Source organism: Pristis pectinata, chromosome 35 (genome assembly GCF_009764475.1).
Source record: "Pristis pectinata isolate sPriPec2 chromosome 35, sPriPec2.1.pri, whole genome shotgun sequence".
Classification (NCBI taxonomy): domain Eukaryota; kingdom Metazoa; phylum Chordata; class Chondrichthyes; order Rhinopristiformes; family Pristidae; genus Pristis; species Pristis pectinata.
This window is the reverse complement of record NC_067439.1, coordinates 9,365,400-9,415,963: the sequence shown is the minus strand read 5'-3', so window position 1 is coordinate 9,415,963 and position 50,564 is coordinate 9,365,400. Positions and strand designations below refer to the sequence as shown.

Below are 50,564 nucleotides of genomic sequence, written 5' to 3'. Positions count from 1 at the left end.
TAAGTCTCTCCACCATTGACGTATGAGCAGCAAGGTATGATTTTGTGATATGTAAATCTAAATTGGTTGGAAACTTCCTGAGTCATCTATGTTGAATAGCAGGACATTAATTGTTCTCAAGGATTCCAGCACACTAAAGTAAAGGTGCAATCAAAGTTTGAGACAGTAGTTTTTGTGGATGTAGAATTGACAATCTCTATAACAGTGAAGATGCTAAAGTCATCAATGATTACAAACAAGTCATCATCAGAATGTAGAACTGCAAAAGCCACGCAAAAGCCCATCACTCTCTGGATAATCCCATCACATGTATTGGATAGAAACATAGAAGATAAGAGCAGGAGTAGGCCATTTGGCCCCTCGAGCCTGCACCACCATTCAATACGATCATGGGTGAAGGTCCGCCTTAATATCTGCTCTCCCTGTTCTCCCTGATGCCTGTTATGTCTAGAAATCAATCTACTTATATTGGCCTCCACAACCTTCTGTGGTGGAGAATTCCACATGTTTACCACATTCTGAAAAAAAAATTACTGAACAAGTACGAGGTGTTGCATTTTGGAAGGTCAAGTAAGAGTAGGACATATACAGTAAATGGTAAGGTGCTAAGGAATGTTGATGAACAGAGAGATCTTGAAGTTCAAGTCCATAGTTCCCTTAAAATGGGAACACAGATGGAGAGGATGGTGAAGAAGGCCTACGGGTTGGGGTATAAAATATAAAAGTTGGAAGCTTGTGCTGCAACATAGTTGCTACAAAGGTGCTAAAACATTGGTTGGACCGCACTTGGGAGTGTTGTGTGCAATTCTGGTCACCACACTGTAGGAAGAATGTGATTGTACTGGAGAGAGTGCAGAGGAGATTGAACAGGATGTTGTCTGTATTGGATAGGCTGGGTTTGTTTTTCCTGAAGTGAAGGAGGCTGAGGTGTGACCTGATACAGATTAACATAATATAATATCATATTACGAGTGGCATAATGTCATAATATAAGATTATGAGTGGCATGGATTGGGTACATAGTCAAAATTTTTGTCCTGTGGTAGGGATATCGAAGACAAGGGCATTGGTTTAAGGTGAGAGAAAGGATTTTTAAAAGGGTTTTGAGGGAAAAGTTGTTTTTACACAGTGGTTGATATCTGGAACTCACTGCAGAGGAGGTGGTGGAATCAGATGTTTAAGAGACATTTAGGCAGACACTTCAATAAGCAAGGCATAGAAAGGTACAGCACTAATGTGGGCAAATAGGATTAGTGTAGATGGTCAAAAGAGTGAGCATGGACATGGTGGGCTGAAGGGCCTGTTTTTACTGTACAACTCTACAACACCTCAGTCCTAAATGTCTTTCCCTTAACATGAGATTATTACCACTCAGCCAGAGGAAGTTTGCTCCCCACATCCAGTCTTCCTACCCCTGTTGGAATTTTTCAAGGCCAAAATAATGAATGTGAAATGAGATGTAACATTAATTTTATAGAATAAGATAACTTGCATGGCCTGGAATTGGCACTCCTTTAAGATAAAGGCTCTCATTATATTAGTAGTTAAATTATTTTAGTATCTGATGACTAACTTTGTGACTTCCAGAAAAACATTGGAAATACTCAACAGGGCAGAAGCCATCTGTGGAGAGGGAAAGATAAGGTTCGCAATTCAGGTTGATGACATTTAATTAGACAGTGATCGCAGTACTTGGGTCCTGCACCTCTTTGCTTTTACATGGTTCCTAGCCTCTTGCAGTTTGGAAAAAGAGGACTCTTTAAGCCTAAAGAGAATGATTTTCCATTCCCTCACATAAAAAGCCATTGACTTGAAACATTAACTTTATTTTTCTAATTAGATGAGGGTAGGGCAGTGGATGTTTCTATTTGGACTTTAGCAAGGCCTTTGACAAGGTCCCACATGGTAGGCTGGTCTGGAATGTTAGGTCTCACGGAATCCAGGGAGAGCTAGTTAGGTGGATTCAAAGTTGGCTGGGAGGTAGGAAGCAGAGGGTGGTGGTTGAAGGTTGTTTCTAGGTGTGACTCGTGGTGAATCACATGGTTCAATGTTGGGACCCTTGTTATTCCTTATTTATATAAATGATTTGAATGAGAGTGCACAAGGCTTAATCAGTAAGTGTGTGGATGACATGAAATTTGGAGGTGTTGTTGATAGTGAAGAAGGTTATCATAGATTGCAGGGGGTATTGATCAGTTAGGAAAATGGGCTGAGGAGTGGCAAATGGATTTCAATACAGATAGGTGTGAGGTGACACATTTTGGATAGTCAAACCAGTGTAGGATTTATACAATTAAATGGTAGTGTATTAGGGAGTGTAATGGAACAGGGGGACCTAGGGCTACAAGTACATAGCTCATTGAAAGAAGCATCACGGGTAGACAGGATGGTGAAAAAGGCGTTTAGCACTCTGGCTTTCATCAATCAGGGCATTGAGTACAGGAATAGGGACGTGATGTTGCACTTGTATAAGTCAGTGGTAAGTCTTGGAGTACTGTGTACAGTTTTGGTCACCCTGTTATAGAAAAGACGTGGTTAAACTGGAAGGAGTGCAGAAAAGATTTATGAGGATGTTGCCAGGACTTGAGGGTCTGAGATATAGGGAGAGGTTGGACAGGCTAGGTCTTTATTCCTTGGAACATAGGAGAATGAGGGGTGACCTTGTAGAAATATTTAAAATTATGAAGGGCATAGATAAGGTGGACGGTATCAATCTTTTCTGCAGGTGAGGGGAGTCTAAAACTAGGGTGAGAGGGGAAAGGTTTAAAAAGGACCTAAGGGGCAATTTTTTTTCACCCAGAAGATGTTGAATATATGGAAGTTGTTGAGGCGGGTGCTTGGATAGGTACATGGAGGGGTGGGACTTGGAGGGATGGGGGCGGAACACAGGAAATTGGGACTAGCTGGGTGGGCAGCTGGGACTTGTTGGGCTGAAGGGCCTGTATCCATGCTGTTTTGCTCTATGACAAATGCTGCCTGACAGGCTGAGCATTTATGGCATTCTTGCTTTTGTTTCAGATTTCCAGCATCTGCAGCCTTCTGCTTTTTGAACTCCATCTGCCGCAGTTTTGCCCATCAATTAAAAATTCCTTTTACACTTTCTGCTCCAATTTACACAAGTTAAGAAATTAGTATCAAAGTGTCTGCAGTATATTTTTTATTTATAATAATTAGTTTTATTTGTTGAAAAGCCCAGCCAAACGGTGCAGGTGTATATTTGCTACCAGTGTCACCCAGTTCTTCGAAGAACCTGTCAGGAATTCTCTTTGATTGACACCTGAGTGGCGCGAACCACGAAGGGGGTTTCATCAGGTTTTACCAACAGCCGTCCAATCGCAGCGTAGAAGGGGGCGGGACTTGGGGCCCCACCTTTGCAGTTGATTGGTGCGCCCGCCCGCCGCCGCCTTGTGAAACGCTGCGTCCCATTGGACCAAGCAGCGGCAGTCGGAAAATTGTTTTTCCCATCTCGCTCAGCGGCGTGCGGAGAATTGGGCCAATGAGGGGCGGCGACGGGTTTCTAGCTCGTTCGCGATTGGTGATTTGGTAACAGCGGGCGTAATTGTGACCAATGGGAAGGGCGGAGAGAAAAAAGGGGGGGGGTTGTCCGGGCCGGGCTGGCGCCGTGACAGTGGGCGAGGGAGCGGGCGGCCATTTTGTCGGCCAGGCGCTGCAGCGAGTGAGGGGGGTTTCATTCCCGATCCGGCCCGTTCTTGCCCCCAGTCATCCGAGCACTGATCTTGTATTTATTTATTGAAGCGTTAGGCGGAGTTTGGGGCGCGGCGGGTTAGCGATCTCACCCAGAGATGAGTTCGGTGGACATCCGGAAGCTGAAAGTGAATGAGCTGAAGGAGGCGCTGCACAAGCGGGGCCTCGACACTCGGGGCCTGAAGGCCAACCTGCAGGAGCGGCTGCAGGCCGCACTCGATCGCGACGCGGCGGAGGCGGAAGGGGAGCAGGCGGGCGCCGCGGGTGCCGCCAGCGATGGGTACCCGCCGAAGGAGCCGGTGGAAGAGCCGGCGGCGAGGGCCCTGGAGGGTAAGCGTCGCTAGGCCCGGCGGGCGAACGCGCATGCGCGGGCCCGGGAGCCGCGGCGCCGCCGGGCCCCCCCCCCCCCCCCCGGTGTTATTGTTCTGTTGTCAATTGTCCTCTGGTTATAACATATCAGCCGTCGTGCAATAACACACAAAATGCTGTATAGAGGTCTAGACTACTCGGTGGGTCAGGTTGCATGTATGGAGGGGAATGGACAGTCCATGTTTCGGGTCAACACCTTTCATCTGGACCCCTATGAAGCGTCTTGGCCCGAAACCTCGACTGTCCATTCCCCTCCGAGAAGTCAACTGTCCCATTTCCTTCCATAGATGCAGCCTGACCCGCTGAGTTCCTCCAGCATCTTGTGTGTTGCTCCAGATTCCAGCGTCTACAGTCTCTGGTGTCTCCTTTGTTTTGATTTTTGTTTGAGACGAGTTGTGTTCAAGATGTTGCCTGGATCATGGGGATAGGCTGCATAGGCTGGGCTTGTTTTCCCTGGAGCAAAGGAGGCTGAGGGGTGGCCTGATAGAAGTATATAAAACTATAAGAGGCATAGATAGGGTAGATAGTCAGGTCACGACATATGTCAGTGATAATAAACCTGATTCTGATCATTTTCCCTATGGTATGGGTAAAAAAAACAAGAAGACAGAGGTTTAAGATGAGCCACAAATAATCTGCTGGAGGAACTCAGTGGATCAAGCAGCATCTATGGAGGGAAATGGGAGGAAAGGAATTGTTGACATTTTGGGTCGAAACCCTGCATCAGGTATGTGGTCATGCATATCCTATTCAATTCTGATGCAGAGTCTTGACCTGAGACGTCAACAATTCCTTCCCTCTCACAGATGCTGCTCGACCCGCTGAGTTCCTCCAGCAGATTGTTTGTTGCTGCAGGTTCCAGCGTTTACAGTCTCTTGTATCTCCTAGGTTTAACGTGAGATGAGTGCTTTAGAAGGGCTCTGAGGGGAAAGTTTCTTTTACACAAAATGTTTGATATCTGGAATGCATTGCCAGAGGACGTGGTGGAGTTAGATTAAAACACTGTTTAAGAGACATTTAGACAGGCACTTAAGTAAGCAAGGCATAGAAGGATACAGTCCTGGTACAGGTAAATGGGATTAATATAGATGGGCACTAAGGTCAGCATGGACATTGTGGGCTGAAGGGCCTATTTCTGTATGATGGTATGAACCAAATGCCAACTGTGGCTTAGTCCCTAGTATTCATGCCTCTAAATAGAAAATTGTTGGTTGAAATTCCATTACTGAGCTCAGTGCAAACTCTAGATACTACAGTGCAGTTACATGGAAGTACTTTATTGACAGCTATAATCTTACAAATCAAATGTTAAAAAGACGGCCTATCTGCACTCTCTGAAGGCCGTAACAAAAATTAGGCTGCATTGGAAGAAGATTTCAGACCAATGCTTATCAGTTAATATTAGACGAACAGGAACAGGAGTAGGTCACCAGTCTCCTTAAGCCTGCCCCATCATTCAATATGAACATGGCTGATCAATGCTGGGTCAACTTCTGTTATGTGCTAATTCCCCATAACCCTCGATTCTGTGATCTTTTGCATATATATTTAAGGTGAATATAGATAAATCTAATGATCTGGCCTCTGCCACCCTCGGGGGCAGAGAATTCCAGAGATTCGCCACCCTTTGAGAGAAGAAATTTCTATGCACCTCTGTTTTAAATGACTGGCCCTCTTATTTTGCAGCAATGTCCCCTTGTTTGTGACTCTCCCACTAGTGAAAACATTTCAACATATACCATGTCAAGGCCCCTTAAATCTTTTATGTTTGAATAAAGTCACCACTCATTCTTCTAAACCACAAGGAATACAGACCCAAAATGTCTAGCCTCTCTTGATAGGACAACTCTCTCATCCCAGGTCATTTTCGCATTACTATGTGTGGGAGCGGGACAATCCAAATTTGAAGGAGCTGTATGTAACTTTCTCCAGGCCGGGGTGTACTTTCAGTTGTCTAGGCTCAGAAATTTCCTCCCCAGATTTTTTTTTGCCCCTCCAACTCACCTTTTATTAACAATTAATCTGGTACTTGCCTCTTTGAACAAATGTTTGCAATTAGACTCACCAGGAGTACCATGTGGAGTTTTGGTCTCCTTACATAAAAGGGATTACACTTGCCATAAAGGCAATGCAGCAAGGATTCACCAGACTAGTTCCTGAGATGATGAGCTTGATGGATTGTATAGAATAGGCCTGTATTCACTGCAGTTCAGAGGAATGAAAGATGATTTTATTATTACAAAATTTTTGGAGAGCTTGATAGGGTGGATGCTGCGAGGATGTTTCCCTGGTATCTAGACCAGGGGTCATAGTCTCAGAGTAAGAGATAAGCCATTTGGGACTGAGATGAGAAATTTGTTCACCTGGATGGTTAATCTTTGGAATTTTCTACCCTGGACAGTTGTGGAGGCTTAGTCATTGAGATCATTCAGAATAGACATCAATAGATGCCTGGATATTAAGGAAATCAAGGGATAAGGGATGGTGCAGAAAAAAAAGTGGAGGAGCAGCCATGATCTCGATGAGCAAGCTTGAAGAGCCAGATAACCTACTTTTCTTAATTATGTTTTTGTAACCTATCTGTTGTCTTCTTTTGCGTGATGTGAGGGTTTGTCTTGAGCCTTGAGACATTTCACAATGTTAATTGTGTTACTGGAGAGCAGGTTGTTACACCGGGAGTAAATAAGAACGAGTTAGTGACCAGATGATGGACTATTGCAAAATTTAACACGCTAGTGAGCACATTTATAACCTTGTGAGCCATTGAAGTCTGAGAATCTGCACTGTAAATTCAGATTTTAGCCTTGTAGCAAAATAAGCCTGACACACAGAAATTGATTGCTGATGTGCCAAGTTTAGATTTCCATCAAAAGCTTTAAATCCTGTGAACTACTTGAACTTGTGCCCTGTAACACAGGCTATTAAACACTGCTAGAAGTATCACAGATGGTTTCAACCCTCAAAAGAACTGCAGATGGATAAATTCACTAATCACTTTTTAGGGAAGTGGGTGACAACTAATTAGGTGAATTATTCAATGCTTCACGGGAAACGGTACATAACCATAAGAAACAGTAGATCTTTCAGCGCCTTGAGTCTGCTCTGCCATTCAACCAGGTAATGACCGATTCCCAGCGCAACATCATTTTCCTCAATACATCTTGATTCCTCTAATGTCCAGAAATCTTATCTATCTCTCAGTTTTATATGAAATCATTGACTAAGCCTCCATAGCCCCTTGAGGTAGGGAATTCCAAAAACTCTCAACCTTTTGAGTGAGGACGTACCTCCTCGTGGAAACCTGAATGGCTTCCTCCTTGCTTTGAAACTGTCTCTCTTTGTTCTGGAGCCTTAGCAACAACAAACATCCTCCCCTTATCTATGTTGTTAAATGTTTTAATGTGGTTTCTTATTCTTATAAACTGTCAAGAATAGAGGTGTAGACTACTCAATCTCTCTTCGTGACAGACCTGCCATTCTACAAACCAGTCTGGTAAATCTTTGTTGCACTCCCTCTATGGCAAGTCTATTCATTTTTAGGTAAGATTAAATTTGTACACAGTCCTCTTACCAAGGCCCATTATAATTGTAGCAAGATATCCGCACTCTATTCAAATCCTTCCCACACTAAAGGTCAACATATACCACTTGCCTTCCTAACTGCCTGCTGCGCCTGTGTGTTAGCTTTCAGAGACTTTGTGTAGTTACACTCTGGTCCCTTTTGAACTTCAACGTTTCTCAGTCTCTCACCATTTAAAATACAATCAGCAGTTATGTGCCTTCTATTTTTATCAGAAGTGGAGAACCTTACATTTATCCACATTGTATTCTGTGAGGCATGTTGTTGGCCACTCTCTCAGCTTGTCTATGTGCTCTGGAAATCACTCTGCATCCTTATTATTGCTAACAATTCCACTTAGTTTAGTGTCATTAACAAGTTGATCCAATGAGAAAGAAGATGGGTAATTTACTCATCTAATGTTCAACATAAGAATGAATTCTGTTTCACTCATCTCTACTTTAAATGCTGGATCTGTTGAATTACTATTTAACATTGGAACGTGAACTGTATTTATTGCTATTGCTGCTGTCTAAATGAAGGGCAGAGCGATGAACATCAAAGGGCTGTATGATGAGTGATCTACCCTCTTGGCATTGCCAGTCATTGTGTGTTGAAAAAGCTGGTCCTTGACATTGCCTGGAAGTTCTAACTATAAACCAATGTCCTGTTACTTTATGGTGCAGTATTTCAGCATATTGATACTTCTTAACAGCATTTAGTGATTCAGTTGGGCAGTATGTGAGAGAAAATAAGTTGCAGGTCTAAGGGGGGAATAAGAGAATGGAATTGATGGAATTTCTCTGACATAATGGGCCTTGTGCCTCCTGTGTTGTGATAAATATGTGAGAGGTACTTGTGTGAGGCATAAGGGTCTGTTTGCCCAGGTAAACAGCCAAGAACTGGTATAAGAGGACAGGACTATAAAGAAGGTGGGGAAAGAAACTGTTTTGGAAGTTATTGTATGTTCCTAACCTTGCTTTACAGCCAGCAGACTGTGGCAGTCAGTTGTGAACAAGCAACTAAAGCATTGGTGTAAATGCCATTGGTGTAAATACAATTTTTGATATTGGTTGAATGAAGAGTGATGGGTGTATTTTACAGTGGATCTTTTACCTTCAAGCCAACCAGCAAAGAGAGCATTGATTCAACATTGTTGCATCTTTTGCAATACTTCATTCTGTGTCAGAGCATGATTCTTCTGTGTTCTTTCAGATTTGAATGGTGACCTTTTTTTCCTGGATGCATCCTTAGATGTATGCAGGACATGGCCTAAGTTCCATTTAACAGTTGTACACCAGTGTAGCTACGAACTCAAGTGGACATGTCACTATTTAGTATTCCTGTGCTGCTGTTTTCGTGGAAGTTGACAACATCTGTGCTCCTTTGGGAACTTTGGTACACCATGCCTTGTGTGATACAATAGGCTAGAGGGAATCACTTTGAAACTGGGTCATGGACCATGCAGCATCCCAAGTTCTGAGTATTTTATGCTTGCCATTAACTTGTATTTGCATATAGCGCAATTCATGTACCAGAGGCAACAAAGTATTTTAAAATACAGGTCCCCAGATTACAGCAGGGTTATGTTCCTGTGAACCATTCATAAACCAAACAATTCTCAAGTAGAAAATGCCTCTGTGAACTGAGTTCCCACGTGGCAGAAGATGCGTGCAGCCCCGCGGCAGCCGTCAAATCCATCCCGCCAGTCTCCCAAAAGCTCATTCATATGTACAGGCTGTACATGAGTCAGGCGTTCGGAAGCTGGAGGGGACCTGTAGAAATCACTTGTAATGCAAAAAAAAAGCTGCTGCTGGTTTGTGTAGAACAAAGTCACACAAACTTTGATCTTTTAGTGTTGCTGGACGTGAGAAATCCCAAATCTCCTTTGTATATTGTCTAGAATTCATTGTTTTTGACAGATGGGTGGTCTGGATTTAACAACTGACCTGAAAGATGGAACCTCCCATGACAAATTTCCATTAATGGAAATTTGTCATGATTGGATAAATTGTTTTGGTGAAGATAGTTGAGGGATGAAATACTCAGAAAATGTTTTGGATTGTCTTAGTGCTATGGGATCTTTAGCATCCTCTCAGGACCTCCAACAATCCAGCAATTCTTCAGTTCTGTGCTAGATTGTTAATCTAGGTTTTGTGTTCAAATCTCAAGTGAAGCATGATCCCACAGCCCAATTACTTCCACAGTGCATGGTTAGCTAGAGAGTTTCATTACTTAAGTGCAGCTTTTGTGTAATCAAAATGTTACTAGGTTTATTCAGAAGCAAGTCCTTAGCTGCAGTTTTCCAGTTGGTGCAGTGTTCTGCTAGATGGTTCCTGGATTTTGAAAAGTGTGAGATATAATTTCTTGCTGGACTACAAATATAAAACTCATCACCTAATTTTCAGGTAATAACTTTAAGATAGATATAATGAAGGCTGTTTTATGATTTCTTAACAAGTACTTATAGTGCACCAATCTGTGTGTCGCTAAAGATTGAAATGATTTATTGTTTCTCTAAAATACCATCAGTATCTTTTCAGTTTGGTTTATTTTCGTATGCTTTCAGGTGATGGGACTGATGCTGGGGATCCAAATTATGGTGGAGCTGTGAACTCTTTTAACCAGTGTGATAATCAAAGTCGTGATTTTGGAGGGTCCAGGCAAGGAAATATCGAGAGAAGCTGGGAAGGACCAGCCATTGAGCAAGCACCAACAAAGCAGGGTAAGGCTGTTAAATCATGTTGTTTTGTGTGTGATGTAAGCAAACACATTTGATTTTCTGCACTTCACTTAATGGAGGGATGCAGAAACTTTTGTAGCTTTTAATTACAGACCCTTTGACAGAAGTTTAAACATCCTCTGTTCCTGACTAACAAGTGCTGCTGCTCAGCAAGTGCGATGGGGAGACCATTAAACAAACACTCATCTGCTTATCGATATTTTTCCTTGTTTTTGTTAAGTACAATTATTTTGTATCATACTTAAAGTAGATAAGTGTCTGCAATCTGAATGCCTGTCAAGGTGCATATATCCACTAGTTAATGGTTTGACCATTAAGATACCAATTTTTAAAAACATACATGGGCTATGTTGGACCTCTCCAGTGTTTTGTGAGATCATGGTCATCATGTACTTTGGCTGCTTTAATTGCTAGATTTTCCCCATATCTCTTGATTTCCAAACATTTATCTACCTCAGCCTTGCATGGTGGAGAATTCCAGACTGTTCAGCAAAGAAATTTCTCCTTCCCTCAGTCCTAATTGGCCAGCCCTTAACCTGAGCCTATGCCAGGTATCTAATTTTCATCCTACTCTTACCTTCATGTAGTCCATCTCTGACTCTCCCTCCCCCCTTCGGATCTGTGTCTTCGTCACAGGGGATAGGCTAGCAACAAAATCTATTACAAGCTTACAGAATCCCACAGCTACCTTGGCAATACTTCCTCCTACCCTGCCTCCTTAAGGACTCCATTCCATTCTCCCATGCTTTCCATCTCTGTCATATTTGCTTTGATAACGAGACTTTCCTCTGAGATGTCTTCCTTCTCATGGGACACCTCAGGAACCAAATTCGTCAATCTAACTACCAGCTCCAAGGCAACTGCAGCATATGGAAATTAAAACTGCATGCAGTACTTCATACGTGGTTTCACTGAAATCTTGGACCTTTGCAAAAAGCTTCTTTGTGTCCAATCCTACATAAATGAAAGATCTAGTTGTGGTGTCCCTACATGTTAGCTTTCTGGATGGCTCTGGTCAGCACAGTACAAGTGTGTGGTTCAGGTCACCGCACCAGAAAGGGCGCAGAGGAAATCTATGAAGAATTTACCAGGATTGGAGAACTGCAGGCTGACAAGCTTTTGTTTTGGAACAGAGGGAAATGAGGGATTTAATGGAATTAGGGTGAACAGGACACATTTCCCTTGGTAGAGAGGTCAATACTACGTTCATTAATTGGTGGTATGATTAGAGGGGAGGAGAGAAAAATATCTTTTTTTTAATCAAAGGAATGATTGTCTGAATTGCACTGCCACACAAAATGTGGAGGTAGAAACCCTCAATGCATTTGAAGGTACCCGGGTAATGGGCAATGACCTACAAGGCCAGGGAAGCTGCTGGTAACTGTTATAGTTTCATGTCAGGCTGACATGGACATGATACCCTGAAGTGACCTCCCCTACATTTAAGAAAAACCCTGTTATCTAGTCCCCTTTATACCAAATTTCACTAGTTTCTTGTGAAAATCAATACTGGTACAGGAAGTCTAAAATAAAAACAGAAAATGCTGGAAATACAGGTCAGGCCACATCTGTGGGAAGAGGAAGAGTGTTAATATTTCAGGTCGTAAAGACTTTATTTCTCGCTTTTTAAACATTTCTCCAAAGTGAATAACTTTTACAATGTTTACCCACATTATTCTCCCATCTGTCTTACTTATTCACATAACCAGTAACCCTCTGTAGCTTCTTCATTCCTTACATTCCCAGCTATTCTTGTATCATAGGTATGTCACTCTCTGCCTTTTGTATGTCATTAATAGCGGTGCTTTATATAAATTTATTTGTATGTTATCAAATTAACTTTGAAAATCCATATTTATATGTTTCATCTGAATTCCCTTTATCCATCCTGTCAGTTACATATTCAAAAAAGAGGGTTTGTTAAACTATTTAACTTTCATAAAACCTTGTCAATTCCACAGTCAAATTATGATTTACTTAGTAATCTGTTAACTAAAGCTTAATAAATTCCAGCATTTTGTTATTAATCATTATCGGGCTAACTGACTTCATTTTTTCCCTCATTTCTAGAAAACCATTTGGTGTTTTACAAATTCATACTATTTCAGAATCGAAAGGATTTGAGAAGATCATGTTTAATGCATCCATTGTCTCTGCAGCCACTTCTTTTAAAACCCTGAAATGCAGATTACCAGGGATTTTTGCATTTTCTCATTAATTTATATGTTGCTTTTTAATTAGTTTTAAGTTCTTTACAGTTATTAGTGTTAATGCTATTTTTCCGAAGTTTACTGTATCTTTTATAGCAAAGACAGCTTCTAAAGATTTAAGGCTTTACCTAGCTTTTAACTGCCTGTTATTTCTCCTGCCTTTGTTCATTTTTTGAACTGTTGTATAAGTTGTCAAAATCTTAGTTTTTCCTGCAAATTTAATCTCAGTCTCTCTTTTCATTACCAATTTTTTTGACTATTCATTGCTACCTAAAGCTTTTTCAATCCCTCTGTTTACAAATTCTTGCCAATATTGTAAGCCCATTCTTTTAATTACAGTTATCCATGCCATCATTAACCATATTGTTGGACACCCAGTACATTGTGCCCTTCTGTCTAATACAGAAAATGGTGTGTGAAACATACATAATTCAAATTTGTCTATTAATTTTAACTCTAGTTTATGCCTCTACTATTAAAAACCAGGATTTCTCATACCTTTTTTTGTTAAGAACCTTGTAACCAGAAACATTTTATAGCTGCTGCTGATGGCACGATTTATTCAGTTTCATTTGTATATTTCCACTCTATTTTGTTGCTATAGTTACCTAATATTTTCCTTTTTAACTTGCAGTGATGCTTCCAAGGAGTATTACTAATTTTTTCCTGATTCCAAAGCATTCCATGGGAAAATTCCAGGACATGTTTGCTATTCACTGTTGGACTTGGTTTCTGACTCATTGCAATTGAGTGAGATTTTATCCCTGCTCTATGGTACCCCATGCATTTTCAAGCCAGTCGTGTTCTTAGGACCTTCAGATATTTCTTACTTCTCTGTGCTAAAATCCACTGTAAGCGAGCCTTCACTTCTTGTAGCATTGAGTGTAGCTTCGTGTGCATAGAGCTTGCTATCCAGAGACTGAATGCATGCTGATGTTGTAATTGGCTCACTGAGTGGATGTAAGTCCTCACAGCATCCTAATCTTCGTAAAACATTAAGGCTCTATGTTATCTGAACAGTAAACAAGCTTAACACTGGAGATTTTGCTCTATTATAGAATATTAAACCCACCTGGGGGCAAAACTAATAATGTGTATCATTTTATTAGTAATACGAAATTTGGGCTGGTGTCCAAAACTCCCTGTTGGCAAGTTCAGCCAGAATCAGAGCATGTGTCTTGGTGAGCTCAGAGAATGTGCAAGTTCTATAGCTTGCATGGTCCACATTTACCTTCTGTCCTCTTTCTGAAATTGAAAACTGGATTGAAGGAATTCATATATCTATCTTGTACTCTGAAAGCTGTTAATTAATCTTATCAGGATGCAGTCTGTCTGCTGCCATCAACTTGCTGTCTATTCCTTCAATCACCATGTGCAGCTCCCTTTGACACTATTTGTTTATCAGCACAAGGCAGGCACATTTGTGAATGTCTCCATTAATTAATGGGAGTTACAACCTATGCATCAATTTCTAATCAAAACTTTGAACATGGGTAATGCAGCAGGCTGGTTCTTTAACAATGTTAATTTCCATTGACTGGTTGCATTTAAATACAGCCCTAGAGTCAGTTTTGAAATGTATGTGACCACTTTTGTAATTATACACAGAATGCATGACTGATATCCTCCTCCACCCACTCTTGTTTACTCTCCAGTGGACATGGAAATTTTTATTTTTATCACTTGAAGGCCTTCTATTTGTGAGCTAATTCTTCAGGCTCTTTGAACTCGACCTGCAGTATGAGGGCTGGTTTATATTAAACTTCTAATACGCTACATTGTTTGTATAGAATTTCAACCAGTTGCAGTTAAGGAGGAACCTGTGGATCAAACTGCAATCAAACAGGTGATACCGCCAAGCAGAAAGAGACCCTTTGCTGACCAAGGGCATGGATATTATGAATACAGAGAGGACAGGAGTTACGGTCGGTGAGTAACATTAACCAAGGCACTGTCCCCCTTATTCAGTGATTAATCACATGTAACATCCAGTCTGTATTAGGACCACCTATTTTGCTGAGGATATAGTTTGGCAATTCCTGAAAAAAGCTTCTCTCTGGGTTGAAGTCATCTCTCAGTTATTGTTAAAGGAATGCAAGATGGTAACTGCTTTAATTTGACTGAAGATCATTCAAAAAGGAGCTTTTTTTTTTACTACTGCTGTTTTTAATGGAAAAGACCACAGGAATATACTATGCCAGTGAAAACGGTGCGATATGTTTGACTAACCCACTTTAGCAAGATTATCTCTGAAGTTAGTTGGTATAGCTGCATCTCAGAATGTCTTGATCAAACAAATAGAAATAATTCAGTTTTTTTTCATGTGTCCATTGCTACTTTTGGTGGGAAGGAGGTATGATGATTTAAAGTGTGGTGGATGTAGTTTGTTTGAGATTCTCAATGTTTATTGTTCTTGGCCTAGGAGTGAAAGAAGGATAATTAGTTGGGTAGACTGAACAATAATTTCTCCCAGTGGTAGACGTCAGAAAAGAGAAACTTTAAAGGGTTGTGCATAATGTTCAGCTTCTTGTGATCCATTGGGACACAGACAGACTAGTTCCTAAGGTGAATATTTAACATTTCAATTCAAAGGCTTCTTAAAACAAAAGGTTTGAACATCCAATTTGACTATTGCGTTATTGATGTGGACCTTGTGTCTATTGTGCTAAGGGAGATTTGACTGAAATTAGTGCATTGTCAGGTCCACAATATGTTGAGTGCATAATGCCAAAATTTTCAAGTTGGGTCGTGATCAAGACTTGACAGTCTTGCTATGGAAGAAGCAATCAGCGTGATTGTCAATAGAATGGAATTTCATTTTCCACACAATGCACAATAGTTGACATGTGAGCAATTATTGCTGATGGTGAAAAGCAAATTCGGGGTTTTAGCTTGAGACTTATTGCTAACAAAAATGCTAGCTTTATGCACCATAAAAACTGGTGAAAGAGCAGTCATCTCTGATAATGAATTTAGCCTGTATACAGTTGCCCTTTTAAGGAGCTGACAGCAACATCTTTTTTCACGACCTTTTGACAGAGCAAAATCTCCCCAGCCACCTGCCGAGGATGATGAGGAAGAATTTGATGAATCTTGTGTGACTATTGATACTTGTAAGTATTAAATGGTGCTTTAGTAACAAATTATTTTCAGGCTAGTCTGAACTGGTTTAACTTAATATTTTCTTGTTTCACTGTCTTACATTTTCCCTGTTTTCCATCCTAGATAACTGTGATCTGCACTTTAAAGTAGCTAGAGACCGCTTGAGTGGCTACCCCTTGACTATTGAAGGATTTGCATATCTGTGGTCAGGAGCACGAGCAACATATGGGGTCAACAAGGGGAGAGTTTGTTTTGAAGTTAAGGTACTTACATTTTTCTTTTGAGGGCATGGAAACGCCCATTTTCTTTTTCTCCCCGTACATGTCTCCTGAACCTAAGTACCTCTGGCTAGGCAAGTGAACTGCTCCTGGGCCTCTGCCAGTGTTGCTCATGAGCCACTTGCTGAAATGTACTTGGTAGTGACCCTACAGAACCCCCCCTTCTTTCTTCCTTCCCGCACCAATACCAATGTGTCTGGACTTTGTTCACTGCTTCCAGCGGTGCTGTTCGGATTAAGAATTCAGGGTGGGAGGGTTGGAATCAAGTCCTGAATCCCTGGGTTTCCTTGTGCTGTGTTGGAACCAACCCCCCCACCCCCACCCCCACCCCCCCCAAACAGAGCCACGTATCCATAGAGATTTAGATGAAAGTTATTATTTCACATTTATAATTGCTGTTTGATTTTAAAATTGCCCTGTAAGTAACCAGACTTTAAAGGAAACTATAGTCTTTATGCACTTTCTGAAGTTTCATCCTATTCAACATAGTCACCAAATCATTACTAGGAAGGCAGAAAACCCACCAGCTTAATGAATAACAGGTACCAAAAGAAACTGTATAAGATCTTACTCCCATTTCAGCAAAGACAACTTTAGGTGACACAGTAGCTTTGATGCAATTTGAGTTTGAGATGAAGGGATGAATTTCAAGGAATTTGTAAAAATAATCTGGAAAGATGGTGTACAGTATAAAGGTCTAAATCAGAGATTTGGTTGTTTTTGAGAACTGCAGTGCTGTGCAAAGAATTGGGGGAAAGTGCAGTGGAACAGATAGGAGAGCAAAGGGTTCTGAAAGGTTGGAATGATGGAATGGAGCTTGGGATTGTTAGTAAAAGTTAAAACTTCAAAATATATGTTCTCAGGCATGGGTTCAGCATAGTTCATTGTAAACAGAAATGAAATATGAGTGTGGTTTAGTACAAGTAAGGGTGCAGGTGTCAGTAATCTGAGGTAGGTGAGGGTGAGTAGGGTTTTGATTAAGATAGCTTGGGGGTTGGCAATGTTTCAAGGCTTGAAAACAATTGGGTTTTGGTGAAGCTTCATTTAACAGCAGGTTATACAAATTCTGATTTGAACAGATGGATTGGGGTAATGTATAGTTATTGGTCATACCTGAACTGGGTGAAGTCATTTGCATAATTGAATGTTGAAAATTCTCCCATGTCATTAGTTGTTATTTGTCAGTAACTGAATGGTGCAGTTACAGACTGAAGGTTTTACATTGAGATGCAAAGCAAAGCACCACTGATGTTGATCTGAATATATATCTCTGGCTAAAATGTTGCAGTGTAAAAATGAGCACTCTTGTGTAAGAGTAGGATCCTTTCTCATGAATGGATTCTTAAGATGGGTTATCCTTTTTGTAGTTTTACCTGGAAAGAGAGGTCATGGCAAACTGTGAAAGCAAAGCGTTACCAAGTTTCTGTTGCAAGAGCCACAGTGATTGGTTTTTTTTCACCACCTTTGGAATGGATATTTTCTCATGCCACCTTTCGGTTTCCCAGAGAACATTGCCAAGATCTCAGAAGCAAAAGGAATAGTACCTTAACTCTAAGAAAGTTTGCATCCTAGACCATCTTGTTCTCTTCATTACTCAACTGTTTTATTAGGTTTTATGCAGGTGGGTTATTAAGACTGTTGTAAGAGCAATTCTTTGTTTCTGTTGTAATGCTTCTTAAAATTTGGATCTTATTGATAATGAGGGCCCAAGATTGGCTGTCCATTCCTTTGCATTACTTAATTACAGTAATAATGTAGGATATTCATGCTACATTTATTGGCCGTGATAAACTCTTGAACTATAAATTGTATGTCAAGGCCAGAACTGATGGTGAAAAGTAGAAGAATGAGACTTCTGTCAGGCTTTTTCCTCCTTTGGATTAATTTAGGATTTATAACATTCCTGCAGTGTAGGTGCTTGTGCTTTGAGTGGGATTTTTTGCACTTGTGTCAGAAAATTTCACTGAATTCCTTAATGACCGGCAGGTTAAAACCCTTAGTTATCAGCAAGATAAAACCACTTATTAGTTGGTGCCATATGAGAATTAAACTGTGTAACTACATTTTAATTACGCAAGCCACTGTTGCGTTTCTATTAAATCCTTGTATATTCAGTTCTTCTGTTTTAAGGAAGTACTGAATACCTAGAGATTTTTTTCTGCTTGCTGTACTTAATTTGTGATGAATGAATGAGCTCACATACTGGAATGATCAAGTATGAGGAGATCCATATAGGTTGTTCTCTTAAACTTTGACACTGTAACCTGGTACACTTCATACTCCCCATGGAGAATTCCAGGTATTTCGTTACCTTTCTATGGAAATGTTTCTACTGAACTGTCTAATTTAAATTGACAAAACTTGGGTCTTTATTTTTAAAGTACTGGATTAATCAACAGTGTAGTGTACTACAATACTTTTGAGCATTCCCATCCTTAGCATTTTTCTAAGTCTCATACATTAACCAGTAAACCACTTGATGTGACCTTAGTAGGCTTCCACTGCTTTATCTCTGGGATCTATTCTTTAGTTGTCTAGGTTGCACAGTATTGACAGTGTCATTCCTGTTATGCTGTCTGGCCTTTTTGAGTCAGTTAATGTAAATGTTATACCATTTAACTTGTATTTAAATCATCTCTATCTGCCACCAGTTTATGTGAATAATCCAAATCATTCCGCAGACCCTTAGCTCCCACCTTTGTGTCTGCTGCTAATCTAGAGCTGCCTGTACGCTTGGCAGATATGTATATTGTTTGCATACCCTTGGCATCAAACAACATTTATAAGGTATTTAAAGTAGGCAAGCAAATACTTGTTAGAACCATAGATTTTGTGGAGCATCTTAAAGGCAAGTGTAGTGGAGGAATTCAGACTTGAAGGTATAATGAGCAATGAGTGAAAATCAGAAACATAGCCAAGGGCAGAATTTCCATGGTCTTGTAGGATTATGGTTATGAAATTCATGGAGCAAGAGTGGTTTGAACCCAAGGATTTTTAAATTTGGCTTCTAACCAGCAGCCATTGGTCAGTTAGCTGTGAGATGGGTGAACTTGACTGTCTGCAAGTTAACACACAGCAACAAAGTTATTGGGTGGAGGAAGGCAGAATAGGTAACCATTGGATAGCTAAGTCTGAAATAATAACAGTATCAATGAGCTTTTAGCAGGTATTACAAAGGTGGAAATAGTTTGGAAGAAATTCAAGCATTGACCCCAATGTCGCCTGCCTATTTTGAAATTTCATGTCTTTTATCCAACTGTGAATTCCAATCCTTTAGTTTTCAAATTAAAGAAATAATGCATGCCCCGACTGTTTTGGAATCGTTTTTGAGCTGTTACAGATTGATTTTTGTTTTTTTTTTGCTCTGGGGTAAATTGAGTTTAGGTAAGCACTTTGTTTTTGTCACTGGGTACACCTGTGACGAGCATATTCTAAATGCATTCAGATTATTGTTGTGTTTGCTCTGGGTTACTGGAATTACCTGCGATCCACTGCTTTCTTTGAGTGTAGTTAATCTTCCATACTGATTCTCTTCAAATCTGTAAATTTTCTCATGAAGGATTTAAACAAAAAACAATTTGGTATCACTTTTCTCAATGCCTTCTGACAGAATTATTAAAACAAACCTTGTTACTAGCAGGAGGCGAGAAGCCATTTGATCAAGGTAGCTGAAGCACAAAACTAAAAGCAACCCTTATCCTTGTTTTCATCAGTGTGATGGAAGTTGACAGCAGAGTGATATGGAGATGGGTATATTTGTGTATGGTGTCTTTTGTTTAATAGAAGAGATATAAAAATTAGAGACATGAGTTGGCGGTTCAAAGGAGAGTAGAGGAAGCCATAAACAAACTGCTGGAGGAACTCAGCAGGTCAGGCAGCATCTGTGGAGGGAAATAAACAGTCAATGTTTCAGGTCAAGACCCTTCTGGATTAATTTTTGAGGGCAATGTGGAATTAGTGGCTGGCAAAGTTGATGAAATTGGCAAATTCCGCATGAGTGGAGGAAATATTCTTTGGCAGTCTGAGAAGTGGTGATCCCAAGTACAAAAGGCCTTGACTTTTTACCATGTATAATGAATTAGAAGAAACAATAGTTGTTACCAAGCTTCAAGATTACACAAGAGTAAAAAGTTAGCAAGGAAAATTGAAAGATTTAAGTGAGGGTGTTAACTTTTGACGATTAGAATGTTGGAAAGTGGGAAATAAATGTTTTTGAGACAGAAGGCAGAATTTTTTTTATATATAGTGAAGAGAATCTAGGAACCACAAGAGCAAGGAGATTCAGAAACCGTCAAGAGATCGTGAAAGCTAATACACAGGTACAATAAGTAATGGAATGTTGGCCTCTATCTCAAAGTTGTACAAAAATAAGGAAGTGAGCCATTATTGTGCAGAGCTTTGGTCAGAACTTACCTGGACTAGTGTTTTTGGTTGGGTACCAAACCTCAAAAAAAGATGTGAACGTTGGAAAGGAACACCATAAGTTCACTAGAAAGTATCAAGGGCTTGAATGGTTAAAGTTTTAGAGTATGTAAACCCCATTTATATTCCCTTGAGTTTTGATGGTTGAGGAGTCTTTAGTGGGTTAACCACATATAAACTTTAAAAATGTGATTTCTCTTTAGAAGCTACCTACAGCACATAAAGAAAGTGCCATGTGAGTTTGCTTGGCACTATGACCTCTTGTGAGAATGCTACTCGTGAGTTTCTATCTGTGATGTGGACCTAACATTTCAATGGATATTTGAGGTGTCCAGACTAGAAAGACCCAAGATTCAGTCATACTGAGTTTATCTGAGATACTAAGAGCCTAGGTCCCTCAGTGTTAAAGATGGATAGAATCTTAATTGTTGATAGTTGTCTACTGATCTTGGATGGAAGTGCTTGTGTGTGGATATGGAGGACAGTTGGCTGTAATATCCTTGCAGTTTAATAGTTAAGTATTATGTTCATGTTCTTGCATAAGTAATAAATCAATATTTGAGTGATTTTCATTTTGTGGATTTAATGACAGGAGGATATACTCAATCTTCCTGTTACAAATATATAGAGAAGCAACCATTGAAGTGAACTGCAGTTTAGCGAATACCCTTAATCAACTGTATTTAGCATTGAACAGTTGTAGAAATGGTTCTAACACAGATGATGACCATTGTACTCTTTGCTGAACTGATTTCATTTTGATCCTGTATTGTCCTTCATCCATTTTAAATTCAGTAAAAAATTTTTGTATGTAATACTTTATTAAGTTTTAGCATTTCCTAATTTTGTTTTTAGATTAACGAAGAGATTCCAGTTAAACATCTCCCTCCAACTGAGCCTGATCCCCATGTAGTTCGTGTTGGTTGGTCACTTGATTCATGCAGTACGCAGTTAGGTAAGAAAATTAATTTCAGGTTTTTTTTTACAATCTATACATGCTTATTTGTTGCATTGAATTTGGTTTGGAGTTGGTTCTGCTGTTTTGAACACTTCATTTTTTTTGCAGATATCTTTATAATTAGTGACTTGGATTATGTCAATTATGCTCTGCTTTGGTGGGAGTTTTGAAATAGTTGGTTCTCTAGCTTACTGCTCATTTACTTGAATCTATTGTGAGAACTGAAAGAGAATTGAGCTTGATACTAGTGAAGTCTGGAGTTGTGGCAGTGATAACACTTTGATTTCAAATTCATTTCAAGAATTTGATTTATTAAAATAACAAGAGAAGAAAAGGGCATTCACTTTTCCATGCATCATTCTTCCCATGAAGCCTTGGCACTTGCAAAATCTTCTAACATAGTAGGAATTGTACCCCAAATCCTTCCACACCATTATTGTCAGAAGCTGGTGAAAGAAGATCACAGCAGGGCCTTGACAGATCAAGCTCTATCCTGTGTCCATATTTTGACTTGGGTTTCCACTTAGCAAATGCTCTTTGTCCTTGATTTCCTGCCAGGGCTGCTTTTAATTCTTAGAGCTTATCTATTTAGTTCCTCCTCACTTTCTATGTATTAACCATCTCATCAGGCATCTTATTACTGAACTAGATCGTTTGCTGTTCAAATCATGTCCTTAATTATGTAGTATGATAGCTTTACAAAATCACTCAATGGAGTTTAATCATTAGGTTTCTTGTCTATTTGTTAGATATGCAATTACTTTAGGTGCCCCCAGCTACTGTGCAGAACATTATTTTTATGCAGTTGACCAGCTTTGAGCCCAAGTAGACTGAAGTTAATATTAAGAAGTGTGACAAGTCAGTTGATCCCTTTTTCTTTCAGTTATTTTGGCTTCACGCAGTCACTTTGATCAATATTGGTATTAGTTTTCTGTATGCAATCATGCCCGTCAATTAAAATCCCATTAAGCTAAAGCCATTGGCTGGAGTTATTTTCAGGGAATCTCCATTGACTTATTGTGGAATTCCAATTCCTGCAATTGATTTAAGTGACATAGCCCCACAGTTTGTGCTATCATAAGCATTGAAATGTTGAATCAGTTTTTGACTGGAGGCAAAATACACAATGAATTTCTAGATTGTTTGGTATTTTTGAGATTTAATGCAAATAGCTTTCCAGATTGCTCAGATTTGTTTAAACACTGGTTTTGCCAGTAATGTACTTTCAGCCTTGTTATTTCTGTTGTTTTGCAAGCTCTGTAATTGGATAGAGAGTGTGATTAAGGTTTGTTTGCTTTGCCCATGGGCTGTGATAGAAATAGTAGTTGCCACATTTCTAATAAATTTCACTGGAGGAGTTTTTTTATATGGGGGTTATCCTCCCACATGTCAGTAAATTTGATGTGATGGCAATAAAGGTTGAATGGTGAAAGGGGGCATGAAGTCAATTTTTTTATGTACAGGGACATTTAATTTTGAAATAAGTGGAGAATATTCAAATGTTAAAATCTTTAGTTACTTGTGAAGATTGTACTGACTGCAAAATTGATGTCCTGCATAGGTTTTATTCTGAATGTGGTTTTTGGAGTAATCTGATCAGATTTCCTAACCTTGGTTCTTGATGCATTGGCTGTTTCTTTTATATTGATGTGTAGGTGGTGCATGTTAAATGTCCTTTTTATTAGAAGATATTTTGGTTTTTGCTAAGCATTACATTTTACTGTTAGGGGAAAAGGTGAGAATGTTTAGCACTAGGTAGGTTTGGGAAATTTTTATTAATAGGGGAATATAAAGTTTGTCTTGGATGGGTGGGTTGATTTTGTTCAACTTTTATAACATGTTTACCTTTGGATCATAAAAGCATTAGAAGTAGGAGTAGCCCATTTGGCCCCCTCTGTATACTCCATTGTTCATTATCTTTTTACCTCAGTACCACCTTCCACCACTAACCCTATATCCCTCAATATTAAAAATCTCTCAATCTTTCCCTTGAACGTGATGAACAACTGAGCCTCTACAGCCCTCTTCGGTAAAGATTTCCAAAGACTGACTGTTCTCTAGGTGAAGAAATTTCTTTTCATCTCTGTCCCGAATAGCTTATCCTTTATGTTGAAATTGTGACCTCTGGTTTTAGACATCCTACCTAGGGGAACACACCCTGAATCTACCATGTCACACCCCATAAAAATTGTGTACGTGTTAATGAGGTTGCCTCTCGTTCTTCTAAACTCACTCTTGGTTCCAGACATTTCAGCCAGGGGAAACATCATCCCTATCTGTATCCTCACAAGCGACTCTGCCATGTAGCTTTACAGTTTCAGCAAACTTAGATATATTGCACTTGGCTTCCTCCTCCAAATCAGAGATGTAAATTGTGAATAGCTGCAACTTCAATGCAGATCCCTGAGGTGTTCCACTCTCCCAACAATATCCCTATGTTTTATCTCCATTAACTAAAGTGCATCCATACAAGTACGTTACTCCCAATACCATGCACAATTTTGTTTAATAATGCCTTGTGTGGCACCTTATAGAAGGCCTTTTACACAACATCAACTGGGTTGGCCTTATCTTTTCTGCTGGTTACAACCTCAAAATAACTGATTTATCAAATAGGATTTTCCTTTCATATATCCATGTTGACACTATCCAATTCTATTATTATTTTTTCAGATTTTTTTTTCTCGTCTCCCTCCTTTATTAAATAGTAGGGTTACATTTGCTTCCTTCCAATCAATGGGAAACATTCTAAAATCTGAAATTTTGGAAGATGACAACCAGTACATCCACTATCTCCATAGTGGCCTCTTTCAAAGCCTTAACATGCAGGTTATTAGGTCCTAGGAATTCACTGACTTCCAGCAGCATTAATTTCTCTGGTATTTGGAGCAGCACACTGGCTCAGCTAGTAGACCGGGTTCGATTCTGACTTCCAGTGCTGTCTGTCTGCAGTTTGCACATCCTCCTGTGATCATTTGGGTTTCCTCCAAGTATTCCACTTTCCTACCACATTCCAAAAATTGTGTGGGTTGATAGGTTAATTGGTCACTGTAAATTACCCCTAGTGAATGGTAGAACCTGTGGGGAGTTGATGGGAACGTTTGGAGAATAAAATAGATTGATGTCAGATTAGTGCAAGTGGCTGGTTGATGGTCAGCGCAGACCTGATTGGCCAAAGGGCCTGTTTTGATGTTTTTTCTCATTGGTATTGGTTTATTATTATCACTAGTACCGAGGTACAGTGAAAAACTTGTCCTTGCATACCGATCGTACTGATCAATTCATGATTAGTGTTTTTAGTAATGCTTATTTTTCTGCTGCTTATCCACTCCAGACCTGTAGAACTCCACTGTTTCCAAATGGTTTGCTGTGTCAAACAAAATACTTGCTTAATTTTTTGCCACTTTCTAATTGCCCTGTATAATTTCTCCTGCCTCGATCTCTACAGGATCTGCATTAACTTCGGCTGGTCTTTTTCCATTTACTCATCTCCAGAAGGTCACAGTTTTCTGCTTCTCACTAGCCTACTCTCCAGTTCCACTTTGCCTCTCTTAACCACCTTGGTCCTCCTTTGGGGAGTTTTCAGAATTCCTAATCTCCTATGAGCAGTTGAAGAACCTTGCTAGGTTAGCAATACTACATGCAATTCTCTACCCTCTTATGCTGTTTGCCTGTTGCAGTAGTTGAGGCCCAGATTTTTGTATCGTGTAGATAAAACACTTGGATGATGAGACAACATCTATCATGTAAAGGTCCAAACATTGATCTGTTTTCAAGATGGGTCTGCTTGATTTCTGGTTTTGTTTTGCATTTTACCTAGTAGTTTCTCCTTTTACATTTGTACAAGCTATTAGATGTTGATTATAACTTTAAGGCTAGATTTCTCAAGGATATGCTGGTGGTTCCTTTACCAGCAGACAGGGCTGCTTTGTGCAGCCTTTGATGCAGCAAGTTCCTCTGCAAGTCAGTTGATCTGACTTCTGTGCCTGTGCATTGCAGCATGGGAGTCAGAGACAAGCTGGAGATCAAATGCAGGGATATCTGACCTCCCACTCCACCACTCGACTGAGCACTGAGTTTAGGAGCTGAGCGGAAATGTACTGAGTTGAGAGTTACCTCACTTTTATGGCTGACACATGCTGTACATTTCATATAATGGGATTACATTGAAGCGGTAAGTGCAAGGTAGTGGTTTGGTTTTCTCTTACTTGACCTTACTGTTATAAATTCATTGCACTTGAAGTTGTTTATAAAAAAATTATTGATTAAATTTTCTAATTTTTATTTTACTTAAAACAGTTTTGAACTATTTGGATGCCTCTGATCAATTCAAAGATTTTTGACAGCAGTGAAATTTCAAAAGAAAATCAGTGCAGTCTGAGCCAAGTCCCTTGGGATCCTCCTCAGGAGCGCTAAATGCTGCTCATGGGGCACCTTTGCCTCATAAGATGGATTATGCATGGAGGCCTTGAGCATTGTTGGTCAATCCAGCCCAGTGTTTGCATTTTACCTCAGTTCTCATGAATCTTCCTAAAAACAGACTCTTTGCAGACCGTGGATTCTGAAGATTCCATCTCTCCAAGTTTCCTAGAGTGTCTGAGCCATGGGGTTTTATCTAGACCACCAATTCTAGGGGACATTTGGGAACATTTGTATTCCACCTCTGAATTTAGTACAGTAATCTTGCATGTACTGATACCAGGAATATCGTGAGCCTTGTCAAAAATGTTTAGATATTCTTTGGCCTGGAGGCTGTTTCTTGGCCACGATTGTTGGAATGATATGTTCCCTTAATGATAGCAGCGTAAATGGAATGAATTCTGTACTTGTCTATATGTATTTCTGATATCTTATTCCATTATTTTCTATACTGATTATCTCATGCATATGAAGTTAATATTTTAATTGGTTGCATACATTTAAAAATGTATACTAATACTTTAATCAAATCATTGGAAAGATCTGTTTTAATGGTTTAACATGGACCAGATTCTTTCCAGTCTACGTACAAACAAACAATTGCCTAAATTATTTTCTGGGCTGTGCTAAATAAGTATTTACTCTGGTTAGATCTGACGTCTGCTGTACGTTGGTTTGGTTAATAACTGTTTTGCTAAAGCACCCTGCCTCATTGTGCATCTGTAATGGTTCTGGTTGATCCCTTGTGCATTATCTAGTAAGGGTTAGCAACAGACTTTCTAGTGGTTGAGGGGTCAGGAAAAAAGCTTTAAGGTTGTGGACAAAAGAACTCTTAAATGATGTGAGGGCACTTTTTTTTACAGTGATTGGGATTTATTGCTTGGATGTAGGAAAGATTGTGGGAGTGGAATTGTTCAGAAGATTGTGTAGGCATGAAGGATTGAATATCCTCCTGTGCTGTATATTCTGTAGTTCTTTGAAGTATTTGCTGTCAGGAGGGACAACAGATTCCACCAACTCCAGACACCTCATTCTTGTTAGGTGACTCTTGTTTGCTTTTTAATTCCTTAATGGCCTCTCACCCATGTCTGTAAGAATAGAATCAGATGATCCATCTTCTTGTAGAGCAACCTGCTCAGCAATGGTATCCTTCTCATGCTTATGGCAAAGCCTTCTGTTCATAGGAGCTGGGGTCTAAAGAAAAATCTAATTGCTTAGAACCGAGTGAGGTGATATCTGCTGTTTATTTAGTGACCGGAAAACAACAAACTTGGGGCATTAAAAGAGGGATCAGTTAATAGCACCTTTACATCATAATGATATTTATTGGATGGTTTTTTTGAAGGAAATGAGTTACAAACATAACTTAGTCGAGTCTTTCAAAAATTTCTCCCTTCGTCCCATTGAGGAGCTTTTGCAATCCATTCCATAAAATCAAGTTTGGTTTAAAAACTTTGCCCTCTACTTTGAAATTGGTCCGCTCATTGCAATGTGGTGTTGATTCAATTGTTTGATATGCTGTTGCTAGGTTAGAATTATCATGTTTCATAAATCTGTACATGTTGTCCAAATTTTATCTCTGAAGCAGAGATTGTGGAGCAGATTTTTTTTCTAGTGTATTTTTATTCCTGTCTCATGATAACGCACTCTTATTTATTTTCTATGATGCTGGATAAGTATGGTCACACAGCTTTTCTGAGCTTGTGCTACAATGTTAATAGTAATTTATGCCAGGTTGCTGTTTTATCATCAGGACTAACTTTGCTTGTTAGAAATTAACATGAAGCACTGTATTTGCTCGAGTTCTATTGAACCTGGGCCAAAATATCTGCAGGATGTTTATCTTATTCATTGTATATACTAATTGCTTCAAGGCGTCTCACTGCAGAATGAGATCAGTAAGTGAGTCTTGGAGTCAACATTTAACTTGGTAGAGAAGCGCTTCAGTCAAGATATCAGATTTGGATACACATGTGCAAACTTGTTAAGTTTTATTATTTATCAAAATAGCCTCTCTGATCCCAAATTAACTGTCCTTTTTAGGTGAAGAGGAATTCTCATATGGGTATGGAGGCACAGCAAAGAAGTCAACAAACTGCAAATTTCAGGACTATGGAGAGCGATTTTCTGAAAATGATGTACTGGGATGCCTAATTGTAAGTATTGGAAATATATTTAAATTAAAATGTTTGATAGTACCATTTCACTCAATGCCACATGCTGGATGGATCTATTTTGTATATATTAATATAATAGTTATATAGGTTGTAAGGGTTTCTTGGAGTTATTATTTGAACAACTCAGCTCTTGATTAAAAATGTTACCTTGGAGCTGCATTGTATTGAATGCTTTTGTTTTAAACCTAAAGACTGAAGGTTAGGATTTGACCGCCACTTGATGTCCCCTTTAGACCAGTGCGACAAAAGAAAATTAAAATGTTACAGAATATTTGCACGCTGGTTCCATGCTGGAATAATGAAGCTACTGTTGTAACTACGTTGTTGGTATGATTTTTCCTGTGAGTCTGTGGTTGCTCTCCAGTGATTGTGGTTTGCCGTTATCCACATGCATCAGCCATCTAACTTTGACAGAGCTTAAAACCACTTGGTCTGTGCTAGTCTGCCGGAATCTATCTTGTGTTAAGAACATAATAACAGAAGAATGAGTAGGTCAATTGGTCTTTCAATTCTGCTCTGTTATTCAGTAAGATCATGCTGAGCTTTTCTTACAGCACCATTTCCCTTTACTAAATCCATATCCCTTAAGTTCCCTTCATATCAAAAAACTCTTATTGGTCACTGTGTTGAATATACTCAGTGACTGAGCCTCAACGGCCAGGTTGGGTAGAGAATTCAAAGAATCATTACCTTTGGGTTAAAAGAAATTCTACTCTGTACTCGATAGCCAACCTTTTAATTCAAACCCTGAGAAAGCAACGACCCTGTGTCTACCCTGTCAAGCTCTAACTCAAAAATTTTCTGTGTTAAACTCAGTCTTTTGGACCTTGGCTAGATTACCAGGAATAACTCTGGGGTCTCCAATCGTAGTCTGATAACTCTCTAGGCAGAATTCAGCAGACTGATGATGTGAAGGCAAATTTGTTGTTAGCTTGTGATAGCTGCTTCAACCTGTTCTGAAATATTTCATTGCTGAATATTTCAGCTTTACTGTCCATTGCATCTTTAGAACTTTGAAGTTGGTGAAGATGTGGAGATGTCCTTTACAAAGAACGGAAGGTGGCTTGGTGTTGCGTTTAGGGCCAAAAAATCAGCTCTTGGTGGACGCCCGTTGTTCCCACACGTGTTGACAAAAAACTGCGCTGTTGAATTCAACTTTGGGCAGAAGGAACCCTGGTGCAGAATTCCCGATGGGTTCACATACATTCAGCATGTGCCCGTAGATCAGCGGATACCAGGTACAACGGGACCAAAGACAAAGGCAGAGTGTGAAGTAGGTATACTGTTATGGTTGGAAAGGTTGCTTGGAATTCTAATATCTGGCAGTCTGTTTGAAGAATTCCCAAGCCAGATCTTTCTTTTAGTTTGCCCAATATGGACTTTTCTATTCCTTTGTGTTCTGGATCTTGCTGCCAAAGGCAGCATTTATTAGAACCATAGAACACTACAGCACAGGAAACAAGCCATTCGGCCCTTCTAGTCAGTGCCGAAACTTTATTCCGCTAGTCCCATTGACCTGCACCCAGTCCATAACCCTCCAGACCTCTCCCATCCATGTATCTATCCAATTTATTCTTAAAACTTGAGTGAGCCCGCATTTGCCACGTCAGATGGCAGCTCGTTCCACACTCCCACCTGAAGTTCCTCCTAATGTTCCCCCAAACCTTTCTGCTTTCACCCTTAAAGCCGTGTCCTCTCGTACTTATCTCTCCTAATCTAGGTGGAAAGAGCCTACTTGCACTTACTCTGTCTATGCCCCTCATAATTTTGTAAACCTATATCAAATCTCCCCTCATTCTTCTTCGCTCCAAGGATTAAAGTCCTAACCTGTTCAGTCTTTCCCTGTAACTCAACTCCTGAAGACCTGGCAACATTCTAGTAAATCTTCTCTGCACTCTTTGAATCTTACTGATACCCTTCCTATAGTTAGGTGACCAGAACGGCACACAATACTCCAAATTTGTCTCACCAATATCTTATACAACCTCACCATAACATTCCAACTCCTATACTCAATACTTTGATTTATGAATGCCAGGATGCCAAAAGCTTTCTTTACAACCCTGTCTACCTGTGACGCCACTCAGGGAATTATGTATCTGAGCTCCCAGATCCCTTTGTTCCTCCGCACTCCTCAGTGCCCTACAGTTTACTGTGTATGCCCTACCTTGATTTGTCCTTCCAAAATGCAACACCTCACACTTGTCTGCATTAAATTCCATCTGCTATTTTCTGGCCCATTTTTCCAGTTGGTCCAGATCCCTCTGCAAATTTTGAAAGCCTTCCTCGCTGTCCACAACGCCTGCAATCTTAGTGTCAACAGCAAACTTGCTGATCCAATTTACCAAATTATCATCTAGATCATTGATATAGACAACAAATAACAATGGTCCCAGCACAGATCCCTGAGGCACACCACTAGTCACAGGCCTCCAGTCTGAGAAACAATCATCCACTACCGCTTATTACCCACTGAAAATAAAAAAAACTGCAGATGCTGGAAATCTCAAAAGCAGAAAATGCTGGAAACCTCAACAGGTCAGGCAGCATCTGTGAAAAGGGAAATGGTTAACATTTCATGACTGAGGTCCTTTATTATACATTCCTAATTTGTCCCAGTGTGCTGCCTTTTGCTACTGCAGTGAGTGTATGGGAACTCCCACAGCATTGTTGATTATGTAAGAAATGGCAGCCAGAGCAAGCCATATTTTGAAACTCATCTCCCCTAGTTTTAGATTCCTCCACACAAGGAAGCATCCTCTCAATATCTACCTTGACAAACAACCTTCGGAATCTTGTTTTGACCTCTCATTCTTCTAAACTCCAAAGAGTATAGACACAATATCATCAATCATTCCCCATTAGACAACCTCATCCCAGAAATTAACCGAGTGAATCTTTCCTGAACTGCCTTCAGTATAAGTATATCCTTCTAATAAGGAGTCTGAATATCATGCACACTACTTCTGGTGTGGTCTTATCGAAGGCCTATATAGTTATAGCAAGACTTCCCTACTTTTATACTCCACCCCCTTTTGCTTTCCTAATTACTTGCTGTACCTGCATTCTAACTCTGTTTCACGTACGAGGACATCCCTCTGTTTGGCAGCATTCTGTGATCTCTAAGCATTATTCTGTTTCAATTTTGTTAAGTGGAAAACCTTACAGCCTTGTATTATATGTGGTCTGCTGTATTTTTCCCTGTACACTTAACCTTGTTATTCCCCCATAGACTCTTTCGTGCATTTCTCACAACTTGTGTCTCACATATTCAAATTTGAATGCAAAATTCGCTCCTTTCATTTAATCATTAATATAGATTATAAACAGATGAGGGTCCAGCATTAATCCCTGTGATAACCCTCCTAGTTCTTCTTGCCAACCTGGAAATGACCCATTTATCCTGACACTGTTTTCTTTCCGCCAGTCTTCTATCCATGCTAATATGTTTCCACAAAGTATTTGCTCTTGTGCGGTAACCTTTTCACGTGGCACCTTATCAAATGCATTTTGGCAATCTAAATACTACATCTGCTGATTTCCTTTTTTATCCACCCTGCTAGATATATTCTCAAAAAATTCCACTAAATTTGTCAGACCTGAATTTATTTCTCCTAAAATCATATTTGCTCTGCTTAAATGTATTATAGTTTTCTTAATGTCTGCAACAGATGCCTTAATATTAGATTCGGCGTTGTTTTGTTTTGTTGACTTGTGATCATTAACAGGCCTGCAGTGTTCTGCTTCCTCTCTCCCTCCCTCCTTTATAGAATAAGGATGTTACATATGTGGTTTTTTGAAGATTTGCAACTGTGCCTGTGCTGTTTCTGAGTCCAGGGCAATCTGAGTTTATTTTTATTGTTTTCATGTAAAGGTTTGGGTTCAGAGAGCACATTGCTGATACTTACAGTTTGAGCAATATTAAACTAAAACCAAGAAAGGTGATTGATGAATCTTAATAAAATCACAGATAATTTGTGCAATTTTTGCATACACTATATAAGCAGTGGGTACTGACTGTGGGATGAAATTAAGCAGAATGAAGCATCATGTCAACACGTCATGGTATCTTTCCCATTAAGTTTATGGGACTGTATAGACAGACAAACAAGAAATGGGATTGTGACTGATGCACATCCCTAACCCCACTCCTACTTCTCACTGGTCTTCGCAACCTAATGGTTTACCCACGGTAGAATCATGATCAATGGAAAGACATCATAGGAAAAGCACTCTGTCCCTCATAATTTTGTTGTTTCACTCTTAGCAGCCATTTCTTAGCTACCTGCAGGATCAGTTTTTTTGAGTGTCTATTGTGTCAATTTTTCTCTGATAACATTGTCTTATTGCAAAATGGATTTCACCACATTAAAGATGCAATACAGATGTTAGCTCTGTAAGGCTTTATTTATTGAAGAAGAAAAGCAATGAATAATTGGAGGTTAAGTGAATGGGGAGAGCCACATCTTGCTTAATGAATCAGGAGTTTTAAAGTTTTTTGTTTCTTTTTAAAGATCCTGATGATGGTTGGCCTCCCTGCAGCAGGGAAAACGACATGGGCTACAATGCATGCAGCCAGCAACCCGTGGAAGAAATACAACATCCTCGGAACAAATGCCATCATGGAAAAGATGAAGGTAAGTACATGGTGTGTAGAGTGACCTATTTTCTTACATATGTCCGTGAATTATATGCAGCTGAACTGATGTTGTCATTGAGTTCAAGTTTCCACAACAATGTTGTAAACTTGGATTCAGTATGTAAAGGTTAAATAAGTGAAGCTTAAGTAAAAACTATTTTTGGGGCTAATTGTCCATTAGCAAATCTGCATGCTGGTTGGATATTTCACATGCCCCCATGGAGGAATTGAGTAGAAATGCAATTCCATGATCAGCCACTTCCAGTAGTGTTGTTGCAGGAGGGTCAAAAGTCGGTTTGCAATAAATGCGGTGATATTTTCAATTTTTTATTCTGCTACAGAATACCGTAATACAGGTGCATTCACAAATGTTGAATAATCGATGCGGGTAGGCTGAACTTGTCTTAAATGTTATTTGATCTGTCATTCCCTTGAATGTGAAAAGTGGTGCCTCTGCATGAATTGCGAATTGTTTTTTCCCCATGGTGTCAGAAACCGGGATTGTAAACATAAAAGCTTGGTTAAGGGACAATTGGTGACTGCAGAAGACAGTCTTGGCTGATGGTTTCTTAAAGATTGGAAAGCCTAAGCACAAGTTGGGCTAATTGCATTGCTTACAGGACAGTGAGCTCTCACTGGAAGCAAGTAGTCACTGGGAGCCAAAGAATCCAGTCCTTTAAACTACAGGCATCTCTGCCATTTTCACAGGTGATGGGACTTCGACGTCAACGCAATTACGCTGGCCGTTGGGATGTCCTAATTCAGCAAGCTACTCAGTGCTTGAATCGTCTCATCCAGATTGCTGCTCGCAAGAAACGCAACTATATCCTTGACCAGGTACTGTTGTGTTTCCATGAATCACTGACACATTAGATGAGATACCTAAGTTAGCTTGCATATGGCACTAAAATAATTATACACCATCAGTAAATTAAATCTCTTGTAATATCTAATGAAAACGTTGTAAGTATAGATGGATTTTATTTCAATTCTTGGGGATCACATGAAAATATCCACACCAAGTAAAGAACAAAAGTAAAAACAAGATTTAATGATGTGCTGCTTAGAAAGTAAAAGATCAGTGGTGAGTAAGTGATCTCCATTGCTAATGAGTTTTGAAAGAAAATGATTTGAAAAATAAAAGTAGTGAATGGAACTTTATTGATTGTTAAATAATTGGTGTGCAGGTAAGTTAATACTAATGAGCATTGGCTTTCCAGAGCCTGCAAGATGGGCATGGTAAGTACTGGTCTAAAGAGCAGTCTTTGGAACAGGATAATCGTAAGTACCCCTGGTAAGTAGTTATATGTTGTTTTGTCTGGGACAGATGCTCTATTGAAGAACTGGTGAGTAGAGGTAAGTATGTACAAGTGTAGTCAGGATCAACAAAGTAGAACTTTTTCTGGGTAGTTTTTCAGGAGCTAGTTGACCATTTAATTGCAATGAATGGAATCCTAGTTATATCTTCAGGTATGACCAAACTTGAGGACTGAATCAGCCATCTACTGTCACTGTCACAAAATTGCTTCATTATCCTCATCCAGTTTGCCCTAGTTGTAAAAGTTGTAATTTAGTGGAATTGGCTATTCCATCAAAGTTTAGGAGAAATTTAGCAGGATCTTTGTAAAAACAAAAAAAAGCATTCTCCACTCAAGTAGCATATTTCTCCAGATTTCTTGCACCATAAGTGAATTAGATAGTTAACGATCTTCCATGTGCCCTAAAGAAATTTCAAATAATACACCTTGGAATACATTTAAAACTTGTATGTTTGGTGTGCTTGTTGCAGTTAATTGCTACAAAGGTTTTGGATTCTTTGCTGCTCCATAATTTCTGCAGTCCAGGTGTAGTAGTATCTTGTATTCTAAATGCAAATCAAGCAAATTTTATGCTAGCTCAAATTGATAGTAAGGAGACTTTCAGTGAAGATTAAATATAATTTTAGTAAAAGTGCTTGAGTAACAAAAATTAGTTCCACTGCTGAACAGTTCATTGATTTAATGAGCTGTCCATTATTGTGTTGATTTGTTATATCTCTATTGCCAATAGTACAGTGAAAAGGAACTGGGCATTGTCATGCTTGTTTAAAAGCTGCCTGCAAGATGCCATGTTTGTTCTGTACTATAAATGATACACCCGCAAATATGAGGGAACTTGTGACTTCTAGTTTAGTATTCTTAAATTTTTATATTGTAAGATGTTAGCTGGCTGAGCTGATTACTTTATGGAGTTCTTCCATTCATGCCAAAATGGCAGATATTCTAAGTAGTCTGCCTGAAATAGCTTAGCTTTGGATTAAACAAATATTATTTTTGCTTCTGATTAGTTTTAAGCTTGGGTACAACTTTAGAAACCATAGAAAACTACAGCACAGAAAACAGGCCATTTGGCCCTTCTAGTCTGTGCCGAAACATTATTCTGCTAGTCCCATTTACCTGCCCCCAGCCCATACCCCTCCAGACCTCTCTCGTCCATGTATCTATCCAATTTACTGTTAAAAGTTAAGAGCGAGCCCGCATTTACCACATCAGATGGCAGCCCATTTCACACTCCCACCACTCTGAGTGAAGAAGTTCCCTCTAATGTTCCCCCTAAACCTTTCCCCTTTCACTTTCTAAACTTTCTAATTAACTTTCTAAAATTAATTTGAAAGGGGGAGAGGTATGTTTAGATAAATACTATTTAGACACCAGTTTTCAGAAACTGTGGGGGAAGAAAAACTATCTGTGTGGACTGAATTTAATTATTTTTGTGGTATAAAAAATTTAAGAGGCTCCAACAAAACATAGGCCAAAGCAGACTTAGAAATTGTGCTGACTGGAATGGACCATTCAGTCAAATTCTGCTTAAATTTAAGAAAACCTTTCAGTTTAGCTGGCAGCAATGATTCTAAGGGATTTTGTACAGAATAGAATAAAATGGGACATTAGCAAAAACATTAAGATCTGTTATTTAAAATATGTGGGTGGTGGTGTGAAGGAAGGAGTTGTAGAAATTGAGTTTTATCTGCAACTTCAGTGTGATCATTTGAATTTTAATAAGCTGATTTCTCGAGGTGTTTTACAGCTCTCCTTGTGTTTCTTGAGAAATTCCAAATTGCTAAATTAAAAGTGGAGACAGATCTTGTTTTATTATTCTCCTTTTCTCTCGTGCTGACAGAAAAGTGGTATGAAAAGAAGCTATTTCTCAAAGTGGCTAGCAGTTAATGTGGATGGGTTATTAGACCCTGATTGACGCACCATAAACTTTTAACACAAGTAACAGGAGAAGGCAGGAACTCTGAATCCTCCTCTGATATTGAAACTGTCAAGGACTGAAGGTGAACCACTAAACTGACTTGTTCAAGAAGAAACTGGATGGTAAACTGGTGACCACAGATGAGTTACATCAGAATGAGTTTTGGGAACCTTGTAATCAATGGTTAAGCACCAGAAACACACGGGATGGTCCAGACAGCCAGCTCTTGGATGAGTTGTGTTTCACAAGTGTACTAGTTTTTGGAAGGCTGTTTGGATAATGGATAGTGCTGTAAATGTAGTCTGGATGGATTTTCAGAAAATATTGAATCTCATGGGAGGCTCCTGAGGCAAAGTCAGGTGTGTGACGTAAGAGGAAATGCAAGGGTGTGCATTGGAGAATGGGGAAGAAATAGAGATGGTAATTAATTTGGAAAATAATTTGATTCTGTACCCCAGGGTTAGAGCTGGGTCCAGTTCAGTCTTTATATTTGTGAATAGTTGTGGGCTTGGGCTAGGAATACAGTAACTGTTTGTTGATTGGAGGAATGAAGTTTGCAAGAAAGAATGTAAAATACTCGGGTTAGGATGGTCAGTAGCCAATCTGTGAACCACAATCTGTAGTTCAGTGTGTGGTGTGAACTAATTCATTTTGGGAAGAAAAACTATGGGGATTTATATATGGTGTAAAAATGTCCATGAACAGGGGCAGGGGTATAAATAATTTCTTGGAAGTGCATGTTTGGCTTGATAAAGCCTCTAATTAAGGTGTCTTGCAAAAGGAAGCATGTGAAAGTAATGATGTAGATGGCAAGCAGTGATGGATTTGGAGAAAGTGTGAGAAATAGAAAGTCATCCAGAGATGATCAGTTTGCAGTCATACAGCATGGAAACAGGCCCTTTGGCCCAAATGGTCTATGTTGACTAGGATTCCCATCTAAGCTAAGACCCATTTACCCACATTTGGCCCATATCCCTCTAAATCTTTCCTATCCATGTACACGTCCAAGTGCCTCCTAAATGTTGTTAACGTACCTGCCTCAACCACTTCCTCTGGCAGCTCATTCCATATACATAAGTACAGGTTGGAAGGGGTTACGGTATATAACTGACAGCAGTCGGAACACCAGAGGTGAATGTGAAGCTGAGACTGAGCCAAGTTGCAAAAGGAGGTTGAAGTAACTGGACAGATTTGAAGGTGAGAATTTTGACTAGCGCACAAAGATGGGGATCTTGTTGATGAGCAGAGCAGGATCTGGAAGACCCAGGTTTTCGCTAAAAGCATAAGTTCAGTATTATGACAACTGTAGTGGATTTTGCTTTCTCAAATCAGTCTCTACTTGTGATTCTTGTGAAAATGAAGGTGAAGAGCTGAGACTGTCCTGTGTGGATATGGAAGGTCAGAATGTATTCAGGAGGTTATAGGGTAGTATGGAGGAATGGTAAAGAACACAGCTAGGGGAGAGGAAAAAAGAAAATGAAGTAAAAATGGAGGAATGTTTGCAGATGTGTTCAATTAATGAATAGTCTGAGTTACAGGATCTTGAATACCAGGATCTAAAGCAATTAGGGATGTGCAGAAAGGGGTTCAGCAGGCTTCACTGAATCACAAGGAATGGGCAAGAAGAGGGTGGTGTAATTCCTTTAGATGACAGTTTCTGTGATATCTCCAGCTGAAAGCTGTTACTTTTCCGATGCAGCAATGCTTTCAAAAAGCTGGGATGTTAACTGCTGGCTTACTATACTGGTAGAAGGTTAGCTGGTTTGCTGTAGCCAGTGTGGAGTTGGGCAGGCATAACCATTTGTCAAAGATCTCAAATGTAGATGAGTGCTTGCTGGTTGTTGTGGACTCGATGGGTCGAAGGGCCTATTTCTGTGCTGTATGACTCTGATCTGCTGCTGATAGTTCCATTCAGTGACTAATGGACAGTCTTTTCTATGGAAAGGGTGTTGCTCGGTTTATCCAATGCACGGAAAGGCTGAAATGCTCAACCAAGGATTTCTGTTATTTGTAGTCAAGTGGTACCTGAAGACAATTGCTGATGGAAGGATTTCCATAATGTCAGGGGGGGGTTTTGAATGAGCAACCACATAAATCTAAAATGGACACAGAGGTTCTTGTCCACTGCAAAACAATCCAGTCTTTAAAAAACCCAAGCATTAACACCATTGTATCAACCCCTGAACTGCAAGCAGAGCAGGCAATAACAAAGAGTTCATTTGTTTCTTTACACAGCATTGTCTACTTAAATGTTGTTCATGATTGAGCATACAACAGAGTGGCCTGATAAAACTGGGATTATTTTTCCAGCAAATTGCAGTGTGGAGGATAGCTACACAATACAAATTCTGTGCATAGAAAAGTCATGTTCTGATATGATTAACAGGTGAACTACCCGATCATCGTCAGTGTATTTACAGTACTTTGGAACAAAAAAGTGTCTGAACTAATGTTTCTGAAATATACTTGCGCCATTTTCAGATGCATTTCTCAAACTCGTGTTTGTTACTTCTACTGGCCAGCTGGTGTTTTAAGGGGAATGATGTAAGGAACATATAATGAGTGAAATGCCTTAACAAAAGTAGTTGAACAATAATTGAACATGATTTTCTTTTTACTAATTGTGATTTATACACATTTAAAATTTAAACTGTATTAGTTGTTTGTATGCTCATATTAGGTAGTTTTGAGGAGGGGATACTTGTAGTGTGCATTTTGCCTATTAGTAGTTGAGCTTGTTTTGTAGTAGTTTGTTAATCACTGCTATTGGACTGGAATCATCGAGAGAGTCCTTTTGACAGCTGTTGGAATAGTAGATTGAAATTGCCATTCAGGGTATAGGAAATTTTTCTTAAGATCAGATGTGTTGAAAATAAACCCTTGTAACGGGTGTGGCAGATGCTGGAACTAATCAGCAGATCAGACAGCAGCTGTGTACAGAGAAACAATTGAGCTGCTCTGGGAAAAGGCAAGAAGCTGTAACATTGAAGTATTGGTTTGGTTGATGTAAATTATGGAGCAGCAAGGAATCTTCCTAAACCTCTGATATTCAGCCTTGCACACAAGCCCACATCAGATTTATGTAAACATTAAAGGCATTCAGTATGGTGATTCCAAATCCAGCGGTAAGTTTTTTGAGAGGAAAGGGCAGAGGTGCCCACCCTGCCTGAAAGCTTGAGCTATGAGGGGTAAAAGTGTTTATTTCGTCATTTACAGGCCTCATTGTCTGCAAGCCAAGCAACAAATAATGAACAATTTTGCCTCTTCTTTGTCACCATTGCTAGACAAATGTTTATGGATCAGCACAGAGACGAAAAATGCGTCCTTTTGAAGGGTTTCAACGCAAGGCTATTGTAATTTGTCCCACGGATGCCGATTTAAAAGAACGAACAATAAAGCGCACTGATGAGGAAGGAAAGGATGTTCCTGATCATGCAGTTTTAGAAATGAAAGGTAGGAATCTAGAAATGAAAATCCTGTTTTTTTATATAAAAAAACAGTTGGAAGGAAAAAAAAAGCATCAAGTCAGAGAGCTCTTTTCCCCTTCATCCTTTGTTACTTATCCCGCATCAAACCCATTTCACCATCTCTTCCCTCTTACCAGATGTACACCCTGTAGACCTGAGGTCAGTACACCAAGAATGTTATGGGCATCGCCAGATTCTCCGATTTATGTGATGTCCATAAATGCGTTGATGATAAACAGTTTCCACATTGTGCCACAAATCTGCTTGGAAATTAAGAAGCAGTTTTCGGGAGGCTGCGGCACCTCTTTTCTTTGAACCCTGCTTTCTCCCAGTGACAAGTGGTGTTGGATCACTGGCGCCAAGGTCTGTCCTGTGGCGGCTCGATTTTTAATTTTGCCAGTTCCGGGTGATGCCATTAACTTCTCTCCTCTCGCTGTGTCTTGTTTTCTCTCTTTGTGGCACGTAGCAAACTTCACTCTGCCCGTGGTGGATGAGTTCCTCGATGACGTGACCTATGTCGAGCTGCAGAAGGAGGAGTCGCAGAAGCTGGTGAGCGAGTACAACGAAGAAGGGAAGAGGGCTGGCCCTCCCCCAGAGAAACGCTTCGACAACCGGTCTTCAGGCTTCCGTGGGCGTGGAAACTTCAATCGATTCGACAGTCGCGGCGGGCAGGCATCTCGTGGTTTCACCCGTGGTGGATTCAGAGGAGGTTAGTACTTACAGCCCCAGCAACAACCCCAATACATGCTGAACTCCTTTGGAAATCCCTGCTGTAATTTATTCACTGTTCTGTTTAGCAATTTTACTGGATGCTGGAAAGAGAATTTTTTTTACACTAACCCGATCTGGAGGGCACTGTGGCATAGCTAGTGGAGCTGCTGTCTCACAACTCCAGTGACCTGGGTTCAATCCTGACCTCTGGCAAATGGGGTTGGCTTGGTGGGCACCATGATCAGCATGGATGAGTTGGGCCAAAGGACCTGTCTCCATGCTGTATTACTCTATGACTCTGGTGCTGACTGTGTGGAGTTTGCATGGTCTCCCATGCATCAAAATATGCAGATTGGTAGGTTAATTGGTCACTGTAAATTGCCCCTAGTATGTACCCAAGTGGTAGAATCTAGCAGGGAGCTGATGGGAGTGTGTAGAGAATAAAATAGGTAGCTTCTTGGTCAGTGTAGACTTGATGGGTCAAGTGGCCTGTTGCTGTGTTCTGTCCCTCTCTGACTTTGATACATATCAAGCTTAGAACCAGGTGCTTCAGGTTTAAAGCACTTTCACGTGAAGGCTCATAAAACTCTCAGACTCGTTTTCCTCCAAAAATGCATGAAAACCTCATGTGGACTGATTTTTGGGAATATTGAAAACAAGGCAGGTGGCTGGAGGCAGGTTACAGATATTGTTAGATGCCAGCATTGGCTCATGGAACTGAACAGCTTATTCCTGGTTGCTATTTAATTGTTGCTGAATAGTCTTTTACCTTTTATAAAGAGTACTTGCTCACCATGAATAAAACCCGCCTGTCTCTTTTAAAATGTAGGCTTCAACCGTGGAGGTAACCCACCTAACCGCTGGCCCAACAACAACACCAACAGCCGTGGTACCTACAATCGCACCCCGAGCTACAACATGACGCGTGCACCCACCTACAACAAGACCACCTACAATCAGAGCCTGGTAATCACTGTCAAATAATAGAATGGGGGAGAAAAGGTCAGTGAGCTGGAAATGAGGTTCTTTCTAATTTTTATTGAAGGTGGAGGAAACAGTGAGCAGCCAGTTTGCAGGATTTCTGTCATCAACATTAGAATCTGAGAATAGGAGGAGCTCATGTTTATACATAATAAAATAATGGAAAATGCTGGAAATACTCAGCAGGTCTGGTCGCATCCATGGGAAGAGAAACAGAGTTAATGTTTCAGGTCAACTGTTATCTCTGTTTCTCTTCCCACAGATGCTGCCTGACCTGCTGAGTATTTCCAGCATTTTCTGTCCTTAGATTTTTAGTACCTGCAGTTCTTTTTTTATTTTCTCATATTTTTACAGACCTTTTTGTGCCTTCAAGGGAATTTCAAGCTGTTAAGTGCCATTGATTGACTTTTGGTATCCACTGTTCTTGTAGGTACACCTGGCAGCCAATTTCTCTCTTGCCTAATAATTGAACCAGCTTATTATTTACCCACTAGTGTTTAATGGAAGTACATTGACTGGTACATGTTCACCAGCCATGAACATCATGTTCACCAACACAGCATTTCCGCAGTACTTCACAAAATCAGCACCCTAGGCCATGTCATACCTGGCACAGGGCTTGAACACATAGCTCAGCGCTTCATGGAAGTAGGGGAACGCTATTTGATTTTTGATTTGGCCTCTGGCTGCCATTTGGCCCACCAGGACCTCGGGGAAGGTCTTCCACCTACCTGTCCATCTGTATTTACTCTATTGGGTATTTTGCCCTGATTTAGAACATTTGTGTAGCTATAGTGCCAAAGAGCATAAACTGTAGCAGTTAAACCTTGCAGCAAACGTGCCATGTTTCGTTCCCACTTCAGCCAACGCCAGCTGCACCAACGACAACACCAACTCCTGCACCGGCACCACCAGCACCGGCTCCTGCACCGCCGGCACCAGCAACGTACGGGCAGAACTACAGTCAGGGCTACAATCAAGCATACAATCCCAGTTACAGCTATGGCAACTATAGCAACTATGGGAACTACAACCAAGGCTACACTCAACCCCAAACTCCAACACAAACCTACAGCCAGCAGTATCCAAACCAGTACCAGCAGGTGAGTTTCTGGATCCTTCTCCAGGTCATTGCCAAGGCATTGAATATTTTTTCTGATTGTTGGCAAATTTAATATGAGACCACTTAATACTAGTGTATAGACAGGCTAGAAAGAGGCTGATGAGATTCTTGATGAGGCATTGTGCAGACTCTGTTTCAAATGGAACTCTGTGCACATTGGGTATTGGCTGCACAGGTTGATAGGGTGGTAAAGAAGACGTATGGCATGCTCGCCTTTATTAGTCAGGGCATTGAGATCAAGATTTGGGAAGTTATGTCGCAGCTTTATAAAACTCTATAGTTAGGCCACATCTGGAGTATTGCATTCAATTCTGGTTGCCCCATTATAGGAAGGATGTGGAGGCTTTGGAGAGGGTGCAGAAGTGACCGGGATGCTGCTTGGATTGGAGGGCATGTGCTAAAGGAGAGGGTGGACAAACTTGGGTTGTTTTCTCTGGAGCACCGGAGGCTGAGGGGAGAAGTTTATAAGATTACGAGAGGCCATAGGTAGAGGAGATGGCTGATATCTTTCAATCAGGGTTGAAGTGTCTAATACTAGAGGGCATATGTTTAATGTGAGGGGGGTAAGTTCAAAGGACACGTGGGGCAGGTTTTTAACTCAGAGTGGTGGGTGGCTGGAATGTGCTGCCAGGGGTGGTGGTGGAGACAAATGTGATAAGAGGTGGTTAAGAGGCTCTTAGATAGGCACATGAATATGCAGGGAATGGAGGGATGTGGACCATGTGTGGGCAGAAGGGATTAGTTTAGTTAAGCGTTTAATTAGTTTGGCACAACATAGTGGGCTGAAGGGCCTGTTTCTGTGCTGTATTCATGCCTAATCTCGTAGTCCTTGCCTAATTGAATGCTCGTTTTAAATATATTTTAAAGGATGCCTTTCATTCACCTTGGACTCATTTTGAAATGTCTCAAGTCTCTGCAAATGTAACATTGCCCACATTTTTGTTTGTTCTCCAGTATGCTCAGCAGTGGAGCCAGTATTACCAGAACCAGAATCAGTGGCATCAATACTACGGGAGCTACAATTATGGGAATTACTCAGGAGGATCCCAGGGCTCCGGGACACAGTAAAACCAATGCTGAAGCTATTGTCCAAACCATTTTTTTTAAAGAAAAACACAGAATAATTCTATGAGCAGTCAGTTGTATAAAGGTTTAAAAGCTCAGTTTGGGGGTGTGATACACCTCAATTTTCTGGCATTTTATTGTGTCATATAGTAGTAGTGATTGTAAAATTGAAGAAAAGATGCAAAAGGAAGAATTAAACAATTTAAAATTCTGAGATGTTTAATGTAATGACGTCTTTTTAGATTTTTATGTAACTTTTTACTGTCGGTAAGCTATTTTGTCAAGATAACTAATGACAAAACTTCAAAAACAATTGGGTGACACTTTGAACATGTTAACTTTTTTATATAATGTATAAGGTTCATGTCTTTGCTTGTGCTTTTTCTGTTGAGTCTGTTTGAAACTGCTTTTGTATCTGGGATAAAGTTAAGATTTAACAACCTACAAAGCTTTTGGTGTTATTGCTCTCAGTTATGTCTTACAAGGATTTGTGTTTGCGTGGTACATGATTAAGGGCCCAAGGAATATTTTTGATCGCAACATTGGTTTTTAGTATTGTATTGACATGAAGTGACAAGGAATGCTCAGAACTATCTCTGAATATGCATCAGCTCCAGAACTTGTAAAAAGACAGGGAATCAAATGACAAAACAAACACTCCATATTATGTACAAACAAAACACTTTTAAATATCTTTCAGGCAGTTGCTTTCTTTCACCACCAGTTTGGCCAATGAACTGAAAAAATTGTCTTCCATCTCTAGAAGCTGACAAAACATACTGTTAATAAAAACAAATCTGCCTATCTCTCAGTTTTGGGTGTTTTTTACCTCACTTTCTCTACATAACTTCTGTTTTTAAATAGGTGTATGAGGGGTATCAATCAGGTTGGGTCTTAGTGAGGGAAAGGGGCTCACTGTCTTCCTGTGGAGCTGTGCATGTGACAGAACCTGTAACTCCAGCCTTTCATTATGATCTGCACTGCCTGCATTGAGATTTCATTACAGTTGTTCAAAAAAGAACCCACAATCTGGAACATATGAAATGTGCACCATTCTTGTCTTTGTCTAACTCAATCGCTTAATTCCAATCCAGAATCAGATTTATTATCATTGACATATGATGTGAAATTTGTTGTTTTGCGGCAGTAGTACAGTGCAAAGACAATAATAATCTATAAGTTGCATATAATAAATCCAGACAAAATGTAAACTTCACTCTCCCTAAATGTAACATGAGTGGAAGGGGCTAAATGGCTTCCTTCTGTGCTGTATCATTTTCAAAATGATAGTTGATGTACTGTGTCCACTTTGGGTGCCTTGCTGACATAATTTTTGGTTACATCAAATTGCAGACACTCTTGAGTGTAGAAGGTTATCCCAGAGCAACAGAAACTGTCTGGATATCCCTTGATGGTGAAGAAATGGTCCCTGAATAACTTGCTGAGCAGTACAGGCCAGGAATATTCCAGCTTTGATTCAGATCAGTACATGGTTAGGTAGATGCTCTATAATTAGCTTTAGTGGCATTGGTGTTCTACACAGCCTAGGCAGTAATCTGGTAGGGTAGATTGCATGATTTCTGATTTCTCAGTCCATGAATTTCAATTTAAATGTCAGGTGGGATCTCAGAAAGGTAAGTGAATGAGAATTATAGGAAATACTACTCGGCCCCACCAAACACAGTGTAGATGAACGGGTTGGATTTTTGCAGCCTATTGATGCTGTTTCAGTTGCAAACTATGGTAAATTGGTCACAGTGATGAGCAAGGTATGTGGGTGGTTTGAAGGAGATCAGTCATGAGGAGCTAAACCAAGGGATCTAGTGGAAGAGATTAAAAGTTCCAGGAGGAATGATTTATGCTAGGTACGCAATAAAGTGACCTGCACACTCTTGATGGCATTTAATTTGATTTTAAAAGGAGTTTATAGTGTAGACATTGCTTATTGTGGAAAAGTATATTTGTTACATTGTTTAAAAAAAATTGAATTTTGTTTTCCATTAGTCGCTGTGTGTCTATTAGAATGGAAAATAAAACTCTACAAAGACTAATTATTGCCGAGAATTTTATCCCAGTGGTTTTTAGTGCACATGTTACATAATGAATAGTGATCACGAAAATGCCTCTGTACTGTCAGGCTGTTGACCTAGACTGCTTCGTAGTTTGAGAATGTTTGCTTCCTTGCTGATGCCTGCCATTTAACTTTACATTTGGTTAAGTACTGAAGTTGTTGCTCTGTGATTATATTGGTGCTTTGTTACACTGCCTAAAACTGAACAATTATGTTTCAACAGAAATAATCATTAAAAAATGCATTTTTAAACTCGGCCATATATTGTTTGCAATTAGTGTTTTATGGTTTCGGTGGCTGACTCCCCCCAAACCAGACTGGCATCATGTGGAGCATTGTAACTGGATCATGCATGTTTAGTGGTGACTGGTTTGGTATCTAGCTGGCCAAGCTTGGCGTACTCCTGGGTTCAGTTATTTATAAACCCTAAAAAGGGCCAAGGTAGTGCTGGTGGAGCACTGCCCACGCAGCACGTTGTCATCAGAAGGAAGTATTGCTGCATCACACAGTTGCACACAGCGGGATTCAGAATATCTGAAGGCTTCATAATGCTGAGATGCAAAGCCAGCAAGATTCCTAAGGAGCTCCTTGAAGCTGTGACTTGTTCCATTTCTGGTTACTTCCCTTGGTCTGAGAGCAGCACAGTTGCGTGCCTGCCCTTCAGGTGTGCCATGAGCAGCCTTGCTCGAATGATTGGTGTGAGAGATATCACAGCCCTTGCATTCACACAGCACTTTTTACAGTTTTGCATCCCATGAAGGAAATTGTCATCAATGAATAGGAGGACATAAAAGGCACAAGTAGGTCATTTGGTCCCTCATCCCTGTTCCATTACTAAAACCACAGCTGATCTTTTACTTCAGCACAACTGTCTAGTATTGACCTTGTATACATTGATTCCTTTAATAATGCAAAAATCTACTTGTCTTGAATATACTCAGCAACTGAGCCCTGTTAGGGAGAGAATCCCAGAAGTTCACTGAATTCTTGCTGATGAGATTTCTTCTCACCTCCAAACTGATGGCAGAATCCTCACTAGGAAACCTGCTGCCGGTTCCAGACAATCCAGCCAGGGAAAGCATTTCTGTCCTGTCTAGCTCTGTAAGAATTTTTTTTTTACTTTTCAATGAGATTATCTCTTGTTCCTCAAAGTCAAGAGAGTCAATGCCCAGTCTGCTTAATTTCTCATAGGACAGCCATCAATGGTACTCCTGCCCATCCCAGGAATCTGGTGAGCCTTTGTTGCACAACCTCCAGAGTAAGTATATCCTGAGGGAGACCAAACCTATAGATAGTATTCCATGTGAAGTCTCACCAGGGCCCTGTATATATGCTGTAAAATGACTTTGTATTCAAAGCCTCTTGCTGTGAAGGCCAGCTTTCCCATTTGCAGTCCTAATTTCTTGCTGAATCTGCACATTTTACTTCCAGTAATTTGTGAAAACACTCACTCAGATCCCTCTGAACACCAGTACAAAAATCTAAGAGAAAATGGCTGATGCTAGAAATCAGAAATAAAAACAAAAAAATGGAAACACTCAGCGTCTGAGGATAGCGAAAGTTAACGGTTCAGGTCCAATAATGTTTTTAACCACGGAAAGTGCCAACACTTTAATCTCCCACCATTTAAAAATAAGTGAGCGTTAATATTTACTTGCCAGTGGATGATCTCAAATTTTTCCACATTCCATTCACTTAACCTGCCTCAGTGCATTATTTTCTGAACAGCAAGTCCATCATATATGAAGGAAATGTTGAAAGCAGAGATGCAATGGGTAATATTTTGGGTATGTTGGCTGAGGAGCTTCCAGAATGTTGCTCTTTGAAGACTGAAGAATCTTTTGCAACTGCACAAACAAATGCAGTCATTGCTTAGCTTATCTGAAAGGTGGTACTTTGGTGCAGTTCTGCTTCAGTATTTCACCTGCACTGGGTTCTCCAAGAAGCTTGATAGACAGAAACAAAGAAACTGCAGATGCTGGAATCTGTAGCAAAAAAAAATCTGCCGGAGTAACTCAGCAGGTCAGGCAGCATCTGTGGAGGGAAATGGAGAGTCGACACTTTGGATCGAGACCCCTCATCTGGACTGGATAAAAAGCTATGTGCTTCCTATGAAAGCAAGACCAAACTTCCCATCTTGTAACACTAGTCTCTCATTTGGAGCCCAGATGTTTTGTTACTTTGTTAGAGAATACTTATTCAATTTGCTAGTCGCTTGTTAATGTCAGCCCTACATGCAAACTGCTGAACGGGAGCATTGGTTCTGAAAATGCAAACTTACTAGTGGTTGGGATATCAGTATTTTAATTTTTTAGTTATCAAGCATTAACACTTGAGGGGACTAACTAGGCTCCACTTCCCTTATAAATGAAATTAATGAGGCATACATTTAAGCTAATTGACAGGGTTCGAAGGGGGTTGATGAAAAATATTTTCACCTGCAGCACAGGAGAAGTGTGGAACTTCAAGGCCTGAAAGGATGGCAGAGGTGGTCGCTGTTTGCATTTTAAAAAGTACTAAGATGTGCACTTGAAATGCAAGTAGTGAGGAAATCGACCTGCAACATGGTTTCTCTCTGCGCTGGTGCTGCTTGACCTGCTGGATTGCCAGCAATCTCTTGTTTTGTTTAGGATTTGCAATTCAAGGCTATGTGACGAGCAGAGGTAGAGTTAGACAAGGCTGCTTCTGGCTAACTTATTTCAGAGCCATAAACTTCAGTGGATCTACAGCACTATATTCAGGATGGAAATCTGATACAGGTTAATCCCAACACTTTGAAAAGGCCCTTTCCATCATGTTGAATGCCCAAAATAAAGTCTTCATCTTTGAGAGTGAGGTATCATGTCAAGGGATTTACAATCACCATTAAAGGACAGATTTAAACCAAATGGGAAACCTTTCTTTCTACACCATGTCTCACACAGAGGGCTAACTGAAGGTAAAATCTTAGATTCAGTTCTTGTTTTTTTATAAATAAACCTTAAAAAGTATTCAGGTTGTGCTGGTCAAATACTGTCCATGTGGCACACAGTTACTGGAAGAAAATATCGCTACATCATCAGCTACACAGACCTCAGAATCAGAATAGCTGAAGCTTACATCCCTGTTTCTACACATCATGCCTGAATGCAAAGACAACAAGATTCCCAAGAAGTCATCAGTTTATTGCAAATGGGCTCTGAGTTTAGTTACAGGTGTTAGCACGTACGGGCAGTAAGACGTAATCCTGCACCAAGCCATTCCACACTGTGCCTAGATATCTGGGCTTCTATTGTCATTCCTGCCTCTGTGAGCTTGCCTGAGTTTCTGGGTCTCTATTGCTTGCACCAGAGCCTCAGAACTTTAAAAAAAAGCAGCAAGAACAACAGTGTGCAGGAGGAGGGGAGCTCATCTGAGAGAAATAAAGGACTGCAGATGCTGGAATCTAGAGTAAAAACACAATGATGCTGGAGGAACTCAGCAGGCCAGGCAGCATCCGTGGAGAAAAGCAGCTCATATGAGACATCTTCATGTTCCCCGGGGATGTCATAGGGAGGATTTCTACTCAGAGGGTGGTTGGGGCATGGAATGCGCTGCCTGGGGTGGCGAGGGAGGCAAGTACATTGGTCAAGTTCAAGAGATTACTAGATAAGCATATGGAGGAATTTAAAATAGAGGGATATGTGGGAGGAAGGGGTTAGATAGTCTTAGCCGAGGTTTAAAGGTCAGCACAACACTGTGGGCCGAAGGGCCTGTATTGTGCTGCACTGTTGTATGATTCTATGATTCACCTACAGTTTTTGAAACATTCTAATGAATACTATTTAGTTATAGAGTTACAATAATTACACGGAAATTTGATGCTTTCAAGTGTCACATTTCCCCATGGAAACCAAAAGCAGACAGAACAAAGTCGAAACTCATCACAGATTATTGAACAGTTCCTGCAGTATCCACCTTCTTACACTGGGGGGTTACACTCAGGCTTTTAGCAACAGGTTCAGCTGGAGACAAAGTTAAATGTTAAAGATCTTTTGTTTGTAAATTTATACAAAGAGTTAAATGTTGAACTCTAACTAACCTGAAAACCATTTGCAATTAACCCCATAATTATCTATAAATAAGAGGCAAATGCTTGTCCTTAGAAATTCATTAGTGCCAATGGAGGTGTGTTAACAGTTGCCACACAGTGAACTAACAATTGCTTTGGACATGGCACTGATTGAAAACTCCGTTTTTGATGCACTACGGGTCAGATATTGCTGCAAGAACTCACGCCAAGCCAGTGCAGAGCACACAAAGGAAAATGGGTGAGACTGGGCCAGGGGTAGGGGAGTAACTTGGATCAGAAGAGTCTTGGTTTAAGACTCAAATGCTGGCGAGTGGTAAGTCAGGGTGGGGAGGTGGGGTGGAGGAAGGAGTGTTGGGGGTGGGGGAGGTTCAGAGAATGGGGCTTGCAGTTAGCAGTCAGGAGTGGCCAACTGATTTGGGGAGGTATGAGTTGGAGCCCGTGATTGGGAAAGGGGATGGATTGGTGAGTTGGGGTCCCATTGGCAGAATGTTGATTGGTGCAGGCTTTGGGGGCTGGGGTCAGCCAAGGGAGGGGAATGGTGAGGGGCTGTTAGAGGCCCAAAGAGAAACAAATAGGTAAATAAAAATGACAGGAAACCGAGCAGAGTGACGTTCCAAACATTGAGCTGGGATCCACACAGGTAGGTAGGCACCTTTCAAATCTGAAAATCAAATAAGATTTCAAATGACATGCCTTGGGCATGAGCATTTTAATATTTACATGTGGTTTCTCTCAGATTACTGACAAGAAACTAGATTTGCATCTGATGCTGAGATATTTCACACTGACTGAGAAGAAAGCCCCTATATCCTGTTAAACTTGACATAGTAGGAGGAAAAGAGGAAGATTCTATTTCTCTTGATTTTCCTACTGTATTCATTACTCATGCACCTAATTCATTTAGGAAGTGGAATCATTGGCTCATTGTCCACCAGATGCTGAAGCCGACAGACTTCTTTCCAGCTACCTTGTTGGCGCAGAAATTAACAGATAGATTTAGATATTTAGTTTTTAGTCACATGTACATCGAAACACAGTGAAATGCATCTTTTTGCATTACTGAGAATGTGCTGGGGGCAGTCCGCAAGTGTCGCTACTCTTCCGGCGCCAACATAGCATGCCCACAACCTCCTAACCCATACATCTTTGGAATGTGGGAGGAAACCAGAGCACCCGGAGGAAACCCATGCAGACATGGGGAGAACGTACAAACTCCTTACGGACAACGGCCGGAATTGAACCCGGGTCACTGGCACTGTAATAGCATTATGCTAACC

General features: G+C 40.2%; 1 protein-coding gene across 1 annotated transcript; it reads left to right on the top strand.

The window, feature by feature from the left end:
* The first annotated feature begins 3,611 nt into the window (after positions 1 to 3,611).
* On the top strand, positions 3,612 to 45,488 carry hnrnpul1l (heterogeneous nuclear ribonucleoprotein U-like 1 like). Its single transcript, XM_052044255.1, has 15 exons — positions 3,612 to 4,035; positions 10,203 to 10,358; positions 14,377 to 14,515; positions 15,626 to 15,699; positions 15,812 to 15,951; positions 21,244 to 21,343; positions 27,809 to 27,921; positions 28,952 to 29,215; positions 32,457 to 32,579; positions 33,290 to 33,418; positions 39,103 to 39,271; positions 39,752 to 39,994; positions 40,826 to 40,962; positions 41,841 to 42,080; positions 43,055 to 45,488. Exons 1-15 carry the CDS (start codon positions 3,804 to 3,806, stop codon positions 43,166 to 43,168), a joined length of 2,373 nt encoding a protein of 790 aa, XP_051900215.1. The 5' UTR covers positions 3,612 to 3,803; the 3' UTR covers positions 43,169 to 45,488.
* Positions 45,489 to 50,564: the final 5,076 nt, after the last annotated feature.

What these genes read in the sequence shown, in the direction of transcription:
- hnrnpul1l (XM_052044255.1), top strand. Translation starts at nt 3,804, where the DNA reads ATGAGTTCGGTGGACATCCGGAAGCTGAAAGTGAATGAGCTGAAGGAG. An exon ending in CCATCATGGAAAAGATGAAG is followed by an intron (nt 32,580 to 33,289) that starts GTAAGTACATGG and finishes CCATTTTCACAG; the next exon opens with GTGATGGGACTTCGACGTCA. An exon ending in GCAACTATATCCTTGACCAG is followed by an intron (nt 33,419 to 39,102) that starts GTACTGTTGTGT and finishes CACCATTGCTAG; the next exon opens with ACAAATGTTTATGGATCAGC.